Here is a 69875-nt window from a genome sequence, read left to right on the forward strand (position 1 = left end):
AGCGTGTCATTCTCATCTCCAAGGTCCTCTTTATGTTCGGGGTTAATCCCAGGATTAGTGTCCGCAGGTATGGCCGTGCCCGCGCACTCCTTTGGAGCAGCTGAACATAACGCCAAAAACACGCACCAAATTACGCACAGGAAAGCCCTTTCACTCATCATGTAGGCTAAGGCCCAAAAGAAGGAAAAATCTGCATAAAAAAAAAATTTAAACTGCCTTTCACTTTAAATTTGAGATTGTATTTTCATTTGATCCCAGACGAATTGCATCTTTCTATTTCATCAGCAAATCGCCTTTTCCTGCTTGGTAAGTGAAAAGCAAGTGTTTTATGGTCCTCTGTCTGTGTGTGTGTAAGTGCATCGGCTGGGAGTGACTGCGGGGGATGAGAGGGACTGGGCTCAGTGCGCTGGAGTCCTAGGACGGACGAGAGAAAGGAGAGGACCTGAAAGAACCAGGGGCAAGGAGGAGTTTGCTGCAAAGGGGAATTTCCAAGTGGCACACAATGAATACATAAAATGACAGCCATGTTGGAAATATTAGAATGAAGAGTGTCCATTTAAAAATGTTTGAATCATGATAATGTCCGCCACATAGATTTTCTGAGTAGTTTATCTTTAAAATAGTTTATGAAGCAACTTTCCTAGACAGAAGAGAATGAACCAAGCTACAGCCATGCGATATGGTCTTTGGTGCCCCCTGGTGGTAGGTCGCAAGGCAGACCATAAACACTACTTTGCACCAGTCATGTAGCCATTTCTCTATTTCTGGAGAACGAGCCAGCACATGAGATACACACTCATTCTACGAACAACAGAATACACACATTCCCCATATTTTTTTATTTCCATTTAAGGCACATTGTTCTCGCCAAAGTCCTTGACAGGTGAGGCAATCTGGGTAATCCTGACAAAGTAAAGCCCTGGTTACAACATCAAAACACACACACACACACACCTCTTCTATAGACATATATAGGATCATTAAAATATGAGAGTAAACAGACTCATAATAATCACATCCTTCATTATTAACCCAATCTCATACATACAATACACACCCTGCAGTGTCTTCCTGATCACTAATTACTACATTACTGCAATGTCTCTCTGGGTGTGCATTTTCTTTTCTCCTTCTTGGCTCTGCCTTTTGTAGTAGACTTATAAACTTATAAAGTGGCAAGTGGTCAACCATTGCTGTTCTATTCACGTCCCTGTGTGCTGTGACCATTAAAACATCACAACTGATGATGATGATAGAAGTTTCATATAGTTGTTTGATTGGAGTATTAGAAGGTTAGTTTGGGTGCCAGTCTTCCTGCTCAACTCCCTATGGAATTGTGACACAGCCCCTCTGCTCTATCCTCTCCTCTGCTGCCACTGGCAGGACCAGGTGAGAGATGCGGCTCCACAGACCACTGAACTTGTCCAGGTCCATCAAGTCAAAGGCGGCCGGCTGGTCAGAGGAGAGGAACTTGTCCTGCAGGTGGTCATCCACCATCTCCTCCACGGCACTCAGTCCCAGGCTGGCCGGCAGCTCCTCCTCACCCCCCAGCAGCACGGTGAATATGAGCAAGGCCTCTTTGTAGGCTGCATTCTCGTGGTCACAGTAGCGGTAGAATATGATCGTGGAACCCGGGGGCAGCTCCTCAAAGCGGTGGATGACGGCTACGGGCTGGTCCCCCTCGAAGGCTTCCCCCAGCTGGGTGTCGATGTCCAGCTTGACCTGGTCGCTGTCCTGGCCAGCCTTGCTGGCCCCGTCGATGTGGAGGATGGACGAGGTGTTGAGGGCAGAGGAGAAGGCGGAGGCCAGCTGCAGGGCAAGGCAGTGCAGCGTCTTCTCCCCCCTGCGGCCTGCTGTCAGCATCAGGCTGACTGGCTCCGTGGGCCGGGTCGTCTGGAGGTGCCTCTCCAGGTGGATCCTGCTCCTCCTCCACAGCTCAGACCGCTGCCCAGGGAAAGCCACCTCCACCTTCTTCAACGCTCTGTGGAAGGTCTCTGTTCGGTTGAACACTGTGTTCTCAGGGCGAGACTCAGTGATGAAGCTCACAGCCACAGCCACCAGCAACACTAGAAGCATCAAAATGGTCACAGAACCTGTAGAAAAAGCTGAAACAGAAACAAAATAACTTGTTATTTGTGGTTCTGATTTCCATGGTTTAGAATTAGTCATGAGGGAGAATATATATATATATTTTTAAACACTATAGCCTATTTCCCTTGAATTGCAAGTGCCACATCAAATCAGTCAGAGACTACCTAGTGTCTACTAACCAATGAAAACAGAAAGGAAGTGGCAGTCTTACAGGATGGGTATTCACATTCTTTAGTAGCCCTCTGGTCTGTGATGAGGAGTGGAATCTGGGGCTCTACAGCTCCATCCTTATCTTCCTCTTCAGAGCCTCTCTTACTGCTCTCCACTTGGGCAGTGGCGTTGTTCTCCTCTGGATCACGGCCTGGCTGTTCCATCACTGCAGCAGAAGGCCCCGTCTCCTTTTTTACTAGAGCTACAGGAAACATAGAGGATGAACACAACAAGCAGTGCCTGGTGAAATTATTACACACCTCTTGCACCTCTCTGATTCAGAGGGGTTGGGTTAAATGTGGAAGATGCACTTCAGTTGTACTGCTGACTAGGTATCCCCCTTTCCCGCCATCAATTTAAATAACAAAAATAGATAAAATTAGATGTTTTTCCTACCGATCTACACAACCTACTCCACATTTTCAAAGGTAAAAGAAATGTTAGATTTTAGATGGAGATGTCTTGATTGTGTCTGTCTTTATACCCCAGAATTCATACTTGGCGGAGGCATCCTTGGCAGCCATTACAGAAGTAAATCATTTTGAATAAGATTCTACCAACCTCGCACAACTCTTAGGGCAACATACAGTGTACAAAACATTACATCTAAAAAAAGGGATTACATTGGATTGTTTTACCCTACAGATCTACTCCACATTCACAAAGTGAAATAAAATCCACTCCAAATCATCCATTCGGTTTGCAACAAAGCCGTTAAGTAATACTGCAAGACAACACTGAAAAGACATTTACTTGTTGGCCTAAATTACACACTAGATTGGGTCAAATCCAATACAACAGAGTAAAAACCCTCTGCATGTTCAAGTATTGTGATGGCAGCATCATGTTATGGGTATGCTTGTCACCAGCAGGGACTGGGGAGTTTGTCAGGATCAGAAGAAATATGAAAGGAACAAAGCTCAGGTAAAACGTTAAGAAAAAAACCCACCTCAGTCTTCTGAAAACTAAAACTATCCCAGGTTTAGAATTAAACTAAATATATTGCCAAGGACACACCAGAATGGCTTTCCAGTAGGTTGAGTGTTCCAGTCTCAGTCCGGACTTAAAATTGCTTAGAAATCAGAGACAAGTTTCAATATTGCTGTCCATCAATGATTCCTAACCAAATGAACTGAGCTGGAGCAAATTTGACAAAAACTATGGATATACACAGTGTAACAAAACATTAAGAACACCTGCTCTTTTCATGACAGACTGACCAGGTGAAGGCTTTGATCCCTTATTGATGTCACTTGTTAAATCCACTTCAATCAGTGTATGAATACAAGGAAGATGTTCTTAATGTTTTGTGCATCACTGGTTTTGGACATGAGGCCGTAGCCAATATGCATATCACATACACTTTGTCATGTAGGATATTTATAAAATGTAGGCTACATTAAACCTGTATTTATAAATTATTTCAATGTTGGCCTCGCTGATCCAATTCTGATCGTAGAAATTCCTTGAGATTGTGAAGTGTCATTTTCTTTTTTTACATATCCAGTTGGAAAACTGAAATCTATATTTTTTGGGTCCAACATTTTTTTTTTTTACTTGTCCTGGAAAGAGGACAAGTGTTAATGTCAAGACCTGCAAGAAGACAGAATCAGGGAATTAGACGGTACCATTGTTTGGGGGAGAAACATTCCACTTTTCTCACCTTCGGTATCAAGATCCTCCAAGTTCTGGCTCAAGATGCACACACTTGATGTATTTGGGGGTAAAGAGGAATCCTGGTTCTGGTTGCTCTGCTCTGCAGGAGTATCTCTATCTGCAGTTCTCTGCTCTACCTGAGCATCTTTCTCTGTAGAGTGGCTCTCACTGCTCTCCACTTGGGCAGTGGCGTTGTTCTCCTCTGGATCACGGCCTGGCTGTTCCATCACTGCAGCAGAAGGCCCCGTCTCCTTTTTTACTAGAGCTACAGGAAACAGAGGATGAACACAACAAGCAGTGCCTGGTGAAAGTATACACACCTCTTGCACCTCTCTGATTCAGAGGGGTTGGGTTAAATGTGGAAGATGCACTTCAGTTGTACTGCTGACTAGGTATCCCCCTTTCCCATTTTACTGCCATCAATTTAAATAACAATAATAGATTAAATTAGATGTTTTTCCTACCGATCTACACAACCTACTCCACATTTTCAAAGGTAAAAGAAATGTTAGATTTTAGATGGAGATGTCTTGATTGTGTCTGTCTTTATACCCCAGAATTCATACTTGGCGGAGGCATCCTTGGCAGACATTACAGAAGTAAATCCTTTTGAATAGGATTCTACCAACCTCGCACAACTCTTAGGGCAACATACAGTGTACAAAACATTACATCTAAAAAGGGATTACATTGGATTGTTTTACCCTACAGATCTACTCCACATTCACAAAATGAAATAAAAATCCACTCCAAATCATCCATTCGGTTTGCAACAAAGCCGTTAAGTAATACTGCAAGACAACACTGAAAAGACATTTACTTGTTGGCCTAAATTACACACTAGATTGGGTCAAATCCAATACAACACAAGTAAAAACCCTCTGCATGTTCAAGTATTGTGTTGGCAGCATCATGTTATGGGTATGCTTGTCACCAGCAGGGACTGGGGAGTTTGTCAGGATCAGAAGAAATATGAAAGGAACAAAGCTCAGGTAAAACGTTAAGAAAAAAACCCACCTCAGTCTTCTGAAAACTAAAACTATCCCAGGTTTAGAATTAAACTAAATATATTGCCAAGGACACACCAGAATGGCTTTCCAGTAGGTTGAGTGTTCCAGTCTCAGTCCGGACTTAAAATTGCTTAGAAATCAGAGACAAGTTTCAATATTGCTGTCCATCAATGATTCCTAACCAAATGAACTGAGCTGGAGCAAATTTGACAAAAACTATGGATATACACAGTGTAACAAAACATTAAGAACACCTGCTCTTTTCATGACAGACTGACCAGGTGAAGGCTTTGATCCCTTATTGATGTCACTTGTTAAATCCACTTCAATCAGTGTATGAATACAAGGAAGATGTTCTTAATGTTTTGTGCATCACTGGTTTTGGACATGAGGCCGTAGCCAATATGCATATCACATACACTTTGTCATGTAGGATATTTATAAAATGTAGGCTACATTAAACCTGTATTTATAAATTATTTCAATGTTGGCCTCGCTGATCCAATTCTGATCGTAGAAATTCCTTGAGATTGTGAAGTGTCATTTTCTTTTTTTACATATCCAGTTGGAAAACTGAAATCTATATTTTTTGGGTCCAACATTTTTTTTTTTTTACTTGTCCTGGAAAGAGGACAAGTGTTAATGTCAAGACCTGCAAGAAGACAGAATCAGGGAATTAGACGGTACCATTGTTTGGGGGAGAAACATTCCACTTTTCTCACCTTCGGTATCAAGATCCTCCAAGTTCTGGCTCAAGATGCACACACTTGATGTATTTGGGGGTAAAGAGGAATCCTGGTTCTGGTTGCTCTGCTCTGCAGGAGTATCTCTATCTGCGGTTCTCTGCTCTACCTGAGCATCTTTCTCTGTAGAGTGGCTCTCACTGCTCTCCACTTGGGCAGTGGCGTTGTTCTCCTCTGGATCACGGCCTGGCTGTTCCATCACTGCAGCAGAAGGCCCCGTCTCCTTTTTTACTAGAGCTACAGGAAACAGAGGATGAACACAACAAGCAGTGCCTGGTGAAAGTATACACACCTCTTGCACCTCTCTGATTCAGAGGGGTTGGGTTAAATGTGGAAGATGCACTTCAGTTGTACTGCTGACTAGGTATCCCCCTTTCCCATTTTACTGCCATCAATTTAAATAACAATAATAGATTAAATTAGATGTTTTTCCTACCGATCTACACAACCTACTCCACATTTTCAAAGGTAAAAGAAATGTTAGATTTTAGATGGAGATGTCTTGATTGTGTCTGTCTTTATACCCCAGAATTCATACTTGGCGGAGGCATCCTTGGCAGACATTACAGAAGTAAATCCTTTTGAATAGGATTCTACCAACCTCGCACAACTCTTAGGGCAACATACAGTGTACAAAACATTACATCTAAAAAGGGATTACATTGGATTGTTTTACCCTACAGATCTACTCCACATTCACAAAATGAAATAAAAATCCACTCCAAATCATCCATTCGGTTTGCAACAAAGCCGTTAAGTAATACTGCAAGACAACACTGAAAAGACATTTACTTGTTGGCCTAAATTACACACTAGATTGGGTCAAATCCAATACAACACAAGTAAAAACCCTCTGCATGTTCAAGTATTGTGTTGGCAGCATCATGTTATGGGTATGCTTGTCACCAGCAGGGACTGGGGAGTTTGTCAGGATCAGAAGAAATATGAAAGGAACAAAGCTCAGGTAAAACATTAAGAGAAAAACCCACCTCAGTCTTCTGAAAACTAAAACTATCCCAGGTTTAGAATTAAACTAAATATATTGCCAAGGACACACCAGAATGGCTTTCCAGTAGGTTGAGTGTTCCAGTCTCAGTCCGGACTTAAAATTGCTTAGAAATCAGAGACAAGTTTCAATATTGCTGTCCATCAATGATTCCTAACCAAATGAACTGAGCTGAAGCAAATTTGACAAAAACTATGGATATACACAGTGTAACAAAACATTAAGAACACCTGCTCTTTTCATGACAGACTGACCAGGTGAAGGCTTTGATCCCTTATTGATGTCACTTGTTAAATCCACTTCAATCAGTGTATGAATACAAGGAAGATGTTCTTAATGTTTTGTGCATCACTGGTTTTGGACATGAGGCTGTAGCCAATATGCATATCACATACACTTTGTCATGTAGGATATTTATTAAATGTAGGCTACATTAAACCTGTATTTATAAATTATTTCAATGTTGGCCTCGCTGATCCAATTCTGATCGTAGAAATTCCTTGAGATTGTGAAGTGATTTTTTTTACATATCCAGTTGGAAAACTGAAATCTATATTTTTTGTGCCCAACCTTTTTAAAAACTTGTCCTGGAAAGAGGACAAGTGTTAATGTCAAGACCTGCAAGAAGACAGAATCAGGGAATTAGACGGTACCATTGTTTGGGGGAGAAACATTCCACTTTTCTCACCTTCGGTATCAAGATCCTCCAAGTTCTGGCTCCCCTGACCACTTGATGTATTTGGGGGTAAAGAGGAATCCTGGTTCTGGTTGCTCTGCTCTGCAGGAGTATCTCTATCTGCGGTTCTCTGCTCTACCTGAGCATCTTTCTCTGTAGAGTGGCTCTCACTGCTCTCCACTTGGGCAGTGGCGTTGTTCTCCTCTGGATCACGGCCTGGCTGTTCCATCACTGCAGCAGAAGGCCCCGTCTCCTTTTTTACTAGAGCTACAGGAAACAGAGGATGAACACAACAAGCAGTGCCCGGTGAAATTATTATACACCTCTTGCACCTCTCTGATTCAGAGGGGTTGGGTTAAATGTGGAAGACACATTTCAGTTGAATACATTCAGATGACATTTACTTTTTGGCCTAAATTACAAACTAGATTGGGTCAAATCCAATACAACTGAGGAAAACCCTCTGCATGTTCAAGTATTGTGATGGCAGCATCATGTTATGGGTATGCTTGTCACCAGCAGGAACTAGGGTGTTTGTCAGGATCAGAAGAAATATGAAAGGAACAAAGCTCAGGTAAAACGTTAAGAAAAAAACCCACCTCAGTCTTCTGAAAACTAAAACTATCCCAGGTTTAGAATTAAACTAAATATATTGCCAAGGACACACCAGAATGGCTTTCCAGTAGGTTGAGTGTTCCAGTCTCAGTCCGGACTTAAAATTGCTTAGAAATCAGAGACAAGTTTCAATATTGCTGTCCATCAATGATTCCTAACCAAATGAACTGAGCTGGAGCAAATTTGACAAAAACTATGGATATACACAGTGTAACAAAACATTAAGAACACCTGCTCTTTTCATGACAGACTGACCAGGTGAAGGCTTTGATCCCTTATTGATGTCACTTGTTAAATCCACTTCAATCAGTGTATGAATACAAGGAAGATGTTCTTAATGTTTTGTGCATCACTGGTTTTGGACATGAGGCTGTAGCCAATATGCATATCACATACACTTTGTCATGTAGGATATTTATTAAATGTAGGCTACATTAAACCTGTATTTATAAATTATTTCAATGTTGGCCTCGCTGATCCAATTCTGATCGTAGAAATTCCTTGAGATTGTGAAGTGATTTTTTTTACATATCCAGTTGGAAAACTGAAATCTATATTTTTTGTGCCCAACCTTTTTAAAAACTTGTCCTGGAAAGAGGACAAGTGTTAATGTCAAGACCTGCAAGAAGACAGAATCAGGGAATTAGACGGTACCATTGTTTGGGGGAGAAACATTCCACTTTTCTCACCTTCGGTATCAAGATCCTCCAAGTTCTGGCTCCCCTGACCACTTGATGTATTTGGGGGTAAAGAGGAATCCTGGTTCTGGTTGCTCTGCTCTGCAGGAGTATCTCTATCTGCGGTTCTCTGCTCTACCTGAGCATCTTTCTCTGTAGAGTGGCTCTCACTGCTCTCCACTTGGGCAGTGGCGTTGTTCTCCTCTGGATCACGGCCTGGCTGTTCCATCACTGCAGCAGAAGGCCCCGTCTCCTTTTTTACTAGAGCTACAGGAAACAGAGGATGAACACAACAAGCAGTGCCCGGTGAAATTATTACACACCTCTTGCACCTCTCTGATTCAGAGGGGTTGGGTTAAATGTGGAAGACACATTTCAGTTGAATACATTCAGATGACATTTACTTTTTGGCCTAAATTACAAACTAGATTGGGTCAAATCCAATACAACTGAGGAAAACCCTCTGCATGTTCAAGTATTGTGATGGCAGCATCATGTTATGGGTATGCTTGTCACCAGCAGGAACTAGGGTGTTTGTCAGGATCAGAAGAAATATGAAAGGAACAAAGCTCAGGTAAAACGTTAAGAAAAAAACCCACCTCAGTCTTCTGAAAACTAAAACTATCCCAGGTTTAGAATTAAACTAAATATATTGCCAAGGACACACCAGAATGGCTTTCCAGTAGGTTGAGTGTTCCAGTCTCAGTCCGGACTTAAAATTGCTTAGAAATCAGAGACAAGTTTCAATATTGCTGTCCATCAATGATTCCTAACCAAATGAACTGAGCTGGAGCAAATTTGACAAAAACTATGGATATACACAGTGTAACAAAACATTAAGAACACCTGCTCTTTTCATGACAGACTGACCAGGTGAAGGCTTTGATCCCTTATTGATGTCACTTGTTAAATCCACTTCAATCAGTGTATGAATACAAGGAAGATGTTCTTAATGTTTTGTGCATCACTGGTTTTGGACATGAGGCCGTAGCCAATATGCATATCACATACACTTTGTCATGTAGGATATTTATTAAATGTAGGCTACATTAAACCTGTATTTATAAATTATTTCAATGTTGGCCTCGCTGATCCAATTCTGATCGTAGAAATTCCTTGAGATTGTGAAGTGATTTTTTTTACATATCCAGTTGGAAAACTGAAATCTATATTTTTTGTGCCCAACCTTTTTAAAAACTTGTCCTGGAAAGAGGACAAGTGTTAATGTCAAGACCTGCAAGAAGACAGAATCAGGGAATTAGACGGTACCATTGTTTGGGGGAGAAACATTCCACTTTTCTCACCTTCGGTATCAAGATCCTCCAAGTTCTGGCTCCCCTGACCACTTGATGTATTTGGGGGTAAAGAGGAATCCTGGTTCTGGTTGCTCTGCTCTGCAGGAGTATCTATATCTGCGGTTCTCTGCTCTACCTGAGCATCTTTCTCTGTAGAGTGGCTCTCACTGCTCTCCACTTTGGCAGTGGTGTTGTTCTCCTCTGGATCACGGCCTGGCTGTTCCATCACTGCAGCAGAAGGCCCCGTCTCCTTTTTTACTAGAGCTACAGGAAACATAGAGGATGAACACAACAAGCAGTGCCTGGTGAAATTATTACACACCTCTTGCACCTCTCTGATTCAGAGGGGTTGGGTTAAATGTGAAAGATGCACTTCAGTTGTACTGCTGACTAGGTATCCCCCTTTCCCATTTTACTGCCATCAATTTAAATAACAATAATAGATTAAATTAGATGTTTTTCCTACCGATCTACACAACCTACTCCACATTTTCAAAGGTAAAAGAAATGTTAGATTTTAGATGGAGATGTCTTAATTGTGTCTGTCTTTATACCCCAGAATTCATACTTGGCGGAGGCATCATTGGCAGCCATTACAGAAGTAAATCATTTTGAATAAGATTCTACCAACCTCGCACAACTCTTAGGGCAACATTCAGTCTACAAAACATTACATCTAAAAAGGGATTTGGTGTGCCCCTGGTGACTCGTTGGGCAGGTCGCACCACCCTCTGGAGAGCCCTGCGGTTGTGAACGGTGCAGTTGTCGTACCAGGCAGTGATACAGCCCGACACATTGGTGCGGCCTGCCCAACGAGTCACCAGGGGCACACTGCCTGCCCTCCAGAACAACTACAGCGCCCGTTGTCACAGGAAGGCCAAGAAGATCAAGGACCCCTGCTACCCGAGCCACAGCCTGTTCATCCCACCATCATACAGAAGGCAAGGTAAGTACAGGTGCATCAATGCTGGGACAGAGAGACTGAAAAACAGCTTCTATCTCAAGGCCATCAGACTGTTAAATAGTGCGCCCAGTACCTTGCCCTGAACTTTAGTCCCTGTCATTAGCCGGCTATCAACCGGTTACTCAAACCTGCACCTTAAACGCTGCTGTCTTATGTACAGACATGAAACACTGGTCAACTTTAATAATGTTTACATATTGTTTTAGCCACTTCATATGTATATTGCATTCTAGCCCATTCTACTTAACTGTTGCTGTCCATATACTATTCTATGTGTTTTTCCAGATTTACTACATATGCAATCCACATACTGTCTATAAATCCCCCACCCACACACACACACACCCACCCACACCCACACCCACACCCACACACACACACACACACACACACACACACACACACACACCACCCACACACACACACCACACACACACCACACACACACACACACACACACACACACACACACACACATAGCTCGTTCTTAATTACATTCTTTGACTTTTTAGATGCATGTGTTTGTTGTGAATTGTTAGATATTAGTTGACTTTTGGAGCCAGAAACACAAGCATTTTGCTACACCCACAATAACATCTGCTAAATGTGTACGCGACCAATAACATCTGCTAAATGTGTACGCGACCAATAACATCTACTAAATGTGTATGTGACCAATAACATCTGCTAAATGTGTACGTGACCAATAACATCTGCTAAATGTGTACGTGACCAATAACATCTGCTAAATGTGTACGTGACCAATAACATCTGCTAAATGTGTACGCGACCAATAACATCTGCTAAATGTGTACGCGACCAATAACATCTGCTAAATGTGTACGTGACCAATAACATCTGCTAAATGTGTACGTGACCAATAACATCTGCTAAATGTGTACGCGACCAATAACATCTGCTAAATGTGTATGTGACCAATAACATCTGCTAAATGTGTACGCGACCAATAACATCTGCTAAATGTGTATGTGACCAATAACATCTACTAAATGTGTACGCGACCAATAACATCTGCTAAATGTGTACGCGACCAATAACATCTGCTAAATGTGTACGCGACCAATAACATCTGCTAAATGTGTACGCGACCAATAACATCTGCTAAATGTGTACGCGACCAATAACATCTGCTTAATGTTTACGCGACCAATAACATCTGCTAAATGTGTACGCGACCAATAACATCTGCTAAATGTGTATGTGACCAATAACATCTGCTAAATGTGTATGTGACCAATAACATCTGCTAAATGTGTACGCGACCAATAACATCTGCTAAATGTGTATGTGACCAATAACATCTACTAAATGTGTATGTGACCAATAACATCTACTAAATGTGTATGCGACCAATACACTTGATTTTGGAAATCATGATCGATAAGAAACGGGTCCCTTTAGAACTGGACAAAAATATTTTTAAAACGCAACATGCAACAATTTCTAAGATTTGACTGAGTTACAATTCATGTGAAGAAATCAGTCAATTTGAAATAAATTGGTTGTGGAAATCATTAGGGCCTAATCTGTGGATTTCAAATGACTGGGAATACAGATTCGCAACAGATGGTCACAGATACCTTAAAAAACAACGGTAAGGGTACCACTTGCCAGGTGGTAGCAGAGAGAACGGTCTATGACTTGGCTGGCTGGAGTCTGACCATTTGTAAGGCCTTCCTGTGACACCGCCTGGTATAGAGGTCCTGGATGGCAGGAAGTGCCTTGCGGTTGGATGCAGAGCAGTTGCTATACCAAACGGTGATGCAGCCAGTCAAGATGCTCTCAATGGTGCAGCTGTAGAACTTTGAGGATCTGAGGGCCCACGCCAAATCTTTTCAGCCTCCTCAGGCTTGTTGTTAAGTTAGGTAATTGGCACCAGGCGTGTCCATACAGCCTTTCCCTAGTTAAAGTTCACCCCATTCATAGAAACGAACTACCTTTAGTGCCTATGATGAAGGCATCTTCTTCCCGAGTTCTGTTAACAGCCCCAATGCTCGGTGTGAACGTTAACACGCATTGTTTGAGGTACAGTTTTGGAAACATAAGGAAAAGTTATTTATTTATTTATTTATTTATTTATATATATATATATATATATATATATATATATATATATATATACACATACACACACATCTTTCATATCGGCAAGAAATAATTTTTCCTAAAACAAAGGTTAAATTACTACACCATATCACCATGTTACAGCGTGTATACAGAAGACAGGCAGAAGACAGAGGCAACCACATGTGCTAACTAGCTATCTAGAATGCTCCTGTGCTAACTAGCTATCTAGAATGCTCCTGTGCTAACTAGCTATCTAGAATGCTCCTGTGCTAACTAGCTATCTAGAATGCTCCTGTGCTAACTAGCTATCTAGAATGCTCCTGTGCTAACTAGCTATCTAGAATGCTCCTGTGCTAACTAGCTATCTAGAATGCTCCTGTGCTAATTAGCTATCTAGAATGCTCCTGTGTGTAATGAAAAGATGCCAGAAATATGTAATAAACTGTCAGCTGCAACTGTGTTAAAGATTAGACTTGATTTGTTTAATTCGTTTAAGCCTGTTAAAACAGTGTACAGTAAGTGTATATTTAGCATTTGTGAAATTATTTTGATGTTTCTAGAACCATATCACAATTGAGAATCGATTCACGTTTAGATGGAGTCATTATTTTGCCAGAGCTAATCTACCTCTGAAAATAACACAATGTCCTTGGACCAAGGAGTAACGCAGTAGGCACGCCTATACTCTGGTTTAAAGATTTAATGTCACTTTTTGGACGACCCAATAAAATACACATAGAAGTGTGTTATAGATCTGTCAGTCATTGAACGCAAGTTTAGGAAGCGGTATATCTGTTCTATGCTTCCCCGTTCTTAGAGATTCTTCGGGATTTTGACAATAAAGCCCTTTATCTACTTCCTCATAAGATGAACCATGGATTCCGTTTGCTGTTTGAAGGTAGTTGTTAACTAGCTTCCTTCATACTGGATGCAGACACAAAAGTGGTAACCATAAATTCATCTGACATTAGGGAAGTAGATAAGGGCCTTAATGGCCAAAATCCCGAAGTGTCCCTTTAATTTTTGTTTTGCTCTTCTACTTTAGGTTTTGTACACCAGCTTCAAAAAGCTGAAAATACAATATTTTGGGATACATATTTCACAACGGTTTAGATGGTGCGATGATTCTGTACACTTAGTGCTTGTTTTGTCACATAAACTTAAATTAGGCAAACTGTTAGAATTTTAGCAAACAGAAAATGGCGGAACGATTTCTGTTTACCTGAAGTGATATTAAGTTAGTGTTGCTAGCTATTAGTATAAACACTGTTGTGGTTATTTAACGTAATTGTTTGCATTTCTATAGTGTTATGAGTATACTTACCCACTGTATCGCCTTCCTCAGATAAATATCCGCTTTAAATTTGCCTCTTGGTACAGAGGAGAAATAGGAAATGTCGCAGAATGACCGCTTATAGCCGGAACATAGATTCGTTAGCAATTTTTTTCCAACGAAATCTGTGGAACGTGTCACTTATTTCCGGTGTTCTGTCGAAACGGCCCCCCCTAGAAAACGCTTCTGAGAACGATGTAGCTAGCTAGTCTAAATATTTAATTTGCGCTATACGGTATAATTTATAGTGGAACCATGGATCCTAAGATTTTACTAAACAACCCTACTCAACCAGCGAGGAGGTCGACAAAACAATTGACGAATGTTTTGTCAAACAGGCAGCTACCTAATTCCATCTACACTGAGCAAAAATATAAACGCAACATGCAACAATTTCAAAGATTTTATAGAGTTACAGTTCAAATGAGTAAATCAGACACTTTAAATGAATTCATTAGGGCCTATTCTATAGATTTCAAATGACTGGGAATATACAGATATGCATCTGTTGGTCACAGATTGATAGTAAAAAAAAAAATAAGTAGGGATGTATATCAGAAAACCAGTCAGTATCTGGTGTGACCAACATTTGCCTCATGCAGCGCCACATCCGGTTGATGATTGTTGCCTGTGGAATGTTGTCCCACTCCTCTTCAATGGATGTGCAAAGTTGCTGGATATTGGCGGGAACTGTAGCACACTGTTGTACACAATGATCCAGAGCATCCCAAACATGTTTAATGTGTGACTGTCTGGCGAGTATGCAAGGCATGGAAGAACTGGGACATTTTAAGCTTCCAGGAATTGTGTACAGATCCTTGCGACATGGGGCTGTGCATTATCATGCTGAAACATGTGGATGTTGGTGGATGAATTGCACGACAATGGGCCTCAGGATCGTGTCACGGTATCTCTGTGCCATCGATAAAATGCAATTGTGTTTGTTGTCCGTAGGTTATGCTTGCCCATACCATAACCCCACCATTCCCCATGGAGCAGTCTGTTCACAACGTTGACATCAGCAAATCCACTCACCCACACGACACCATTCACACTGTCTGCCATATTCCCAGTACAATTGAAACAGTGAACAGCATCAGTGAAAAGCACACTTGTCCAGCAGGCCAGGAAGGTGAGCATTTGCCCACTGAAGTCGGTTAAGATGCTGATCGGCAATCAGGTCAAGACCCTGGTGAGGACGATGAGCACGCAAATGAGCTTCCCTGAGACAGTTTTGTACAGAAATGAATTGGTTGTGGAAACCCAGAGTTTCATCATCTGTCCGTGTGTCCACCCCCCCCCCACCATAATGTTTTATATATTTATTATTATTATATTTATACAGTACCAGTCAAAAGTTTGGACACACCTACTCATTCAAGGGTTTTTCTTTATTTTTTACTATTTTCTACATTGCAGACTAATAGTGAAGACATCAAAACTATGAAATCACACATATGTAATCATGTAGTAACCAAAAAAGTGTCAAACAAACCAAAATATGTTATTTGAGATTCTTCAAAGGAGCCACCCTTTGCCTTGACAGCTTTGCACACTCTTGGCATTCTCTCAACCAGCTTCATGAGTAATGCTTTTCCAACAGTTTTGAAGGAGTTCCCACATATGCTGAGCATTTGGCTTCTTTTCCTTCACTCTGCGGTCCAACTCATCCCAAACCATCTTAGTTGGGTTGAGGTCGGATGATTGTGGAGGCCAGGTCATCTGACGCAGCACTCCATCACTCTCCTTGGTCAAATAGCCCTTACACAGCCTGGAGGTGTGTTATGAGTCATTGTCCTGTTAAAAAACAAATGATAGTCCCACTAAGCGCAAAGATGGGATGGCATATTGCTGCAGAATTCTGTGGTAGCCATGCTGGTTAAGGGTGCCTTGAATTCTAAATAAATCACAGACAGTGTCAGCAGCAAAGCACCATCACACCTCCTCCATGCTTCACAGTGAGAACCACACATGCAGAGATCATCCGTTCACCTACTCTGTGTCTCACAAAAACACGGTGGTTGGAACCAAAAAATCTCACATTTGGACTCATCAGACCAAAGGACAGATTTCCCCCGTTCTAATGTCCATTGCTCGTATTTCTTGGCCCAAGCAAGTCTCTTCTTTAATTTGTGTCCTTTAATAGTGGTTTCTTTGCAGAAATTCAACCATGAAGGCCTGTTTCCACCTGGCTACTCCTACCCCGGACAACAGCACTGCACCCCCAACAGCAACTCGCCCAAGCCTTCCCCATTTCTCCTTCTCCCAAATCCATTCAGCTGATGTTCTGAAAGAGCTGCAAAATCTGGACCCCTACAAATCAGCCGGGCTAGACAATCTGGACCCTTTCTTTCTAAAATTATCTGCCGAAATTGTTGCCACCCCTATTACTAGCCTGTTCAACCTCTCTTTCGTGTCGTCTGAGATTCCCAAAGATTGGAAAGCAGCTGCGGTCATCCCCCTCTTCAAAGGGGGGGACACTCTTGACCCAAACTGCTACAGAACTATATCTATCCTACCGTGCCTTTCTAAGGTCTTCGAAAGCCAAGTCAACAAACAGATTACCGACCATTTCGAATCTCACCATACCTTCTCTGCTATGCAATCTGGTTTCAGAGCTGGTCATGGGTGCACCTCAGCCACGCTCAAGGTCCTAAACGATATCTTAACCGCCATCGATAAGAAACATTACTGTGCAGCCGTATTCATTGATCTGGCCAAGGCTTTCGACTCTGTCAATCACCATATCCTCATCGGCAGACTCGACAGCCTTGGTTTCTCAAATGATTGCCTCGCCTGGTTCACCAACTACTTCTCTGTTAGAGTTCAGTGTGTCAAATCGGAGGGTCTGCTGTCTGGACCTCTGGCAGTCTCTATGGGGGTGCCACAGGGTTCAATTCTTGGACCGACTCTCTTCTCTGTATACATCAATGAGGTCGCTCTTGCTGCTAGTGAGTCCCTGATCCACCTCTACGCAGACGACACCATTCTGTATACTTCCGGCCCTTCTTTGGACACTGTGTTAACAACCCTCCAGGCAAGCTTCAATGCCATACAACTCTCCTTCCGTGGCCTCCAATTGCTCTTAAATACAAGTAAAACTAAATGCATGCTCTTCAACCGATCGCTACCTGCACCTACCCGCCTGTCCAACATCACTACTCTGGACGGCTCTGACTTAGAATACGTGGACAACTACAAATACTTAGGTGTCTGGTTAGACTGTAAACTCTCCTTCCAGACCCATATCAAACATCTCCAATCCAAAGTTAAATCTAGAATTGGCTTCCTATTTCGCAACAAAGCATCCTTCACTCATGCTGCCAAACATACCCTTGTAAAACTGACCATCCTACCAATCCTCGACTTTGGCGATGTCATTTACAAAATAGCCTCCAATACCCTACTCAACAAATTGGATGCAGTCTATCACAGTGCAATCCGTTTTATCACCAAAGCCCCATATACTACCCACCATTGCGACCTGTACGCTCTCGTTGGCTGGCCCTCGCTTCATACTCGTCGCCAAACCCACTGGCTCCATGTCATCTACAAGACCCTGCTAGGTAAAGTCCCCCCTTATCTCAGCTCGCTGGTCACCATAGCATCTCCCACCTGTAGCACACGCTCCAGCAGGTATATCTCTCTAGTCACCCCCAAAACCAATTCTTTCTTTGGCCGCCTCTCCTTCCAGTTCTCTGCTGCCAATGACTGGAACGAACTACAAAAATCTCTGAAACTGGAAACACTTATCTCCCTCACTAGCTTTAAGCACCAACTGTCAGAGCAGCTCACAGATTACTGCACCTGTACATAGCCCACCTATAATTTAGCCCAAACAACTACCTCTTTCCCAACTGTATTTAATTTTAATTTATTTATTTATTTTGCTCCTTTGCACCCCATTATTTTTATTTCTACTTTGCACATTCTTCCATTGCAAAACTACCATTCCAGTATTTTACTTGCTATATTGTATTTACTTTGCCATCATGGCCTTTTTTGCCTTTACCTCCCTTCTCACCTCATTTGCTCACATTGTATATAGACTTGTTTATACTGCATTATTGACTGTATGTTTGTTTTTACTCCATGTGTAACTCTGTGTCGTTTTATCTGTCGAACTGCTTTGCTTTATCTTGGCCAGGTCGCAATTGTAAATGAGAACTTGTTCTCAACTTGCCTACCTGGTTAAATAAAGGTAAAATAAAAAAATAAAAGTACAAATTCACGCAGTCTCCTCTGAACAGTTGATGTTGAGATGCGTCTCTTACTTGAACTCACATGTTACTTGAACTCACATTTATTTGGGCTGCAATCTGAGGTGCAGTTACCTCTAATTAATTTATCCTCTGCGGCAGAGGTAACTCTGGGTCTTCTTTTCTTTTGGCGGTCCTCATGAGAGCCAGTTTCATCATAGCGCTTGATGGTTTTTGCAACTGCAATTGAAGAAACTTTCAAAGTTCTTGAAATGTTCCGGATTGACTGACCTTCATGTCTTAAAGTAATGATGGACTGTTGTTTCTCTTTGTTTATTTGAGCTGTTCTTGCCATAATATGGACTTTGTCTTTTACTAAATAGGGCTATCTTCTGTATACCACCCCTACCTTGTCACAACACAACTGATTCGCTGAAACGCATTAAGAAGGAAAGAAATTTCACAAATTGACTTTTAAGAAGGCACACCTATTAATTGAAATGCATACCAGGTGACTACCTCATGAAGCTGGTTGAGAGAATGCCAAGAGTGTGCAAAGCTTTCATCAAGGCAAAGGGTGGCTACATGGAAGAATCTCAAATATCAAATATATTTTGATTTGTTTAACACTTTTTTGGTTACTATATGATTCCATATGTGTTATTTCATAGTTTTGTTGTCTTCACTATTATTCTACAATGTAGAAAATAGTAAAAATAAAGAAAAAACCTTGAATGAGTAGGTGGGTCCAAACTTTTGACTTGTACTGTATATATTTTTTGAGCTCAATCCAGCTTTAAACTTACTTATGAAAGTTGTAATAGTAGAATGTATTGGGTATTGCATCATCAGTTCTTCTTTCATGTTAGTCATTGCATACCTTAGAGAGCTATTTATAACTTGCCTGAAATATCCAGATCAACTAGCCCATTTCAGCTTATGTTTAGTTAGGTTTTTTAGCCCATAGATATTGTTGTAATTTTTTTCTCTCACTCAAATAGCACATGAATACATATTACGCATGTATAGCACTGCAAGAAAATGTGCTTTAAAACTGCAACAAAAGTCAAAATTGGATATATCGTAAAGACTCATGAAATCAAAAAATATGCTATCTCTTCATTAGCAGTCATTAAAAGTATTCACATGGTCCTCATTAATTGGCTTAACCCGGCGCTAACGTTACTCATTAATTAGCTTAACCCGGCGCTAACGTTACTCATTAATTAGCTTAATCCGGCGCTAACGTTACTCATTAATTAGCTTAATCCGGCGCTAACGTTACTCATTAATTAGCTTAACCCGGCGCTAACGTTACTCATTAATTAGCGTAACCCGGCGCTAACGTTACTCATTAATTAGCTTATTGAAGCTACATACCTAGCTAAGAATTTAGTGTTTCAATTTAATTTGTTATGAGTTAGCTAGTAGCTAGCTAAGTCAATGGTTAACCAGTCAAAAATGTGGAAGTTGGCGGTCAGATATAGAGATATAAATATATATATAGTTGTGAGAAGGATATATAAATATATATATAGAGAGAGAGAGATATACAGTATATAGAGATATATATGTATCCATCTTGGATGTAATGTTTCGCTTGCGTTATTGTCACTCACTAAACTCCTTTTCTCACCTTCGCCAGAAGATACTGTAAAGTTGACACCCACAGATCCGCTGAAGAGGAGGAGGGAAGAGAACAAGATCCCATCCTCACCTGTCGATTGCCAAAGCAGAGTTGCAAAGAAAAAGCCACATCTCAGACTGGCCTATAAAAATAAAAGATTAAGATGGGCAAAAGAACACAGACACTGGACAGAGGAACTCTGCCTAGAAGGCCAGCATCCCGGAGTCACCTCTTCACTGTTGACGTTGAGACTGGTGTTTTGCGGGTACTACTTAATGAAGCTGCCAGTTGAGGATTTGTGAGGCGTCTGTTTCTCAAACTAGACACTAATGTACTTGTCCTCTTGCTCAGTTGTGTACCGGGGCCTCATTCCTCTTTCTATACTGGTCAGGGCCAGTTTGCACTGTTCTGTGAAAGGATTAGTACACAGGGTTGTTCGAGATCTTCAGTATCTTGGCAATTTCTCACATGGAATAGCCTTAATTTCTCAGAACAATAATAGACTGACAAGTTTCAGAAGAAAGTTATTTGTTTCTGGTCATTTTGAGACTGTAATCGAACTCACAATTGCTGATGCTCTAGATACAATGCAAATTAATTATTTGAAAATCATACAATGTGATTTTCTGGATTTTTGTTTTAGATTCGGTCTCTCACAGTTGAAGTGTACCTATGATAAAAATGACAGACCTCTACATGCTTTGTAAGTAGGAAAACCTGCAAAATAGGCAGTGTATCAAATACTTGTTCTCCCCACTGCACATATTTATTACAAAAAAAAAATATCTGTCCTTCACTGAGAGAAGGGGTCAGAGGTTATATTAGTGTCCGCACCATAGACCGTATTGAAAACGGGAAACAAGCGTTTCCCAGAAATGACTTTAGTCTGGAATGTTCTTTGTTAAGAACTTCCTCCTAACCTCTGTGTAGTGTGTTGATTAACTACCCAGGAGACTTTCTATCTTATAGATATGGAATGACAAACTCCTGTCTCTTCCTTGCAGGACATACGTCAGTCTTGATATGCTTGATAGAGGGGATCTCCAGCTTTCCTTCTCAGTGAGGCTGTTTCCATGTTGATTAGGTTGTTGAATTAATGTCATGATAGACTCATATATTAAATCTACTCATTTACCTCAGATCTCAAAAGAGTGTTTTAGTTGTTTTGTCTGACCATGAAACAAGCCAAACAGATATTTTTGCATTACTCCTTTTCCTGTTAATTAAAATTAGGCCAGACAAAAAAAAAAGTATATTATTTCCATATTTTTATACTTAGAATATGAAAAATGCTAATCTGTGACATCTGAAAGGTTATCATTACTAAGACAAAAGTTTTAACTATTATTTATTTTTTACTAAATTGCCAAAAAGTTGAACAAAATCACAGCAATTGTTATTCTGTTTGTTATATCAGTCAATCCCTGTCAATTGTAATGTTTTGTTTTGTCTTTGGATTAAAGTATCAACAGGAGAATTCTCTCAATGTTCAGCACAAGCAGACAACTGATTGTGTGTATGTTTGGGTCAGTGGAGTCTCCTTAGAGGAGAAAGGGGAGACTGATTGTGTGTATGTTTGGGTCAGTGGAGTCTCCTTAGAGGAGAAAGGGGAGGAACATCCTCCTCACTGAATTGCATACATTTATTGCCACCGGGGCCCACTGGTGTAACTGCTAAACTGCTTTCTGACTGTATACTGTGCTGTGTGATTGGTAGCGGGTTTACTAACGCGTTAGTTCGAGTAGCTATGTTGACTATGATGTGACAACGATGTAGGCTGTGTGTAGCAGTTATAGCAGTCACGTTATGAGGGTTAGGCTTGGAAAGTGTTTTTTTGCCTGGTCACAGACAGCTGATGTGTTGTGCACTGAAGTCCACAAGCCAAGGGGAAAGGTGATAGGTGGAGAGCGCTTAGAAAGTTGTGAGAAGGAATTATAAATACAACGAGCAAAGTGATCGTGCTGTTTTGAAAAGTGAACTGTGTATTCATTCCGCTGATTCTGTTGAAAAACTTTTCTTCAACGGAAGCAAACGGAACGGGATAAAATACATTCTACTTATCACTAAAGTAAATATTAGGCTACTTATTCATATAGCATGCATGACTTTTCAAACTCAATGAAAGACCTACATCTACATGGTTTTGAGTAAAGCCAATTTGACAAGAGGAGCTCTAGAAAGATGCCTGAGTTTCCGAGTTGGAAGACCGTTCACAACGATTTTCCCCAGTCGGTTCAGATCTATATTGAACAAAAATATAAACGCAACATGTAAAGTATTTGTCTCATGAAAATAAAGATCCCCGAAATGTTCCATTATTTTTTTTTAAAGGCACACATAGCCTATATATCAATACATACACACAATACATACATACACAATACATACAAACTATCTATGTGAAATAGGGGAGAGACGTTTTTTGAAACCAGATTTGCTGTTTATTTGATCAATATGAGATGGAACAGAGTTCCATTCAACAATGGCTCCATATAATACTGTACGCTTTCTTGAATTCTTCTGGATTTGGGGACTGTGAAAAGACCCCTGGTGGCATGTCTGGTGGGGTAAGTGTATGTGTCAGAGCTGTGTGTAGTATGTTGACTATGCAAATAATTTTGGATTTTCAACACATTAATGTTTCTTATAAACATCAGAAGTGATGTAGTCAGTCTCTCCTCAACTCTTAGCCAAGAGAGACTGGCAGCATAGTATTTATATCAGCCCTCTGATTACAATGAAGAGCAAGACATTCCGCTCTGTTCTTGGTCAGCTGGAGTACACATCGTTGGATTCCTTAACGGAGAAAATAAATATATATTTTAAGAACGGAGCATTTTCTACATTCAAACTGAACCCCTGCAACTGGACACTGACATTTTGAGAGTCCGGTCTCCCCAAATTGAGGACGAAGACCTCATCGCTAAGGTTGGTCGAAAGTTTGATGTGCTACACCAAGCAGTACATATCCTGTAACTCCCAGTAATATATACCACAAATCTTTGGTTAAATCACATTATCTGATGTACCAACCTGTAGCTAATAGAACTGGTGGTCATGAGGAAATTGCCATTCACAAAGAAACATACAGTAAGACAACACAGTATGATCAGTGTAGTAAAGTTCAGGGAATACTTGTAAAGCTGTGGAAGGAGTGTTATCATGATCTAACTGCCATTCCCGAGTCATCTGCTTCAAATCTAGCATAATGTCTAATCCCGAGAGAAAGAGAGAGAGAGAGATACAGAGAGAGAGAGAGAGAGAAATACAGAGAGATACAGAGAGAGAGATACAGAGAGACAGAGATAGAGAGAGAGATACAGAGAGAGAGAGAGAGAGATACAGTTCACGGGATACAATTCCGCTACAATAACACACGCAGGCAAAGGAATTCTGTTTCTGTATCTAGAATCAACTAGAAATCAAGGATGAAGACAGGCACCACACTGTATTGTCTGTTAGACAAAAAAAAATATAATAAATTATACTCTATTGTACTTTGTGAACAACAGTTGAACTGTGCCAGCATAACATCAACATTATAGTAGACTAGATGAACATGCATACATGTGCACAGGCACAGAGATTACATTTACAACAATATTTAGCCTAATAGAAAGAAATGTGGCATAACCCTCAAGCTTTGCACAGTGACCAGACAGTACAAATGTACCTATGTAGGTAGGCAGACAGTATCTACCTACAGCCATGTCTATTAAGCATGCTTAGGCAAATATTTGTGTCATAAAACCAGCTTCAGTTTCAGAGATTTACAACACTAAATTGTTGTATTATTGTTTCTTATCACTGGTTGCTAGTAAATGTAGCTAGCTAGCTAGTGGGTTAACTGGTCTAGGAACAGTGGGTTAACTGGTCTAGGAACAGTGGGTTAACTGATCTAGAAACAGTGGGTTAACTGGTCTAGGAACAGTGGGTTAACTGGTCTAGGAACAGTGGGTTAACTGATCTAGAAACAGTGGGTTAACTGGTCTAGGAACAGTGGGTTAACTGGTCTAGGAACAGTGGGTTAACTGGTCTAGGAACAGTGGGTTAACTGGTCGAGGAACAGTGGGTTAACTGGTCGAGGAACAGTGAGTTAACTGGTCGAGGAACAGTGGGTTAACTGCCTTTTTCAGGGGAACAGTGGGTTAACTGCCTTGTTCAGGGGAACAGTGGGTTAACTGCCTTGTTCAGGGGAACAGTGGGTTAACTGCCTTGTTCAGGGGAACAGTGGGTTAACTGCCTTGTTCAGGGGAACAGTGGGTTAACTGCCTTGTTCAGGGGAACAGTGGGGTTAACTGCCTTGCTCAGGGGAACAGTGGGTTAACTGCCTTGTTCAGGGGAACAGTGGGTCAACTGCCTTGTTCAGGGGAACAGTGGGTTAACTGCCTTGTTCAGGGGAACAGTGGGGTTAACTGCCTTGTTCAGGGGAACAGTGGGTTAACTGCCTTGTTCAGGGGAACAGTGGGTTAACTGCCTTGTTCAGGGGAACAGTGGGTTAACTGCCTTGTTCAGGGGAACAGTGGGTTAACTGCCTTGTTCAGGGGAACAGTGGGTTAACTGCCTTGTTCAGGGGAACAGTGGGTTAACTGCCTTGTTCAGGGGAACAGTGGGTCAACTGCCTTGTTCAGGGGAACAGTGGGTTAACTGCCTTGTTCAGGGGAACAGTGGGTTAACTGCCTTGTTCAGGGGAACAGTGGGTTAACTGCCTTGTTCAGGGGAACAGTGGGTCAACTGCCTTGTTCAGGGGAACAGTGGGTTAACTGCCTTGTTCAGGGGAACAGTGGGTTAACTGCCTTGTTCAGGGGAACAGTGGGTTAACTGCCTTGTTCAGGGGAACAGTGGGTTAACTGCCTTGTTCAGGGGAACAGTGGGTCAACTGCCTTGTTCAGGGGCAGAACGACAGATTTTTACCTTGTCAGCTCAGGAGATTTTGATCTTGCAACCTTCAGGTTACTAGTCCAACGCTCTAACCACTGGGCTACCTGCAGCCCCAGTTGGAGATGGCCTCCAACTCCTTCTGCTATGGAAATTAGATAAGTCCAGATCTTCAACTGTTTGATTAGACTTTGAAGGGAAGAGCTGTTCAATTTCGTCTTCGTCTTCCTTCACTGCCCCCGACAAACAGTTGCTGACTGACAGGAACATCTCTTTACCTCCATTCTTTCAGTGGATTGACATGGAAGGTCTGTTTTTGTCTTTCTGCGCGCCGGCATTTGAATTTCACAGGTGGAAGGACGGACCCATATTGCAAAGGACTTTAAAGGGCAACTGCCATTGGGCTAACCGATTGATTTCTAAGGTAGGTAAGAGCAGCATAACCTGTTGTCCTGGCTCAAATACCCTTTCTTTATCTTTCTTGTCAAACCAACCTTTTTGTCTCCATGTTTCCATGGCTGTCTTTTCTCTCCTTTTGCAGTACGTAGTTGAATATGCATTCTGGCTCTGGGATCTTTGGCTTGTCCCAGGTGTTTATGAGGACATTCGGGGCTCCTCTGACCTGTCTTTCATACAGGAGTTTGAAAGGTGAGTATCCTGTGGATGCTTGGGGAACCTCTCTGTATGAAAACAACAGGTAAGGCAGTCAATGGTCCCAGTCCTTTCCATTTTCTGTCACAAACTTTCCCAACGTGGATTTCTACGTCTGGTTGTACCTCTCCACAAGACCATCTGTCTGTGAGTGGTAGGGAGTGGTCCTAATACATCTGTTACCTAATAGATACCTTAGATAAGAAAGTTGTACCTAGATCTGTCACCATTTCTTGGGATACACCATATCTCAATTTTTACAGAAGACGGACGGAAGAGAAAGGCAACCACCTGTGCTAATTAGCTATCTAGCATGCTCCGAACACCTGTGTGTAATGGAAGAAGGCCACCTGAAACGTATTTTCACTGAAAAATACTGTCGGCGGCAACTGTGATAAAGATTAGATTTGATTCGTTTAACTAGTTTAAGCCGGTTAAAACTGTGTACAGTAAGTCAATATTTAGCATTTGTGAAATTATTTTGATGTAATATCAAACCAGGGTCTGTAGTGACGCCTCTAGCACTGAGATGCAGTGCCTTAGACTGCTGAGCCACTCAATGTGAGCTATTGCTATGCTTCCTGTTCTTAAAGGGATACTTCCAGGATTTTGTCAATGAAGCCCTTTATCGACTTCCCCCAGAGTCAATTGAACCCGTGGATTCCATTTTAAATGTATTTTTCTTGGAGTTTGAAGGAGATTGCTAACTAGCGTTAGCACAATTGCTGACTAGTTTCCTTCATACTGGATGCAGAGACATAAAAATGGTATCCATGAATTCATCTGACTCTTGAGAAGTCGATAAAGGACTTAATTGCCAAAATCCCAAAGTATCCCATAAAATGTTGGTTTTGTACACAGCTTCAAACAACTGTAAATACCATTTTTGGCTTATAGAAAATATATTTAACACCGGTTTACATAGTACCGTGGCTCCCAAACTGTGGGGCCGAGGAGTCGGTCCCCCCCCAAAAAAAGGAAATCAGTCCGGTTTTAAATGTTTTCTTGAAAGTTGTAATAGTAGAATGCACAAGGTGCAATTCCGAAATCGGGTAGTGCATCATCAGTTCCTCTTGTGATGTTTAGTCATTGTATACCTTAGAGAGTTCTGGAAGTGGGGCCTGAGTGAAAAACTGTGGGAACCCCTGACATAGTACAATGATTCTCTACTACAGTCTGAGTGCTTATTTTGTCACATAAACTTAGACCCCCCCCCCCCCCCCCCCCCCTATTAGAATTTGAAGTGTTATGTAAAAGTACATCCTTGGGCTAGCAAGCTAACGTTATTCATTACCCTGTAGTGGTAATTTACCAGCATTATTTGCATTTCTATAGTGTTATGAACATACGCACTGTATTGTATTCCTCAGATAAATACCAGCTTTGAATTTGCCTTGTTGCAGAGGAGCAATAAGAAATGTGACAGATGTGGAGTGGCAGAATGACCGCTTATATCCGGAACATAGATTCGCCAGCTATGTGTTTCCAACGAAATCTGTTGAACGTACAACTTATTTCCTGTTTTGTAAAAAAAAAAAAAAAAATTAAAACGACCCATCCGAGGAAATGCGTTTGAGAAGTTGCGCTATAGGGTGAATATTTAATTTGCGCTATAAGGTATAATTTAGAGTGGAACCATGGATCCTGAGATTTTACGAAACAACTCTGCTCAACCAGCAAGGAGGTCGACAAGGCAATCGATGAAAGGTTTGTCAGCCAGGCTGCTACCCTAATCCTATCTACATAACCTAGCTAGCTAGCCAGTCTTCCGTTTCCTCTAGCTGTTTCCGCAAACTAGATAACACACCCACAAAGTAAAAATTGGCTATATCGTAAAAATGCATGAAAACAAAACATTTTCTAGTTAACACGATGTTTTAGCTAAGTTAACTAGCTAACTAACATGTTATCTCTTTATTAGCAGTCATTAAAATAATTAACATGGTCCTCATTAAATAGCCTAACCGGAGCTAACGTTACTCATTCATTACAAACTTAGCCTTTCCAATTTAATTAGTTATGAGTTAACTAGCTAAGTTAATGGTTAACCAGTCAATAATTTGGAAGTCAGCAGTCCGATATATCCAGCTTGGATGTAACTTTTAGCTGACGTTATTGTCACTCACTAAACTCCTTTTCTCGCCCTTGCCAGCAGTTACTTTAGAGTTGGCACCCAGAGGTCCGCTGAAGAGGAGGAGGGAAGAGAGCAAGCTCCCATCCACACCTGTCAATGGCTCCATGGAGGACGATGGTAAAAGTCAATAGGCTACTAGTCGTAAAGGCTTGCGGAGGTTAAACAGATGATTGAGATTGTAGTACTTCTTTATCTACTGCATTCCTTTCCCAACTCAGAGTCCCCTGGCAAGAAGAATAAGTCAGAGATTGGAGTGGCAGGGGATGGCAGTTCTGATGAGGATGAGATGGATGTCCAGGAGACCACTGGGGATGAAGATCTGGACTCGGAGCAGAACGAGGAACAGGAGATGAGTGCCGAGGAAGACTCCTCCCATCACAATGTCACACAGCATAAACGTAAGTTTAGGAGGACCACATTACCGTTCACCCCACCCCGACCAAATTCACAAATAGGAAACATAACGGATTCTTGATGCTATTTTTCCTTAGCCCACTTAAAGGTGCAGTATGCAAAAATCGCTCCGCCATTTCCTGGTTGAAAAAACTAGTTTGCCTAATTTCAGTTTGTGACAAAAAAAAAGCAGTTGTAGTGTAGAGAATCATTGTATCATCTAAACTGCTATGAAATATAATTTCAATAACCAGAAATATTGTATATTCAGCTGTTTGAAGCTGGTGTACAAACCCCAAAGTAAAAGACACACACACACACAAAAAAAACGTAATAACGGGAAGCATAGAAATGCTTTCATTGGGGAAGACAGATCTATAACTCACTTTTCTATGTGATTTTGGTTGGTATGCCCAAAAAGTTACATATTGCAACTTTAATGGTGCATTCTAGGCTTGATGGTTGTCCTGTGGCTTACCCATCCTGTAACAGGTCCCTTTGATACAACTTTGATGGGGCACATGAATGTGAACGTACCGAAGACGGTCGGTGTTGGCTCCCAAGAGATTGTAGATCCCAGGTTGTACCTACTGAGTCGCAGTTCCATTCATACAACCGAGGAGCTGAAAACAGATCTGTTTAAAACCAAGAGAAGTAGGACCTCATTTTAACCTGTAATCTTAACGATTTCTAAAGATCAGAGAATATCAAACTGAGATTTTTCTCTAAAGGGCTTTTCATGTGTTTTGTTTTCAGTGGAAATGTCAAGAAGAGCTGCGTCTGGTACCAAGCCTGCAACTCAACTCAGACCCCTGGAAAACCGACCAGAGGTTTTGATTTACAAGACTAGCAGCATGGCAGAGTACAAGGAGAATATGGAGAGGAAAGACAAAAAAACTGGTAAGATGACAGAGCTAATGTAGTTTTCCTAGTCAATCTAAAGTGTTATGTATTTTAACATTGTCCTCTGTGTAGGATTGCCCAGCGCGAACCATTATAGCATGAGAGGTTACCCCACCTCTGAAGAGTCCTACAGATCGAGCTGTCGGGTGAACAATATTCCTACTCGAAAACAAACTACCAAACTCAGAAAACAAGGTACCGTTATGTATACTGGTGCAGTTTTATTGAGGAAGTAGTGTTTGAGATTATTTCAGTATTATTTCAATATGAATATTTTTCTATTTTAAGATATTAAGAAATCAGCTGTTGTCAAGGCAATTCCTGGGAAAGCTTTTGGGGGTAAGTTAAAAAATGTATATATTTAAAAAAATCTCTCCTTGACTTGTCCTAAAGTAGGAGGCATTTAATATGATTTATATTTGCATTTGTTTCTGGAATTAAACATGGTCATCTTCTCATCCCTGCAGGGTACATGTGGAAACTGTTTCAGGCTCTGGTGCTGCTTGTCTCTGGTGTTCTGGGTCTCCTGGCCTACCATCACCTCTCACTGCCCTTCAGGCCTTCAGGGGGTGGAGATCATCCAGCCTGGCCTGTGAGAGAGGGGACGTTTGTTTCTCAGTTATCTGCTCTGGAGGCCCTGTTCCCCGGGCAGCGCTCTGAGCTGTGGAGGAGGAGCAGGATCCACCTGGAGAGGCACCTCCAGGCGGCCCGGCCCACGGAGCCAGTCAGCCTGATGCTGACAGCAGGCCGCAGGGGGGAGAAGACGCTGCACTGCCTTGCCCTGCATCTGGCCTCCGCCTTCTCCTCTGCCCTCAACGCCTCCTCCATCCACATCGACGGGGCCAGCAAGGCTGGCCAGGACAGCGACCAGGTCAAGCTGGACATCGACACCCAGCTGGGGGAAGCCTTCGAGGGGGACCAGCCCGTAGCCGTCATCCACCGCTTTGAGGAGCTGCCCCCGGGTTCCACGATCATATTCTACCGCTACTGTGACCACGAGAATGCAGCCTACAAAGAGGTGTTCTTGCTCTTCACTGTACTGCTGCCTGAGGAGGAGTTGGGGAAGGAGCTCAGTCTGAATGAGGTGGAGGAGAGGGTCCAGGATTATATTACGGACACCTTTGTGGAAAGTAACAGCTCAGACAAGCCTGGCTCCTATAATCGGATGGACCTGGACAAGCTGAGTGGACTTTGGAGCCGTATCTCCCACCTGGTCCTGCCTGTGGCAGTAGAGAAGAGCATAGAGCAGGGAGGATGCATGGACTGAACTGGCAGCTACAGGAGACGTCTGGCTAGGTAGGAGCAGGCTCGCTGGGCTGGGCTCCTCTCCGTCTTTATGGAGCTCTGGAGAAGCTGTGGCTCTGTAGCTGAGGGGTGATGGTATGAAGACACACCCAGGTGCTCTGTGGGGTTTTTAGACTTCACTGGTGAACTCTAGGACCTAGAGGTCTTCCAGAGGTCATATGCTCTTAATAGAGATTTCTATGCTGACCGATCCAAACCAACATTTAATATTCAGCCCAACTGCACTGTTTAGTTTTAACTGAGATGTCCTCTCTTTCTGGTCCTCTTGTCATATTTCTGATCATTTCACAACTGCCAGCTGCTGTAATTACAGAGTGACGGTCTGGGTTGAGGAATCAGGAAGTAATTACAGAGTGACGGTCTGGGTTGAGGACAACAGTTTGTTGTGGGTGGTTTTTATTTCAGACCCAAAGTTTTCTTTATAGGGAAGATGTACAGCATTGATTTTATAATATGATGTCTATTTCATGGTTTTCTTGTTTTGTCTTTTCTACTGAAAATGAAATGAAATCGTTACCTTGAAAAAAAGAAATTCCTTTTGCTATTCAATTTACAGTGTTTGTTGCTGCATGAAATTGAATCTGAGTCTAAATTCCAGGATTTCACCACTGATCCATGCATTGGTAAAATGACAAACTGAGTTCCTTTTCTGCTGTTCAACGCTCATGTATACATATTGTAAAATATCATTTCAATACCTCCATTCCCTGCATACTTGGCTGAAATGTCTTGCACTAATTCTCTGGTTTTACATTTTCAACCAACCAGCTCACCTCGAGGAATGGCAGACATGAAGACGGAAATAATCGTAATTTGGGATGCTGCGTTAGGTTTGTCTCTATCTCTCTCGCTCTCTCTCTCTCTGTGTGTGTGTGTGTGTTATAGTGTAGTATTTGCTTAATGAATAATATTATTAGATGACTATATTGGAAATATTTTGAAATAATTGTTAAGTGGTAGTTCTATTTTTATAGGACAAGTTGGACAGGGGGGGTTACAGAGAAGAGATGTTGAATATGATATTTTTCACACAGAAATTCCAATAATTCTGGGAGGAGAGGGATCGCTGTAATTTATCAGATTCTTACTGTTATGATGCTTTTTTTTGTTTTTGTGTCTTAATGAAGTAAACAATTCTAGATTATTCCAGAATAAGTGTTGTTGTTGCACAATTTAGCAGTATAATCTGAATTGATTGAAACATTCAATCAAAAAATTTATATTACATAACTGGTATTGCCATTCAGACATTGTGCCTTTATAGAATATTTTAATTGGTGAGATTTAGATTATATTTGATACGTTGTACCAAATTACTCGGTGGTGAAGATGAATATTTGAACCAAGTAATTGAACAACCTATCCCAGAACCAACTATTTTCTTTCCACTGAGAAATATTTTCTAGTTTATGCTCTGTTGTTGTAACTAAGATATTTTGTATTGCTTTCACCTGAATAAGTATGTTCTCTTTGATTTGTTTTGGTTTTCCTATAATAATAAAATATTTTTTAATAGTTGCTTATTGACTTTATTAATCAGAGGGGATATTTTTTCTTAGCTTGAGGAACAAAGTTATAGTGTCATGATACGATTATTCACGTTATCCACAGGGAAGCACTTCCAAGAGCGTTACTAATGGTCTTTTTGCAGGAAGTCTCTTGATTTTATATTATCTGTGGCCAGTTCCCCTCACTAATGGGCTGGTAATGATGGCTTATTGTTAGAATCGCTCATTGAGGGTTGAGTGTCAAAAGGAAGAGCTGAATGTCAAATATGTGAACACTTGAACAGTGACATCGGTAGGAAATAAACTGTCTTTCCCTGAATAAAACCTACTGTATCTTGTGGAATAACAGAACAACAGACAATCTTCCAAGGCAGTTACCGAAAGGGATTTTTTCTCAACTGACATCCTATGGCGACGTTATCGTAACCTCATTTAGCTTTGTGACTCTTGTACATGTCGTGATATCACGCACCGTGACAGCCCTATTCTCATCCACCAGTTGACTCTTTCTCTAGCGTTATCCAGTGGGTAGGGTTATGGCAGCCCTACCTCCAGAACCAATCTTTGGGAACAGGAGGCTTTCAATGATAAGAGGTTAAAACTAAACTTGGTGGGGCATTCCGAGTGGCGCAGCAGTCTAAGGCACTGCATCGCAGTGTTGTGCCCTCACTACAGCCTGGGGTTCGATCCCAGGGTATGTCAGAACCGGCTGTGACCGGGAGTCCCATAGGGCGATGCACAATTGGCCCTGCGTCGTCCAGGTGAAGAGAGAGTTTTCCCTTGGTTCAACGCGCTCTAGCGACTCCTTGTGGCGGGCCGGGCTTCAGTTGTCAGTAGAACGGTGTTTCCTCCGACACATTGGTGCGACTGGCATCCGAGAAGCATGGCTTGGCGGGTCATGTTTCGGAGGATGCATGACTTGACACTCCCCTCTCCCGAGCACATTGAAGAGTTGCCTCAATGAGACAATATGAGACAATATCACAAAAAGCGGTAAAAAAAAAAAAACGGACCTTGGTGTTGAGTAGAAAGTAGAAACAATAGCTGTTCTCATGAAGTGGCATAAGATGTTTCCTGTTGTTGAAGCAAAAATTAACAGAAAAATGCTGATGTTGAAGTACATTTGAATAAAACTTTGTATAAAAAGATTCTCTGGTCATTATATTTCTGCTCCACTGGTTTAAAGAGATACATATTTATTACAAAACAAAAATATCTGTCCTTCACCCCAGAGAAGGGTTCAGAGGTCATGTTCAGGTTTCCGCACCATTCCGACTGTTTATGAAACGGGGGGGGGGGGGCTGTAAAATTAGGTAACACTTTATTTATTCAAAAAGCCGATCACAGAAATGACTTTATTGTAGAATGTTCCTTTGTTAAACAGTTCCTCCCGACCTTATAGATTATTAACTATCACGCTCTAGTGGTTAGAGCGTTGGACTAGTAAGCGGAAGGTTGTGAGTTCAAACCCCCGAGCTGACAAGGTACAAATCTGTCGTTCTGCCCCTGAACAGGCAGTTAACCCACTGTTCCCAGGCCGTCATTGAAAATAAGAATGTGTTCTTAACTGACTTGCCTGGTTAAATAAAGGTAAAATAAAAATAAAAGATATGGAAAGCCATATTTCCCCCCGTCTCTTCCTTGCTGGACGTACATCATGAGTCTAAGGCACTGCATCTCAGTCCCTGGTTTGAATCCAAGCTGTATCCCATAGGGCAGAGCACGATTGGCCCAGCGGTGTCTAGGTTTGGCCTGGGTAGGTTGTCATTGTAAATAACAATTTGTTCTTAATTTATTTAACTAGGCAAGTCAGTTAAGAACAAATTCTTATTTTTAATGACATCCTAGGAACAGTGGGCCTGTTCAGGGGCAGAATGACAGATTTGTACCTTGTCAGCTCAGGGATTTGAACTTGCAACCTTCCAGTTACTAGTCCAACACTCTAACCACTAGGCTACCCTGCCACCCCAACTGACTTGCCCAGTTATATAAAGGTTAAATAAACAATTTTTTTAATCATCCGGTTTGATAGAGGGGATCTCCAGCCTCTTGTTTTAACCTGTCCAACACTTTCCTTCTCAGTGAGGCTGTTTCCCTGTTGATTAGGTTGTGGAAGGAATGTCATGATAGACTCATATATTAAATATACTCATTTACCTCAGATCTCAAAAGAGTGTTTTAGTTGTTTTGTCTGAACATGAAACAAGCCAAACAGATAATTTGCGTTACTCCTTTTCCTGTTAATTAAAATTAGGCCAGACAAATTCTAAATATTATTTCAATATTTTTATACTTAGATTATGAAATATGCTCATCTGTGCCATTTGAAAGATTATAATTTCTAGATAAGACCTTTAATTTAACTTAATTTTTTTACAAAATTGCAAAACATTTGAACAAAAACACAGCCATTGTTATTCTGTATGTTATATCAGTGTGTGTATGTTTGTGTGTGTCTACAGATTAAAACATGTCCCAATGTCAATGTTCCTGGGTTTGCGTGTGAGGATGTTGGAAGGCCTGGGAAGACAGGAAGCAGTCTGCTGAAGAGTGCCCTGTAGTGGGGCCAAGAACTGCCTGGCCTGCTGTAGAGTGTATGAACTGACGTGAATTCCCCCTCATCTCAGTCGTCAGTTCCACTGGAGCTCTTGCAGACTACAGTCAGAGGAGACTACTGAAGAGGACAATGGAGTACCTGCAATCCTATCACTGTTTACTCTGCTACCTTCTGCTGGCTCTTAGAGGTACCCATCCTCCATTCTACTTTTCCTTAAATACATCTATTAACAATAATGTCATATTTATTGTTGACAGTTGAAAAAAGTTTGAAGTAACTCATTTAAGATTTTTGTAAAACAAAGATATCTATAAGACTGTAAAAAAAAAAAATCCATATTCAATTCACCATGTCATTTACTGTTGCCGGTTATAACTTTTATTTAGATCCTGCACTCTGTGCTAAAGAGATCACTGTTAGCCCAGCCAAACCTCTTGTCAAGGTGGGAGATGCTGTGACCTTGATCTGTGAGACAACCTGCTCCCAAGGCAAACCACACTGGATGAAACTAGACGAGAGCGATGTCACTCAGAATACCACAAAAAACAGAAGTTATCTCCATATTGCAGCTGTACACCCGAATCACGAGGGAAAGTATACCTGCACAGCAGAAAAATGTAGGGAACAGAAGAAGGAAACGATCCAGCTCAGAGTTTACTGTAAGTTTATTGACCTGGGATCATTTATGTAGGTCAATGGGTTTCAAAGTTAGCTTCTCTACCCCTTAATGATTACATATCGGCTCAGATACTCTCTTCTCTGCCCCTTGATGATTACATATCGGCTCAGATACTCTCTTCTCTACCCCTTAAGGATTACATATCGGCTCAGATACTCTCTTCTCTACCCCTTAATGATTACATATCGGCTCAGATACTCTCTTCTCTACCCCTTAATGATTACATATCGGCTAGTTAAAGTTAATCTCTTCTCTACCACTTAATGATTACATATCGGCTAGTTAAAGTTAATCTCTTCTCTACCCCTTAATGATTACATATCGGCTCAGATACTCTCTTCTCTACCCCTTAATGATTACATATCGGCTAGTTAAAGTTAATCTCTTCTCTACCCCTTAATGATTACATATCGGCTAGTTAAAGTTAATCTCTTCTCTACCCCTTAATGATTACATATCGGCTCAGATACTCTCTTCTCTACCCCTTAATGATTACATATCGGCTAGTTAAAGTTAATCTCTTCTCTACCCCTTAATGATTACATATCGGCTCAGATACTCTCTTCTCTACCCCTTAATGATTACATATCGGCTAGTTAAAGTTAATCTCTTCTCTACCACTTAATGATTACATATCGGCTAGTTAAAGTTAATCTCTTCTCTACCCCTTAATGATTACATATCGGCTCAGATACTCTCTTCTCTACCCCTTAATGATTACATATCGGCTAGTTAAAGTTAATCTCTTCTCTACCCCTTAATGATTACATATCGGCTAGTTAAAGTTAATCTCTTCTCTACCCCTTAATGATTACATATCGGCTCAGATACTCTCTTCTCTACCCCTTAATGATTACATATCGGCTAGTTAAAGTTAATCTCTTCTCTACCCCTTAATGATTACATATCGGCTCAGATACTCTCTTCTCTACCCCTTAATGATTACATATCGGCTCAGATACTATCTTCTCTACCCCTTAATGATTACATATCGGCTAGTTAAAGTTAATCTCTTCTCTACCCCTTAATGATTACACATCGGCTAGTTAAAGTTAATCTCTTCTCTACCCCTTAATGATTACATATCGGCTAGTTAAAGTTAATCTCTTCTCTACCCCTTAATGATTACATATCGGCTAGTTAAAGTTAATCTCTTCTCTACCCCTTAATGATTACATATCGGCTCAGATACTATCTTCTCTACCCCTTAATGATTACATATCGGCTAGTTAAAGTTAATCTCTTCTCTACCCCTTAATGATTACACATCGGCTAGTTAAAGTTAATCTCTTCTCTACCCCTTAATGATTACATATCGGCTAGTTAAAGTTAATCTCTTCTCTACCCCTTAATGACTACATATCGGCTAGTTAAAGTTAATCTCTTCTCTGCCCCTTGATGATTACATATCGGCTCAGATACTCTCTTCTCTACCCCTTAATGATTACATATCGGCTCAGATACTCTCTTCTCTACCCCTTAATGATTACATATCGGCTCAGATACTCTCTTCTCTACCCCTTAATGATTACATATCGGCTCAGATACTCTCTTCTCTACCCCTTAATGATTACATATCGGCTCAGATACTCTCTTCTCTACCCCTTAATGATTACATATCGGCTCAGATACTCTCTTCTCTACCCCTTAATGATTACATATCGGCTAGTTAAAGTTAATCTCTTCTCTACCCCTTAATGATTACATATCGGCTCAGATACTCTCTTCTCTACCTGCTAAAATACTCTATTCTCTATGCTCCTTAACTGATATCTATCATGGTCTCTACTCCTCTAGCTTTCCCGGTGCCTGTCCTGTCCACAGTGCCAGAGAACCCTGTCTCTGGTCAACCTTTTAAGGTGAAATGCACACTGACAAACGTTTACCACGGAGATTATGACACCGTTGAGATGCTTCTCTTGCACCTTGAGAGGCTTGAAACAGAACACTCCAAAAACTGTAATGATGACAGATTTTGTGATCATACGTGGTCTTCTAAGAATCAGATGGGCACTAGCAAAACAGATTATCAGTGTGAAACCAATCTTACCATTGGCCCTAACAGCTTTACTGAAAAGGCTCGTCTTGCCATACATTTCCAGGGTAAGTTGTTTCAATTTGAGGTATTTCATACAGTATATTTAATACAGTAGACTCTATGTTAGTCGGTTCTGTGTTAGTCAGCTCTATGTTAGTAGACTCTATGTTAGTTAACTCTGTTTGTTTGCTCTATGTTAGTAGGCTGAATGTTAGTAAGCTCTATGTTAGTAGGCTCTATGTTAGTAGGCTCTATGTTAGTAGACTCTATGTTAGTAGACTCTATGTTAGCAGGTTCTATGTGAGTTGACTATGTTAGTAGTCTCTATGTTAGTTGACTTTGTTATTAGGCTGAATGTTAGTAAGCTCTATGTTAGTAGACTCTATGTTAGTAGGCTCTATGTTAGTAGACTATGTTAGTAGGTTCTATGTTAGTTGACTCTATGTTAGTAGGCTGAATGTTAGTATGTTCTTTGTTAGTAGGTTTTATGTTAGTAGTTTCTATGTTAGTAGACTCTATGTTAGTAGACTATGTTAGTAGACTCTATGTTAGTAGGCTGAATGTTAGTAGACTCTATGTTAGTAGACTCTATGTTAGTAGACTCTATGTTAGTAGACTCTGTTAGTAGACTCTATGTTAGTTGACTCTGTTAGTAGACTCTATGTTAGTTGACTCTATGTTAGTAGGCTGAATGTTAGTATGTTCTTTGTTTGTAGGTTCTATGTTAGTAGTTTCTATGTTAGTAGCCTCTATGTTAGTAGGCTCTATGTCAGTAGGCTCTATGTTAGTAGAGTTTGAGTTTGAAAAGTCATGCATGCTATATGAATAAGTAGCCTAATATTTATTTTAGTGATAAGTAGAATGTATTACTATCATTTAAAATGGCATTCAGACCTCAATCTCATCCATTAAATACTGCCTGCTCAGTATAAAAAGTAAGAAAATGTATTTCCTAACTACGGTAAGTCGCTCTGGATAAGAGCTTCTGCTAAATGACTAAAATGTAAATGCAGATATTTAAAATAAGGAAGGTGAAAATCAATGTGAGATACGTAGATCAATCTGAGCAGGCAGTTCTATATTTAATGAATGAGATTGAGGTCAGAATGCCATTCAAAATGAGTTTCCACCTCTTCATTAGTGTGATGATGGTTGATTGATTTGTTGTTATCAGGTGAAGCTGGTGATGACTATAATGATACCAGAAGCACTGCCATGTCTCGTGAGTATGTTATATAAAATGTAATAGAATTGAATGTCATCTTTTGGGCGTCTCCACATTTCAGACTGAAGATAAAACTAATAGAATATTTTTTTCTACTTCTTTTTTTACTGAACTGATATTCCTTTGTCAGCTGAACAGATGGAAACACAAACGTCAGAACCTGTCAGTACAGAAGGCAAAGGTCAAGGTGAGATAGATAAATCTGAGCAGGCAGTTCTACAGTATATTTCATGGATGAGATTGAGGTCTGAATGCCATTTTAAATGGTAGTAATACATTCTACTTATCACTAAAGTAAATATTAGGCTACTTATTCATATAGCATGCATGACTTTTCAAACTCAATGAAAGACCAGTGATCTACATGGTGTTGAGGAAAGCCAATTTGACAAGGGGAGCTCTAGAAACATGCCTGAGTTTCTGAGTTGGATGACCGTTCAAAATGATTTTTCCCTGTCGGAGCAAATTTTTTTCCCCAGAGTTCCCAGTTTTGAAGGCACTAAAGTCAGAGAGTTCTGAGTTCCCAGTTCCCAGTTGTTTTGAATGTGGCAACTTTGATGATGGTTCGACTGTTGCTGCATTCAAAGCAACTGGGAACTGGGAACACAGATATCTCCAACTTCTGACTTCAGTGGGTTCAGGACAACTGGTAACTCTGAAAAATACGAGCTCGAAATTCAGAGTCGGAAACTCTGCCATCTTTCTGGAGTTCCAACGTTGCGACCTGAAGATCACTGACGCCATGATTTAACTTCGTTTTTTTGTTGATTTCCCAGTTGTCTTGAAAGCATCTACTGATTTAGAGATGGAAAATCAACCAACCCCTTGTCAAATTGGCACTACTCTACACCATGTAGATCACTGGTTTTTAATTTACTTTTCAAAGTTATGCATGGTATATTAATAAGTAGCCTAATATTTATTTTAGTGATAAGTAGAATGTATTACTATAATTTTAAATGGCATCCAGACCTCAATCTCATCCGTTAAATACTGCCTGCTCAGTATAAAAAAAGTAAGAAAATGTATTTCCTAACTACTGTAAGTCGTAAGAGCTTCTGCTAAATTACTCAAATGTAAATGCAGAAATGTAAAATAATGTTGGCGGAGGTCAATGTGAAATACGAAGATCAATCTGAGCACGACGTTCTATATTTAATGGATGAGATTGAGGTCTGAATGCCATTAAAAATGATAGTAATACATTCTACTCATCACTAAAGTAAATATTAGGCTACTTATTCATATATCATGCATGACTTTTCAAACTCAATGAAAGACCAGTGATCTACATGGTTTTGAGTAAAGACAATTTGACAAAGGGTTGGTTGAGTTTCCACCTCTTCATCAGTGTGATGATGGTTTGACTGTGTTGATTTGTTGTTATCAGGTGAAGCTGGTGATGACTATAATGATACCAGAAGCACTGCCATGTCTCGTGAGTATGTTATATAAAATGTAATAGAATTGAACGTCATCTTTTGGGCGTCTCCACATTTCAGACTGAAGATAAAACTAATAGAATATTTTTTCCTACTTCTTTTTTTACTGAACTGATATTCCTTTGTCAGCTGAACAGATGGAAACACAAACGTCAGAACCTGTCAGTACAGAAGGCAAAGGTCAAGGTGAGATAGATAAATCTGAGCAGGCAGTTCTACAGTATATTTCATGGATGGGATTGAGGTCTGAATGCCATTTAAGATGATAGTAATACATTCTACTTATCACTCAAGTAAATATTAGGCTATTTATTCATGTAGCATGCATAAATTTTCAAACTCATTGGAAGACCAGTGATCTGCATGGTGTTGAGTAAAGCCAATTTGACAAGTGGAGCTCTAGAAAGATGCCTGAGTTTCCGAGTTGGAAGACCGTTCAAAATGATTTTTCCCTGTCGGAGCTGTTTTTTTTTTCTAATTTCCCAGTTGTTTTGAAGGCACTAAAGTCAGAGAGTTCTGAGTTCCCAGTTCCCAGTTGTTTTGAACGTGGCAACTTTGATGATGGTTTGACCTTTGCTGCATTCAAAGCAACTGGGAACTGTGAACACAGATATCTCCAACTTCTGACTTCAGTGGGTTCAAGACAACTGGTAACTCTGAAAAATATGAGCTTGGAATTCCAAGTCGGAAACTTCGGGCATCTTTCTAGTGTTCCTACTTTCCGACCTGAAGATCACTGACGTCATGATTTGACCTGGTTTTTGGGGGGGATTTCCCAGTTGTCTTGAAGGCAGTGAAGTATGAAGTCAGAGATTTTAGAGTTCCGGTGGGGCTTTTGTAACGGATGTGAAACGGCTAGCTTAGTTAGCGGTCCGCGCTAAAATAGCGTTTCAATCGGCGACGTCACTTGCTCTGAGACCTTGAAGTAGTAGTTCCCCTTGCTCTGCAAGGGCTGTGGCTTTTGTGGAGCGATGGGTAACGATGCTTCGTGGGTAACTGTGGTTGATGTGTGCAGAGGGTCCCTGGTTCGCGCCCGGGTATGGGCGAGGGGACGGTTTAAAGTCATACCGTTACACTTTCATGACAACTCAGTCATGTCCAGGTCTGAAAGTCACATCTCTAGAAAGAGGCCTGAATTCCGAGATGGATTATCGTTAAAAGAAAAAAGTTCCCAGTCGGAATCTGGTTTCTTCTGAGATACCAGTTGTCTTAAACTCTCAGAAGTCAGAGATTTCCCATTCCGAGTTCCCAGCTGTTTTGAACCCTATGCGAGTTGAAGTACTCAGTATCAAAAAGTATGACAAAGTACAAATAACTCAGTATGAAAAGCACAAAAATATATGCCCTCACTACTGTAAGTAGCTCTGGATAAGAGCTTCTGCTAAATGACTCAAATGTAAATGCAGAAATGTTAAATAATGTTGTCGGAGGTCAATGTGAGATACAAAGTTCAATCTGAGCACGAAGTTTGATATTTAATAGATGAGATTGAGGTCTGAATGCCATTTAAAATGATAGTAATACATTCTACTCATCACTAAAGTAAATATTAGGCTACTTATTCATATATCATGCATGACTTTTCAAACTCAATGAAAGACCAGTGATCTACATGGTGTTGAGGAAACCCAATTTGACAAGGGGAGCTCTAGAAACATGCCTGAGTTTCCGAGTTGGATGACCGTTCAAAATGATTTTTCCCTGTCGGAGCTAATTTTTTTTCCCAGAGTTCCCAGTTTTGAAGGCACTAAAGTCAGAGAGTTCTGAGTTCCCAGATCCCAGTTGTTTTGAATGTGGCAACTTTGATGATGGTTCGACTGTTGCTGCATTCAAAGCAGCTGGGAACTGGGAACACAGATATCTCCAACTTCTGACTTCAGTGGGTTCAAGACAACTGGTAACTCTGAAAAATACAAGCTCGAAATTCCGAGTCGGAAACGCTGCCATCTTTCTGGAGCTCCAACGTTGCGACCTGAAGATCACTGACGCCATGATTTAACTTCGTTTTTTTTTTTGATTTCCCAGTTGTCTTGAAAGCATCTACTGATTTAGAGATGGAAAATCAACCAACCCCTTGTCAAATTGGCACTACTCTACACCATGTAGATCACTGGTTTTTAGTTGACTTTTCAAAGTTATGCATGGTATATTAATAAGTAGCCTAATATTTATTTTAGTGATAAGTAGAATGTATTACTATAATTTTAAATGGCATTCAGACCTCAATCTCATCCGTTAAATACTGCCTGCTCAGTATAAAAAAAGTAAGAAAATGTATTTCCTAACTACTGTAAGTAGCTCTGGATAAGAGCTTCTGCTAAATGACTAAAATGTAAATGCAGAAATGTTAAATACTGTTGGCGGAGGTCAATGTGAAATACGAAGATCAATCTGAGCATGAAGTTCTATATTTAATGGATGAGATTGAGGTCTGAATGCCATTTAAAATGATAGTAATACATTCTACTCATCACTAAAGTAAATATTAGGCTACTTATTCATATAGCATGCATGACTTTTCAAACTCAATGAAAGACCAGTGATCTACATGGTGTTGAGTAAAGACAATTTGACAAAGGGTTGGTTGAGTTTCCACCTCTTCATCAGTGTGATGATGGTTTGACTGTGTTGATTTGTTGTTGTCAGGTGAGGCTGATGATGACTATAATGATACCAGAAGCACTGCCATGTCTCGTGAGTATGTTATATAAAATGTAATAGAATTGAATGTCATCTTTTGGGCGTCTCCACATTTCAGACTGAAGATAAAACTAATAGAATATTTTTTCCTACTTCTTTTTTTACTGAACTGATATTCCTTTGTCAGCTGAACAGATGGAAACACAAACGTCAGAACCTGTCAGTACAGAAGGCAAAGGTCAAGGTGAGATAGATAAATCTGAGCAGGCAGTTCTACAGTATATTTCATGGATGGGATTGAGGTCTGAATGCCATTTAAGATTATAGTAATACATTCTACTTATCACTCAAGTAAATATTAGGCTATTTATTCATGTAGCATGCATGACTTTTCAAACTCATTGGAAGACCAGTGATCTGCATGGTGTTGAGTAAAGCCAATTTGACAAGTGGAGCTCTAGAAAGATGCCTGAGTTTCCGAGTTGGAAGACCGTTCAAAATGATTTTTCTCTTTCGGAGCAGTTTTTTTTCTTCTAATTTCCCAGTTGTTTTGAAGGCACTAAAGTCAGAGAGTTCTGAGTTCCCAGTTCCCAGTTGTTTTGAACGTGGCAACTTTGATGATGGTTTGACCTTTGCTGCATTCAAAGCAACTGGGAACTGTGAACACAGATATCTCCAACTTCTGACTTCAGTGGGTTCAAGACAACTGGTAACTCTGAAAAATATGAGCTTGGAATTCCAAGTCGGAAACTTCGGGCATCTTTCTAGTGTTCCTACTTTCCGACCTGAAGATCACTGACGTCATGATTTGACCTGGTTTTTGGGGGGGATTTCCCAGTTGTCTTGAAGGCAGTGAAGTATGAAGTCAGAGATTTTAGAGTTCCGGTGGGGCTTTTGTAACGGATGTGAAACGGCTAGCTTAGTTAGCGGTCCGCGCTAAAATAGCGTTTCAATCGGCGACGTCACTTGCTCTGAGACCTTGAAGTAGTAGTTCCCCTTGCTCTGCAAGGGCTGTGGCTTTTGTGGAGCGATGGGTAACGATGCTTCGTGGGTAACTGTGGTTGATGTGTGCAGAGGGTCCCTGGTTCGCGCCCGGGTATGGGCGAGGGGACGGTTTAAAGTCATACCGTTACACTTTCATGACAACTCAGTCATGTCCAGGTCTGAAAGTCACATCTCTAGAAAGAGGCCTGAATTCCGAGATGGATTATCGTTAAAAGAAAAAAGTTCCCAGTCGGAATCTGGTTTCTTCTGAGATACCAGTTGTCTTAAACTCTCAGAAGTCAGAGATTTCCCATTCCGAGTTCCCAGCTGTTTTGAACCCTGCGCGAGATCAAGTACTCAGTATCAAAAAGTATGACAAAGTACAAATAACTCAGTATGAAAAGCACAAAAATATATGCCCTCACTACTGTAAGTAGCTCTGGATAAGAGCTTCTGCTAAATGACTCAAATGTAAATGCAGAAATGTTAAATAATGTTGTCGGAGGTCAATGTGAGATACAAAGTTCAATCTGAGCATGAAGTTCTATATTTAATGGATGAGATTGAGGTCTGAATGCCATTAAAAATGATAGTAATACATTCTACTCATCACTAAAGTAAATATTAGGCTACTTATTCATATAGCATGCATGACTTTTCAAACTCAATGAAAGACCAGTGATCTACATGGTGTTGAGGAAAGCCAATTTGACAAGGGGAGCTCTAGAAACATGCCTGAGTTTCTGAGTTGGATGACCGTTCAAAATGATTTTTCCCTGTCGGAGCAAATTTTTTTTCCCAGAGTTCCCAGTTTTGAAGGCACTAAAGTCAGAGAGTTCTGAGTTCCCAGTTCCCAGTTGTTTTGAACGTGGCAACTTTGATGATGGTTTGACCTTTGCTGCATTCAAAGCAACTGGGAACTGTGAACACAGATATCTCCAACTTCTGACTTCAGTGGGTTCAAGACAACTGGTAACTCTGAAAAATATGAGCTTGGAATTCCAAGTCGGAAACTTCGGGCATCTTTCTAGTGTTCCTACTTTCCGACCTGAAGATCACTGACGTCATGATTTGACCTGGTTTTTGGGGGGGATTTCCCAGTTGTCTTGAAGGCAGTGAAGTATGAAGTCAGAGATTTTAGAGTTCCGGTGGGGCTTTTGTAACGGATGTGAAACGGCTAGCTTAGTTAGCGGTCCGCGCTAAAATAGCGTTTCAATCGGCGACGTCACTTGCTCTGAGACCTTGAAGTAGTAGTTCCCCTTGCTCTGCAAGGGCTGTGGCTTTTGTGGAGCGATGGGTAACGATGCTTCGTGGGTAACTGTGGTTGATGTGTGCAGAGGGTCCCTGGTTCGCGCCCGGGTATGGGCGAGGGGACGGTTTAAAGTCATACCGTTACACTTTCATGACAACTCAGTCATGTCCAGGTCTGAATGTCACATCTCTAGAAAGAGGCCTGAATTCCGAGATGGATTATCGTTAAAAGAAAAAAGTTCCCAGTCGGAATCTGGTTTCTTCTGAGATACCAGTTGTCTTAAACTCTCAGAAGTCAGAGATTTCCCATTCCGAGTTCCCAGCTGTTTTGAACCCTGCGCGAGATCAAGTACTCAGTATCAAAAAGTATGACAAAGTACAAATAACTCAGTATGAAAAGCACAAAAATATATGCCCTCACTACTGTAAGTAGCTCTGGATAAGAGCTTCTGCTAAATGACTCAAATGTAAATGCAGAAATGTTAAATAATGTTGTCGGAGGTCAATGTGAGATACAAAGTTCAATCTGAGCATGAAGTTCTATATTTAATGGATGAGATTGAGGTCTGAATGCCATTAAAAATGATAGTAATACATTCTACTCATCACTAAAGTAAATATTAGGCTACTTATTCATATAGCATGCATGACTTTTCAAACTCAATGAAAGACCAGTGATCTACATGGTGTTGAGGAAAGCCAATTTGACAAGGGGAGCTCTAGAAACATGCCTGAGTTTCTGAGTTGGATGACCGTTCAAAATGATTTTTCCCTGTCGGAGCTAATTTTTTTTCCCAGAGTTCCCAGTTTTGAAGGCACTAAAGTCAGAGAGTTCTGAGTTCCCAGTTCCCAGTTGTTTTGAACGTGGCAACTTTGATGATGGTTTGACCTTTGCTGCATTCAAAGCAACTGGGAACTGTGAACACAGATATCTCCAACTTCTGACTTCAGTGGGTTCAAGACAACTGGTAACTCTGAAAAATATGAGCTTGGAATTCCAAGTCGGAAACTTCGGGCATCTTTCTAGTGTTCCTACTTTCCGACCTGAAGATCACTGACGTCATGATTTGACCTGGTTTTTGGGGGGGATTTCCCAGTTGTCTTGAAGGCAGTGAAGTATGAAGTCAGAGATTTTAGAGTTCCGGTGGGGCTTTTGTAACGGATGTGAAACGGCTAGCTTAGTTAGCGGTCCGCGCTAAAATAGCGTTTCAATCGGCGACGTCACTTGCTCTGAGACCTTGAAGTAGTAGTTCCCCTTGCTCTGCAAGGGCTGTGGCTTTTGTGGAGCGATGGGTAACGATGCTTCGTGGGTAACTGTGGTTGATGTGTGCAGAGGGTCCCTGGTTCGCGCCCGGGTATGGGCGAGGGGACGGTTTAAAGTCATACCGTTACACTTTCATGACAACTCAGTCATGTCCAGGTCTGAAAGTCACATCTCTAGAAAGAGGCCTGAATTCCGAGATGGATTATCGTTAAAAGAAAAAAGTTCCCAGTCGGAATCTGGTTTCTTCTGAGATACCAGTTGTCTTAAACTCTCAGAAGTCAGAGATTTCCCATTCCGAGTTCCCAGCTGTTTTGAACCCTGCGCGAGATCAAGTACTCAGTATCAAAAAGTATGACAAAGTACAAATAACTCAGTATGAAAAGCACAAAAATATATGCCCTCACTACTGTAAGTAGCTCTGGATAAGAGCTTCTGCTAAATGACTCAAATGTAAATGCAGAAATGTTAAATAATGTTGTCGGAGGTCAATGTGAGATACAAAGTTCAATCTGAGCATGAAGTTCTATATTTAATGGATGAGATTGAGGTCTGAATGCCATTAAAAATGATAGTAATACATTCTACTCATCACTAAAGTAAATATTAGGCTACTTATTCATATAGCATGCATGACTTTTCAAACTCAATGAAAGACCAGTGATCTACATGGTGTTGAGGAAAGCCAATTTGACAAGGGGAGCTCTAGAAACATGCCTGAGTTTCTGAGTTGGATGACCGTTCAAAATGATTTTTCCCTGTCGGAGCAAATTTTTTTTCCCAGAGTTCCCAGTTTTGAAGGCACTAAAGTCAGAGAGTTCTGAGTTCCCAGATCCCAGTTGTTTTGAATGTGGCAACTTTGATGATGGTTCGACTGTTGCTGCATTCAAAGCAGCTGGGAACTGGGAACACAGATATCTCCAACTTCTGACTTCAGTGGGTTCAAGACAACTGGTAACTCTGAAAAATACAAGCTCGAAATTCCGAGTCGGAAACGCTGCCATCTTTCTGGAGCTCCAACGTTGCGACCTGAAGATCACTGACGCCATGATTTAACTTCATTTTTTTTTTCTTTTTCCCAGTTGTCTTGAAAGCATCTACTGATTTAGAGATGGAAAATCAACCAACCCCTTGTCAAATTGGCACTACTCTACACCATGTAGATCACTGGTTTTTAATTTACTTTTCAAAGTTATGCATGGTATATTAATAAGTAGCCTAATATTTATTTTAGTGATAAGTAGAATGTATTACTATAATTTTAAATGGCATCCAGACCTCAATCTCATCCATTAAATACTGCCTGCTCAGTATAAAAAAAGTAAGAAAATGTATTTCCTAACTACTGTAAGTCGTAAGAGCTTCTGCTAAATTACTCAAATGTAAATGCAGAAATGTAAAATTATGTTGGCGGAGGTCAATGTGAAATACGAAGATCAATCTGAGCACGACGTTCTATATTTAATGGATGAGATTGAGGTCTGAATGCCATTAAAAATGATAGTAATACATTCTACTCATCACTAAAGTAAATATTAGGCTACTTATTCATATATCATGCATGACTTTTCAAACTCAATGAAAGACCAGTGATCTACACGGTTTTGAGTAAAGACAATTTGACAAAGGGTTGGTTGAGTTTCCACCTCTTCATCAGTGTGATGATGGTTTGACTGTGTTGATTTGTTGTTGTCAGGTGAGGCTGATGATGACTATAATGATACCAGAAGCACTGCCATGTCTCGTGAGTATGTTATATAAAATGTAATAGAATTGAACGTCATCTTTTGGGCGTCTCCACATTTCAGACTGAAGATAAAACTAATAGAATATTTTTTCCTACTTCTTTTTTTACTGTACTGATATTCCTTTGTCAGCTGAACAGATGGAAACACAAACGTCAGAATCTGTCAGTACAGAAGGCAAAGGTCAAGGTGAGATAGATAAATCTGAGCAGGCAGTTCTACAGTATATTTCATGGATGAGATTGTGGTCTGAATGCCATAAAAAAAAATATAGTAAGACATTCTAGATCAACATCCGACGAGCTTCTCCTTCACGTCTCTATGGATTAAAATGACAATTTTTTACTTATCACTCAAGTAAATATTAGGCTACTTATTCATATAGCATGCATGACTTTTCAAACTCAATGAAAGACCAGTGATCTACATGGTTTTGAGTAAAGATAATTTGACAAAAGGTTGGTTGAGTTTCCACCTCTTCATCAGTGTGATGATGGTTTGACTATGTTGTCCAGCAGTGGAGGCCTCCAGCTACACCACCACGACCATGGTTGCACTGGGCTCCATAGTGGGATTCCTATCCATTCTCTGCTTCCTGGTTCGCCTGATCAAACGGAGTAAACGCAAGTCACCCTCCAGTGGTCCCGAGAACCATCCTGATGGCTGCTGACCACCATGACATCAGCTTCATTTTATGTTCTCAAGTTTTTGTTTTGTTCCTATGTGTTAAACGCCAATGTAGGACTCTAGCCTGCCTACATGCAACTTCCTATAACAACTCAAAAGTAATGTATCCTGAATCTGATCTCCTCATGTAATGCCTGCTGAATAAATCTTCTTCTTTTTTAACTAGCTATTAAAATTAAAGCAAACATATATCCAACAAATAATAATGTACTGGGAAAATGCCAAAGAAGAACAGTCAAACAGAAACATTGTAACTAACATAAAGCATACTGTTTGATTAATATCATATGTTCATAATAAACCTCTTGAGAAACAGGATTTTTGTGATTTTTCTGTTTATTTAGGCCAGCCTGTATACTGTGTTTCTCTTGTAAAACAGACCAATGTGTTATATATTACAATGTTGTCAATACATTTTGATTTATAAATTGTAATTGTAAATATATTTGATATAATTTTTCTCAAAATATTCTAGATTTTATTTTAAAGACATAACGTGGTAAATGTGGAACTTTTTTTCTGGGGTTTTGTAATGGTCGTCACTAGTTACCACAGACACAAACTCATAAACCCCGCCTATGTCTACAATTTATCCTCGTAAATCGCCATTAAGAAAATCCACAGAAGAACAATAATTTAAATTATTAAAATATGTTAAACCCAAACCACTCTGTTAACCTTATGTCTAACCGTAAACTTACATTTTTAATTTATTTTTTAACTTTAATGAATGTTTCCGATATAGATGTGGTAACTAGTGGAAACGGTACTACTTCCGGAAAATCTTTGCGACACCTTGTCATATTCAAACATGGCTTCGTCTAGATTAGAAATAAATTTTATCCGATTATTGTCCCGCTGCGAATCTATAGCTTCAGAGAAGCGAGTGGAAACGGAATGGAGGTTGGAAAAGGTAAGACATTTAGACGTTGACCAATGCAACCTTCATCAAACGCAGTCGATGAGAAACGAATGTCCTGTCAAATGATGTTGACAGTGTCTGCTAACGTTGCGTTAGCTTTTCAGTGGGTTAGCATGCTAGATAGCCACGTCGCCAGCAGCTTGGAACGAGCAAGTTGGTTAACTATACTACAACTGACTGTATTTTCTAGCAAATCAGTAGCTCGTCGTAGTAGTTAACAGTATTAGCTAATGCAAGCGCACATTACTTATTTACACCATTTTATATTATAAAATGAGCTATAATCTAAATACGACAGGTCAATGAATCTTGCGAAAGGTGTGTGTAGCTAGCAATGATCATCTCACACCTAGGTTTAGTTGGCAAGCTAACGTTAGATAATTTGACAAGGTTGTGTAACTAACTACAGTAGTTATAAGCTACATTTATTTTCCCAGGTTAAATTGTATCTGTTTGTGTTCGCTAGAAGATTACATTCAGGCCTTTCCAATCAGTCATATTTTGATGGCAACAGGCTAACGTTACAGCTGCCCCCCCCCCCTTCAGAAAAGCCTATCTAGTTAACGTTACACCCCCACCCCCCCCCTCCCCCCAATAGTCTGCCCTTGTCATCGTTTGCAAAAGATATATATATATATTTTTTCGTTTGCTTACTAGTTGTTTTCTGCATAGCTGCTCAAACTGTGTTCCCATGCTTTTAAGAAGCTTGGAAATTGTCGTGTCTCTAAATGCCATCCCTATTATGACTCTACCAAACTGTAGGTCTTGACTTTTGCTCTTTCTCTTCTAGTATGTTGGTGCTCTTGAAGAGATGTTGGTGGCTTTGAGGAAAAGTCCAAGGTATATCTAAGCTGAGGCCTTTTACCTATGAGTAACATTCTTAAAACAGGGCAATGCCAGACTTTGCACTTACTTAATACTTACCTAACAAACCTCCTCTCTCTCAACTAAATCTTAAATGGATTTATTGTTTCAGATTTTATATAAAGGTGATACTTTCACCTCAATCAAGCGGTCAGATAAACTGCTATAATGATAATGCAGATTTATGATTTTTTTTTAAATATATTATTGATATATTATTGATCGCTTGTACTTGAAGGGAGCTGCATTTAACTTATAGTGCATTCTGAAAGTATTCAGGCCCCTTTTTCACATTTTGTTACGTTACTGCCTTATTCTAAAATGGATTAAATTGATTTTTTCCCCACACTCAATCTACACACAGTATTCAACTAATGACAAAGCAAAAACAGGTTAAGAATTTTCTGCTAATTACACAAATAAAAAATGGGACACCAGAATTAGGGGAGTTTCTCCCATTCTTCTCTGCAGATCCTCTCAAGCTCTGTCAGGGGAGCTTCGCTGCACAGCTATTTTCAGGCCTTTGCCAGATATGTTCGATTGGGTTCAAGTCTGGGCTCTGGCTCGGCAACTCAAGGACATTCGGAGACTTGTCCCAAAGGTTTTCATAAAGGGTCTCTCTGTCTTGACTGTATGCTTAGGGTCGTTGTCCTGTTGGAAGATGAAACTTCACCCCAGTCTCAGGTCCTGAGCCCTCTGAAGCAGGTTTTCATAAAGGATCTCTCTGTACTTTTCTCCATTCATCTTTCCCTCGATCCTGATTTGTCTGCAGCTGAAAACATCCCCACAGCATGACTCCGCCAGCACCATGCTTCACCGTAGGGATGATGCCATGTTCCCTCCAGATGTGACACTTGGCATTCATGCCAAAGAGTTCCCTCTTGCTTTCATCAGACCAGAGAATAGAATCTTGTTTCTCATTGTCTGAGAGTCCTTTAGGCCAGCCTTTCTTAAAGTATTGGTCGCAAAGTGTCAGAGTAAATGTATAATTATTTAATGAATTACTGGAATTGATTTGGCCAAGTGCAACTGTGGTCTCTGTTCAGTGCGCTCTCTGCTTAGCAGAGGTCTCTGTTCAGTGCGCTCTCTGCTTAGCAGAGGTCTCTGTTCAGTGCGCTCTCTGCTTAGCAGCGGTCTCTGCTCAGTTTGGCAGCTGCGCGAGTGGGAGAAGGAGATGCCCGTGTACTTCGCGGTTTACCGGATCTTTTTTCAGGATATTTTTTTTTTTTTTTAGATCCCTCGGTGACACGCGCTGCAGCGCTGTGGTTCAGCAGCAGATGATGCGCTGTCAGCCACGGACTTGTCATTCCCACTCACCGACGTCACCAAATAGACTCATGCTAGCAACAAGTTCTGACTGAGCTCAATCGTCACGAAACACCAATACATCGATGAGTTTCTCTCTTTCATACAAACTTTGAGAAATAACGAGGAGCTCCCTCAATGTGTTTTTTGTTGTTGCGGGGAAGTGCTTTGTAATGAGTTAATCAATACGAACAAATTCATATAACGACACATCCTGACCAAACATCCACAGCATGATGGTAAACCCAGGGAATTATTTCAGAAAAGGGCAGAGTGCAACAGGAAACAGTGCTTCAACAGTGGAAAAGTAAGTCAGCTAGAAAGGAATTGTTGTCATTTTAGAACAGGTGATGATAAGCAGAAATAGGTGAGTACTATCTCATAGTAGTATATGTGAGTTTCTCTTTCAAACAATCCCCTGGCCTTGTACACAGCTAATAGCTAACATTCGCCAAAGCAAGCTAACTATTTACATTTGACTGTAGAAATGATTGTTGAAAGCAAGTCTAGGTTGGAACTGTTGCTGTTAAAATGCAAGTCATCATTTTTATTGAAGCAAGATGCTTTTTGAGGCAAACACACACACACACAGTTCTGGGTTGCTCATCTACAGCATGAAGCTGTCACCTGCCTAACTGAGAAAGCAGTAGATGTCCTGGTCCAGTACAGCCCCACATACCTATGTCAGTCAGTTGGTTCTCAACTCTGCATTACTTAATAAAAAAACAAGTACAGAAACCGTCTCAATGCTGAGCAGTGTTGTACTGTCAAAAACAGATCCCAGAAGAAACATGCATGTTGACAACTTCAACCAGCCACACACCTGATCTCATTAGGAGAGTGTGTGTTTTTGTTTTCTGATCTACATCCATGTGATTGTTTTTTTTTTAATATTTGTATTTATTTCAATTGAACCTTTATTTAACTAGGCAAGTCGGTTAAGAACAAATTCTTATTTACAGTGACGGCCTACCTCGGCCAAACCCGGACGACGCTGGGATAATTGACTCATGTCTGGATGTGATTCAGCCTGGATCAATCAGTTTATTCGAGTTCAGAATAAAAACTATGATTTCTATTTTAACAGCAACAGTTCCAACCTAGACTTTCTTTTGACAATCATTTCTACAGTAAGAGGTACAGTAGGCCTGATCATTTTTCATCTGTACTGTTACTTAGTGTTGCATCAAAGAGCCTGCATCTGTGTGATGTGATCAATCAGTTTGTTCCAGTTCAGAATGAAAATGATTTATTGTATTTTAACAGCGAAGGTTCCAACTTAGACAGATATGTAAGAGTTTTTAATGGGGGAAAATAAACATGAATAGCTATTTATATGACCATTTTAATTTCGTTCTTTGTTTTTGTCTATATTGCATTTGTTTTAGGCATAAGGGCAATGATATGTACCAATATTTACGTATAGTTGCATATGTTCCTAAACACAGCATTTTTAATTTGGGTCCCAGGCTGAAAATGTTTAAGAACCCCTGCTTTAGGTGCCTTTTTACTGAGGAGTGGCTTCTGTCTGGTCACGCTACCATAAAGGCCTGATGGGTGGAGTGCTGCAGAGATGGTTGTCCTTCTGGAAGATTCCCCTATCTCCACAGAGGAACTCTGGAACTCTGTCAGAGTGACTGTTGGGTTCTTCGTCACCTCCCTGACCAAGGCTCTTCTCTCCCGATTGCTCAGTTTGGCCGGGCTGCCAGCTCTAGGAAGAGTCCTGGTGGTTCCTAACTTCTTCCATTTAAGAATGATGGAGGCCACTGTGTTCTTGGGGACCTTCAATGCTGCAGACATTTTTTTGGTACCCTTCCCCATATCTGTGCCTCAACACTATCCTGTCTCAGAGCTCTACGGACAATTCCTTCAACAGATCAAAAACAAAGACATGCACTGTCAACTGTGGGACCTTATATAGACGGGTGTTTGCCTTTCCAAATCATGTCCAATCAATTGAATTTACCACAGGTTGACTCCAATCAAGTTGTAGAAACATCTCAAGGATGATCAATGGAAACATGATGAACCTGAGCTCAATTTCAAGTCTCATAGCAAAGGGTCTGAATACTTATGTAAATAAGGTAATTCTGTTTATTTTTAATACATTTGTCAACCTGTTTTCACTTTTGCCATTATGGGGTATTGTGTGTCGATTGGGTGGATTTTTTAAATCCATTTTTAGAATAAGGCTGTTAAGTAACAAAATGTGGAAAGAATCAGGGACTCGATACTTTCCGAATGATCTGTATTAGCCTAATTCATGTCCTCCTGAGGCAATCGTTGTTTTTAAATATTCATTCATTATTTTCCATCTCTCCCTTCAGCAAACCCACAGTAGAGGTGATGACAGACTACACACGGAAGGTGGACTTCCTGAAAGGACTTCTAGAAGCAGAGAAACTGGTGAGTATAATACCCTCAAGGATTTCATTCTGATGCGTAGCTAAAACAACTGATTTAAATTCTGTTTGAAGCCATTAGCATTACATTATAGAAATGTTTTCTTCTCACCAGTTTGTTTAATGTTTTCTTCACTTGAGCCAATGATACGCTGCCTGTCCTATGTTCTTCTTTTATAGTCGGGGACAGAGAAAGCCCTGGCCAATCAGTTCCTAGCTCCTGGACGCACCCCCACCATAGCCAATGAGAGGATGCCGGCCAGTAAGACAGTTCACATGCAGACCAAAGCCCGGTGCACAGGGGAGATGAGGAACGAGCTGTTAGGCACTGTAAGATAACCTCATACTGTTGGATGGGTCTCAATAGTGTGTATTTTACTTAGAAAATGTTATAGTTTGTTTTAATGGACATGATCTTTCTTCTTTATAAAGGGCTATTTCTGCTAACTGTTTTGTGTTTCTTTATAGGGTCTGTCGAACAAAGGTAAACACTATTTTTATTTTATTTTAATATATTCAAATGTACAATAGCGTCATTTTAAAGTGTAATTCTTTTCTCTGTAATTAAACAGGAAACTTGGAAACAGACTTGAGAAACAGAAGGTAACATTAAAACCTAATTTCCTCTCGCTCTGCTCTAAAATGTGAAACCGGACTTACCAAATGTACGATTTCACATTTGTCTGTTTTTTTTATACCCGCAATCAAATCAATCAATAAAACCAATCCCTCCCTTCGTTTCGAAAGGGGTTTGGTTCTGGATGAACGGCAGTCAGCAGCCGAGCTGGATGCAGTGTTGCAGCACCATCACAACCTACAGGAAAAGTTGGCTGAAGACATGCTGAACCTGGCGCGCAACCTGAAGAACAACACGCTTGTGGCCCAGAACATTATCAAACAGGACAACCAGGTGTGGAAGAAGACAAGCTCTGCTGAACAGTTTCTATGCTGAATTACAAATCCACCTTTTAGCCTCATTCTCAGGTCAGACAACAGGAAGACTCTCTCTGCCCTTGTAAAAAAAAACCTGGGGTTTTAGCGCCTAACACTTGGTATTTTTTTTTTTTTTTTAAACCTTTAAGTAGGCAAGTCAGTTAAGAACCAATTCTTATTTTCAATGACTGCCTTCCAAGCAACAGTAGGTTAAATGCCTTGTTCAGGGGTAGAACAACAGATTTTTAACTTGTCAGCTCGAGGGATTCGATCTTGCAACCTTTCGGTAACTAGGCTACCTTTCGGTAACTAGGCTAACCACTAGGCTACGCTGCTGCCTAACACTCCTGTAGATCTCAAAGGATTGGACAGGTGTATCCAATATGGTGAGAATTTCACCACACTTATCAGGAAAAACAAGTTGAAGCTATTCCCATATGACTTACTTAATAATTGATATGAGCCTTGGAATTCAGCAAGAGCTTCTATTCTGGTTGACAGAAAAGTGTTTTGGTGTCTGTCCAGAAGGTGGCGGTATTACATAAGAAACATTCCAGAACTAAAGCGTTTGAATTTTTTTGGGGATATATGATTTATCAGCTGCTGCTATGAGGCCTGGAATTCCACTAGTCTAAATGGAAGGATGGATTATTTCCAGGGTCAATCCATTTTTGGATAAAAAATAAGCATCACTATGCATTTCAAAGGCCAATGAAGTCTCTTATGAAAAGTGCAAGTAAGTGTTTGACGACAGCCCCTTAAAAGAAGAAATGTTGTCTATGTTGACCCTGACCCAGTCAATCCTTCAGCCACAGCAGAAATATTCATAGGATCCTGTCTCTCTGACCCAGTCTATCCTTCAGCCACAGCAGAAATATTCATAGGATCCTGTCTCTCTGACCCTGACCCAGTCTATCCTTCAGCCACAGCAGAAATATTCATAGGATCCTGTCTCTCTGACCCTGACCCAGTCTATCCTTCAGCCACAGCAGAAATATTCATAGGATCCTGTCTCCCTGACCCAGTCTATTCTTCAGCCACAGCAGAAATATTCATAGGATCCTGTCTCCCTGACCCAGTCTATTCTTCAGCCACAGCAGAAATATTCATAGGATCCTGTCTCTCTGACCCTGACCCAGTCTATCCTTCAGCCACAGCAGAAATATTCATAGGATCCTGTCTCTCTGACTCTGACCCAGTCTATTCTTCAGCCACAGCAGAAATATTCATAGGATCCTGTCTCTCTCACCCTGATCCAGTCTATCCTTCAGCCACAGCATAAATATTCATAGGATCCTGTCTCTCTGACCCTGACCCAGTCAATCCTTCAGCCACAGCAGAAATATTCATAGGATCCGGTCTCCCTGACCCAGTCTATTCTTCAGCCACAGCAGAAATATTCATAGGATCCTGTCTCTCTGACCCTGATCCAGTCTATCCTTCAGCCACAGCAGAAATATTCATAGGATCCTGTCTCTCTGACCCTGACCCAGTCAATCCTTCAGCCACAGCAGAAATATTCATAGGATCCTGTCTCCCTGACCCAGTCTATTCTTCAGCCACAGCAGAAATATTAATAGGATCCTGTCTCTCTGACCCTGACCCAGTCTATCCTTCAGCCACAGCAGAAATATTCATAGGATCCTGTCTCTCTGACCCTGATCCAGTCTATCCTTCAGCCACAGCAGAAATATTCATAGGATCCTGTCTCTCTGACCCAGTCTATCCTTCAGCCACAGCAGAAATATTCATAGGATCCTGTCTCTCTGACCCTGATCCAGTCTATCCTTCAGCCACAGCAGAAATATTCATAGGATCCTGTCTCTCTGACCCTGACCCAGTCTATCCTTCAGCCACAGCAGAAATATTCATAGGATCCTGTCTCTCTGACCCTGATCCAGTCTATCCTTCAGCCACAGCAGAAATATTCATAGGATCCTGTCTCTCTGACCCAGTCTATCCTTCAGCCACAGCAGAAATATTCATAGGATCCTGTCTCTCTGACCCTGACCCAGTCTATCCTTCAGCCACAGCAGAAATATTCATAGGATCCTGTCTCCCTGACCCGGACCCAGTCTATCCTTCAGCCACAGCATAAATATTCATAGGATCCTGTCTCTCTGACCCTGATCCAGTCTATCCTTCAGCCACAGCAGAAATATTCATAGGATCCTGTCTCTCTGACCCTGATCCAGTCTATCCTTCAGCCACAGCAGAAATATTCATAGGATCCTGTCTCTCTGACCCTGACCCAGTCTATCCTTCAGCCACAGCAGAAATATTCATAGGATCCTGTCTCCCTGACCCGGACCCAGTCTATCCTTCAGCCACAGCAGAAATATTCATAGGATCCTGTCTCTCTGACCCTGACCCAGTTTATCCTTCAGCCACAGCAGAAATATTCATAGGACCCTGTCTCCCTGACCCAGTCTATTCTTCAGCCACAGCAGAAATATTCATAGGATCCTGTCTCCCTGACCCTGATCCAATCTATCCTTCAGCCACAGCTGAGGATCTGATCTAATAGTTATCTGCTTCTTTCACTCAGACCCTGACCAAGTCTATCCTTCAGCCACAGCTGAGGATCTGATCTAATAGTTATCTGCTTCTCTCCTCTCTCACTCAGACCCTGACCAAGTCTATCCTTCAGCCACAGCTGAGGATCTGATCTAATAGTTATCTGCTTCTTTCACTCAGACCCTGACCAAGTCTATCCTTCAGCCACAGCTGAGGATCTGATCTAATAGTTATCTGCTTCTTTCACTCAGACCCTGACCAAGTCTATCCTTCAGCCACAGCTGAGGATCTGATCTAATAGTTATCTGCTTCTCTCCTCTCTCACTCAGACCCTGACCCAGTCTATGCGTCAGGCAGACACCAACTTCGAGAAACTGAAGGTTGAGTCGGAGCGTTTGGAACAGCACACCAAGAAGTCTGTCAACTGGACCCTGTGGCTGATGCTCATCCTGGTCTCCTTCACATTCATCAGTATGATCCTCTTCATCAGGATCTTCCCCAAGCTCAGATGATGATGATGATGATGATGATGCACACCTACTGGACATACCTAGAACATAGAAGAATAACTGCTGCGCTGCTTGTACATATTCACATGTAGGCCTAGGTGTATGCGTACCTCCAACCGGGTTAGAAGTTGCCCAGTAAGCACAGATCTGCGATCAGCTCATCCTTGCAACCAGCTTCTCCAATCCTATTTGATGGAATGAAATGTACAATTGACCTTAGATCACTGTCTAGGGGGTCACTTCCTCCTGCTCCTTTATGGGTAACCAATATGCTCACAAATATAGCTAGCGATTGATAGATATATATAGATATTTATTTATTTAGAGTGAGGGACAGTGAGATGGGCCTAGTCTTATCAGATGGCGATTGGATTTGACTAAGAGCCTTCATCTCAATCTAGGGAGGTCTGTATGGCAGCAGTACACAGTAGCATGGCCCAGGCTGTACCGCGTAGATTAAGTTACCATTGGTTGACAGCAAACAATATCAGTAATCTCATTGGTCATCTGTATGTTTGGAACAAGTGGAGATTTAAGGCATTCTGTCCTATATAAGGAAGTAAGATGTTCTAATTTTGTCTGATTTGATTAATTAACCACTTGACAAAGGTCTTTGGTCCTAAAAAAAAATCCCTTGTATCAATGCTTTTTTTCATTGTTAATTTTCAGTGTAATAGTGTGAATCTGGCCATTGTTGATGTGCATGAATAGGTGACAGTGATTGATTCATTATGGTGACCTGATTGAGAATATGATTGGCCCTCTCTTAGGAAGGACGAGTGTTTACTTCCCAACTCATTTCTCCCTCCTTTATCGCTGTGGTCTGTGTTGAACTGTGTGATTAAATGTTTTTAACTGGACAGATTTGAGATTTTATGTTACTTATCATTTTTTTTCTGTTCAGGAAGTCAGATCACTTTGCCTCATTGTAAGAAGCTGTATGTTCAGTAGTTTGACAAGTGCCCTGTAATGCTAGCAAAGGGGAAATTACACCTGTGAACAGTCCAGTAGGTGGCAGGCTCTATCTCTGCATAGCAGCTACTAACAACCTCTTTGACCTGGGAAGAGCGAGAGTAGGGCTGCGATTCCAATTCATTACCCTTCTCTTTGAAGACGGTGTGTACTCTTCAGTCTGCCGTCTGGATTAAAAGATAAGGGGTGAGAGAAAGGAAATATGTTGGGAACTGGGAACCATTTTTAGCCCATGCCTACACCAATCCCATGCTTTTGAATCCTTACATAAGATGGTGTTGACCAAGTGCCCTCTTCAGAGAACAAGGTAGAGGATTCAGATCGCGCTCAATTCCAGGTAGAAGAATGGACTGTTAGGAACACAGGCCTCCTTGAATCTCAATGGTTAATCACAAAAGAAACACTGATGTTTTGTGGGTAGTGTTTTCCCCTTGGTTTTATATACAGTAGACTGATCACAAAGAAGCTACACCCACATATCCAATTGAAACCAATCATATTCATACTTTAAAGTGGGGGAGAGATGACCTTGCCTGGTTGGGCTGCTGCCCAAATAAAGGTGTAGTAGGGAAAACACTGATTAGGTCATTCACAGGCTCTGACACGGTGTCGGTGTTTAATGCTCCGGTGTTGTCACTGGGACAGGAGACTATTCTGGGGGGCTGGCTGACTTGTCCAGGCTTGCTGCCCTACCCTGCCCTAGCTGCAGCAGATGGCTGTGGGGCTGTAGTATTCTGGGATCTCCTGGTGGTTATTTTTAATTCTCAGAAGAGTAGGAATGTAATGCTACCATGAGACCAAAAGAGGTATTTTCAAAATGAAGGCACTTGACGTCATCACGGTGGCATCCAACTGAGGTCTTATGACACTAGTCCTTAAAAGTTCAGATGTTTTATTGTGTAAAGTGTCCTAGTCCCTTATTATTTATAGTGTAATAATACTAGGTCCCTCCCTCCACCACTAGGTCCCTCCCTCCACCACTAGGTCCCTCCCTCCACCACTAGGTCCCTCCCTCCCCTACTAGGTCCCTCCCTCCACCACTAGGTCCCTCCCTCCACCACTAGGTCCCTCCCTCCACCACTAGGTCCCTCCCTCCACCACTAGGTCCCTCCCTCCACCACTAGGTCCCTCCCTCCACCACTAGGTCCCTCCCTCCCCTACTAGGTCCCTCCCTCCACCACTAGGTCCCTCCCTCCACCACTAGGTCCCTCCCTCCCCTACTAGGTCCCTCCCTCCACCACTAGGTCCCTCCCTCCACCACTAGGTCCCTCCCTCCCCTACTAGGTCCCTCCCTCCACAACTAGGTCCCTCCCTCCCCTACTAGGTCCCTCCCTCCACCACTAGGTCCCTCCCTCCCCTACTAGGTCCCTCCCTCCACCACTAGGTCCCTCCCTCCCCTACTAGGTCCCTCCCTCCACCACTAGGTCCCTCCCTCCACCACTAGGTCCCTCCCTCCCCTACTAGGTCCCTCCCTCCACCACTAGGTCCCTCCCTCCACCACTAGGTCCCTCCCTCCCCTACTAGGTCCCTCCCTCCACAACTAGGTCCCTCCCTCCCCTACTAGGTCCCTCCCTCCACCACTAGGTCCCTCCCTCCCCTACTAGGTCCCTCCCTCCACCACTAGGTCCCTCCCTCCCCTACTAGGTCCCTCCCTCCCCTACTAGGTCCCTCCCTCCACCACTAGGTCCCTCCCTCCCCTACTAGGTCCCTCCCTCCACCACTAGGTCCCTCCCTCCCCTACTAGGTCCCTCCCTCCACCACTAGGTCCCTCCCTCCCCTACTAGGTCCCTCCCTCCACCACTAGGTCCCTCCCTCCCCTACTAGGTCCCTCCCTCCACCACTAGGTCCCTCCCTCCACCACTAGGTCCCTCCCTCCACCACTAAGTCCCTCCCTCCCCTACTAGGTCCCTCCCTCCACCACTAGGTCCCTCCCTCCACCACTAGGTCCCTCCCTCCCCTACTAGGTCCCTCCCTCCACCACTAGGTCCCTCCCTCCACCACTAGGTCCCTCCCCCTACTAGGTCCCTCCCTCCACCACTAGGTCCCTCCCTCCCCTACTAGGTCCCTCCCTCCACCACTAGGTCCCTCCCTCCACCACTAGGTCCCTCCCTCCACCACTAGGTCCCTCCCTCCCCTACTAGGTCCCTCCCTCCACCACTAGGTCCCTCCCTCCACCACTAGGTCCCTCCCTCCCCTACTAGGTCCCTCCCTCCACCACTAGATCCCTCCCTCCCCTACTAGGTCCCTCCCCCTACTAGGTCCCTCCCTCCACCACTAGGTCCCTCCCTCCCTCCCCTACTAGGTCCCTCCCTCCACCACTAGGTCCCTCCCTCCACCACTAGGTCCCTCCCTCCACCACTAGGTCCCTCCCTCCCCTACTAGGTCCCTCCCTCCACCACTAGGTCCCTCCCTCCACCACTAGGTCCCTCCCTCCCCTACTAGGTCCCTCCCTCCACCACTAGGTCCCTCCCTCCCCTACTAGGTCCCTCCCCCTACTAGGTCCCTCCCCCTACTAGGTCCCTCCCTCCACCACTAGGTCCCTCCCTCCCTCCCCTACTAGGTCCCTCCCTCCACCACTAGGTCCCTCCCTCCACCACTAGGTCCCTCCCTCCACCACTAGGTCCCTCCCTCCCCTACTAGGTCCCTCCCTCCACAACTAGGTCCCTCCCTCCACCACTGGGTCCCTTCCTCCCTCCCTCCCCCACCAGGCCCCTCCCTCCCCCACCAGGCCCCTCCCTCCCCTACCAGGTCCCTTCCTCCCTCCCCCACCAGGCCCCTCCTTCCCCTACCAGGTCCCTTCCTCCCTCCCCCACCAGGCCCCTCCCTCCCCTACTAGGTCCCTTCCTCCCTCCCCCACCAGGCCCCTCCCTCCCCTACCAGGTCCCTTCCTGCAGACAGATTCTACAGTTGCCATAGGGATGGGCTCAAAATAAAGTGGTGAAAACTTAGTGTTCTGACAGAAACATTGTTATATAAAAGTGTCCTATTTTAATTAATAACTTGTTGAAATCGTCCTGCCTGGCCTCAGTCTGCAGTGTGTGTTTGACCTCTGTTTCCTGTCTGTTCGTTCAGTACCACGTCTGTCCATCTCCCGTGACTCCAGATGTTTGTGGTGGAGACTCTGTTAATTGGGTTGATCCTTTAACAGTTGGACTACAATAACAAGTTGTTAAGCATCTCCCTTCCTCCTCAATGCTGTTGCTTTTGAACACCCAATCTTTTCAATGTATTTCTTGGCTGGAGCTGCAGCACAGCGAGTGAAGTGAGGATTTAGGATGGCCTACGGAGTTAAAAGGCTGTGCTTTCTCCCCTCGCCTGCCACCCTGAGTGGAAGAGGAATGAGTTCTAGCTGAGCTTTAGAGTGTTGTTATTGGGTCAGTGTAGTTATTGGGTCAGTGTAGTTATTGGGTTAAGTGTTGTTATTGGGTCAGTGTAGTTATTGGGTCAGTGTTGTTATTGGGTCAGTGTTGTTATTGGGTCAGTGTAGTTATTGGGTTAAGTGTTGTTATTGGGTCAGTGTAGTTATTGGGTCAGTGTTGTTATTGGGTCAGTGTTGTTACTGGGTCAGTGTAGTTATTGGGTCAGTGTTGTTATTGGGTCAGTGTTGTTATTGGGTAAGTGTTGTTACTGGGTCAGTGTTGTTATTGGGTCAGTGTTGTTATTGGGTCAGTGTAGTTATTGGGTCAGTGTAGTTATTGGGTCAGTGTTGTTATTGGGTCAGTGACGTTATTGGGTCAGTGTTGTTATTGGGTCAGTGTAGTTATTGGGTCAGTGTTGTTATTGGGTCAGTGTTGTTATTGGGTCAGTGTAGTTATTGGGTTAAGTGTTGTTATTGGGTCAGTGTTGTTATTGGGTCAGTGTTGTTACTGGGTCAGTGTTGTTATTGGGTCAGTGTTGTCATTGGGTCAGTGTTGTTATTGGGTCAGTGTAGTTATTGGGTCAGTGTTGTTACTGGGTCAGTGTTGTTACTGGGTCAGTGTAGTTATTGGGTCAGTGTTGTTACTGGGTCAGTGTTGTTACTGGGTCAGTGTTGTTACTGGGTCAGTGTTGTTACTGGGTCAGTGTAGTTATTGGGTCAGTGTTGCTATTGGGTCAGTGTTGTTATTGGGTCAGTGTTGTTATTGGGTCAGTGTTGTTATTGGGTCAGTGTTGTTATTGGGTCAGTGTTGTTACTGGGTCAGTGTAGTTATTGGGTCAGTGTTGTTACTGGGTCAGTGTAGTTATTGGGTCAGTGTTGTTACTGGGTCAGTGTTGTTATTGGGTCAGTGTAGTTATTGGGTCAGTGTTGTTATTGGGTCAGTGTTGTTACTGGGTCAGTGTTGTTACTGGGTCATTGGGTCAGTGTTGTTACTGGGTCAGTGTTGTTACTGGGTCAGTGTAAGCCTGCTGCAGTCAGGCTGGATGCCTCCTATCTACAGCTCACATAATAGAGTAGAGCAGGCCTGTCTCACACACACTCCCTGTCACACACACTTTCTCTCACACTCCCTGTCACACTCACACTCCCTATCACACACACTCCCTGTCACACTCACACTCCCTATCACACACACTCCCTATCACACACACTCCCTGTCACACTCACACTCCCTATCACACTCCCTGTCACACACACACTGCCTGTCACACACACACTCCCTGTCACACTCACACTCCCTGTCACACTCACACTCCCTGTCACACTCACACTCCCTATCACAAACACTCCCTGTCACACACACACCCTATCACGCACACTCCCTGTCACACACACACCCTATCACACACACTCCCTGTCACACTCACACTCCCTATCACACACACACTCCCTTTCACACTCCCTGTCAAAAAAACACACACTCTCTGTCACACTCACACTCCCTATCACACACACTCCCTATCACAAACACTCCCTGTCACACTCACACTCCCTATCACACACACTCCCTGTCACACTCACACTCCCTGTCTTACACACATCATCTCAAAACCACTCTCTTTTCTCTGTTCCAATGTCGTCAGTGTAACTTCAGCTCCAGCAGACCTGCGGCTCATCTTCTCAGTGTTCTATAAAACTCTGATTGATTGATTGACATGTTTTCACAATGGGTTTTACTCGTGTACCTATGATTGGGTACCTATGATTGGGTACCTATGATTGGGTACCTATGATTGGGTACCTATGATTGGGTACCTATGATTGGGTACCTATGATTGGGTACCTATGATTGTCTTAATGAGGTAGTAACTGTAAGTCGAATATTGTCATGTCAGAGAATCAGCCATAAATCCCACATTAATGTTTCTAACCCCTCCCCCTCTTAGTTTTCAATCAATATTTTTTTTAACTGGAAGAAACATTTCCTTGTTTTGAAGTTCATCCTATGACATCACTTACCGTTACTGATCATATTAAAAGTACTTATTACTCCAAGCCTGGCCCCAACCCCACCCCCCTGTAAGCTAGTAGACCTGCTCTGGCCTGAACCACACAAGTCTCTCTTGAAGATTCACAGGTAATGTTAGTTTACCTGCAAACCATCGGACCATTGGCAGTCCTACCTATGAAATGCTGCCAGTAGGCAATAGGCTCTGGTAAACACAGCCTGGCACTGGTACCAATCCCAATCTGTGCCCTGCCTACGGGTGTTGCTGAGGCTGGCAGGAGGAGTCATCTTTGTTTAGTTTTTTTGTTTCATAGTGGTTTCTCAGCAGTTACGGTAAGTCCATCGAGGACATATGAACCCAAAATAAAATGTCCCACGTTATGTCTATCGCAACTTATTTTTATCATGATAACGACATAACAAATGTTGTTTTGACAAGATCACAATATCATTTTCTTTGTGATAACGACATAACAAAAGTTGTTTTGTCAAGATCAGAAGATCATCAAAAGTACCAGATGCACGATAACCACCTCATTCATCAAGGAGCCCTGTGGCTGCGTTGGTCGCAATGCTCTCGTGGGGCATTTAAGCCCTGAACGATGCCTGACAGTCAGCCCTGTCTGCCTCGCTGCCCCAAAACCACAGCCAATCACATACAAAGAAGAACCCAGCTGACTTGGCTAGTTAGCTGGGTAGTCTTTTTTTAAATATTTTTTATTTTTTTATTTATTTCACCAGGTAAGCTAGTTGAGATCAAGTTCTCATTTACAACTGTGGGCTGGCAAAGATAAAGTAAAGCAGTTCGACACACAACAACACAGAGTTACACATGGAATAAACAAACATACAGTCAATAATACAGTAGAGAAAGTCTATATACAGTGTGTGCAAATGAGGTGAGATAAGGGAGGTAAAGCAATAAATAGGCCATGGTGGCGAAGTAATTACAATATAGCAATTAAACACTGGAATGGTAGATGTGCAGAAGATGAATGTGCAAGTAGAGATACTGCGATAGACACACACACCAGAGTGTCAACATGTGGGTTAAGGTCTCAAGCATCCACCCTATTCCTCAGCCTGTGCGACATTGACACGGGTCCCCTGCAATCTGGCCAGCTGATTCAGATCTGTCTTTGATAAAGCAATGTGGCTGAGAGTTTAATTTCTCGGTCCCCTGCTTTTTCGCCTTTCGAGGTTAAAGCCTGCATGGTGGGTCCCTGGAGGGGCCCGGAGGCTGAGGTGTAGCGATGGCTGACGCAGGAGGCTGTGTAATGGGATTGGGAGAGCAGGAACACATCCAGGAGCCAATCAGGAAGCAGCTCGCCCGGGCCAATCAGGAAGCAGCTCGCTGATTAGGAACTACGGAGGGGGCGTGTGGGTGTTGACCTCTCTCTCCCTGAACATGGAAATTTTACAGAAATCGAAAGTTAAAGTTTTTTTTTTTACAATTGTGATTTAAAAAAATTATATATATCATCTAAGTGTAAATGAAAAACAGAATGATGTTTGAGAAGCATTTGGTATCTAAAAAAATATACGGTGACATAGTTAGTTAGTACAGTCAGGAAGATTACACTAGATTGAAAAAAAAAAAGACTGAATCTTTGAAAGAACAGTTTGTTGTACAGAGTGTAGGACTCAAGGCTTTTTTTTCAAAGGTCAGAGTCAGTGTCATTCATCAGATGTTTTGTCCGTCCTTGAGAAGGCTGGACTTGGTATGTCAAGGGCAAAAACAGCAGTGGAGAACAAAACTACAATAGGTTACATTTTGTCCTTGGCTTGGACTGTCAATATAGTACTACATTGTACTGCATGGACTGTAAAACTGTGCTGATAACCTGATGTTCTGACTGAGCTGATCATATCAAGTGTTTTATGATGGGAGATGACGAGCTGTTCCGCTCATACACAGGATAAACAGGATTATAAAAAAGACTATTTGGTCAGGTAGCAATCAATGATCTTTTATAATGTCATTCTACATTTTTTTGTTTTTTAAATTTTTTATGACTTGATACTTAGCTACCTGCACTGAACTGTCCATTCATAGGCCTACGTTGTGGCATCTTTATAATAAGACAAATTAATAGCTGCATTGTCAGTAGGCTCATTATCAAACCTGTCTGCCTTTTTACAAAAGCATTTATTCTGCTGGTGTGTCTCTCTCTCTCTGCCTCCTCTGGTCTGTGAGGGTGGATGTATCCAGCTCTGGGCCCTCTGCTGTGGCTGGGATACTGAGAGCACTGATGGCCCTTACAGTGTACCGTAGCTTGTTTTTTTAAACAGTCCTCCCTCCACCGTTCACTCTCAGCAGGGTTTCAGTCCATGAGGACAGTTGAGTGTATGGTAATTGTGCTCCCAATTCTACTGATTTCTTCAAGGACCTGGCTAGTGTATTTGTGTGTAATACCAGGTTTAATTTGAATTTTTTATTTTTATTATAAACATTGCGTTTTACTACAGCCTTTGTTTTGCATTGCATTACAAACTTGTGTTACTTAAATGTTTAAACAACATGTCAATCATTTAAGAATCACTGTTGGTTGAATTCGTTCAGGTATGGTCCACTTAAAGCTATGAGATCTTTTGGCATCTCTCACGCTCTTCTGTGTTAAAGCATAACAGAACATAGTGATCAAAGAGACAGTATATCCTCCATTTTAGCAGGGGTGAAGGTGGCAGGCAACCATTGTCGTATATACAGTGTTAAATGGAGATAAAAACAGCCGTTGCTGCTCGTCTGAGGAAAAGAGCTCGAGCATGGCCTTTCCTTGTGTACGGTATATCCCTCCAGGTTGCCGTAGCTACCACTGCAACACTGCCACGCTGCCAGGCAGGATGGGTTCAGCTCAGGGCACAGTGCTCTGGCTCTCTGGTACAGTTTCCCAAACAGCTTGGTGTGAAAATGTCAGTGTTCTGTAAAAATGACCCTTCTCAGTAAATGTCACGCTGCCCTCTAGTACTGTCGTTTAGAGAGGTAGATGATGAGGTTCAGCACTTATCTCTCTGTCTCTCTCTCTTTCTCTCACTCTCTCTTTCTCCCTCCCCCCTCTCTCTCCCTCTCTCTTTCTCTCTCTCTCTTGCTCTCTTTCTGTCTCTTGCTCTCTTTCTCTCTCTCTCTCTCTCTCTCTCTCTCGCTCTTTCTCTCTCTCCTTCTCTTTCTCTTTCTCGCTCTTTCTCTCGCTCTTTCTCTCTCTCGCTCTTTCTCTCTCTCTTGCTCTCTCTCTCTCTCTCTCTCTCTCTCTCTCCTCTCGCTCTTTCTCTCTCTCTCTCCCGCTCTTTCTCTTTCTCTCTCTTTCTCTCGCTCTTTCTCTCTCTCGCTCTTTCTCTCTCTTTCTCTCACTCTTTCTCTCTCTCGCTCTTTCTCTCTCTCTTGCTCTTTCTCTCTCTCTCTCTCTCTCTCTCTCTCTCTCTCTCTCTCTCACTCTTTCTCTCTCTCTCTCTTGCTCTTTCTGTCTCTCTCTCTCTCTCTCTCTCTCTCTATACTGCTCTCTCTATCGTGTTCTCTCATTCTATCTCTCCCTTTATTCTGATCTCTCATAGTGAAATATAATAACACGTCAGATATGGGAGATGGCTGAGAGAGAGTGAATATCTCTCTCTCTCCAGCTGCCTGGGAGGAAGGAAGGTTAGCTGTACAGTCCCACTGACCAGGGCTGGGTGAGCTATTGCACATGATGGTAACGAGGCGGCAGGTGGCCTAGAGATTGGGAGTGTTGGGCAAGTAACCGAAAACCTCTGGTTTGAGCCGACAAGATAAAAAAAATATGTTGATGTGCTCTTGAGCAAGGCACTTAACCCTAATTTGCTTCACACCATGACTGACCGTGTTAAAACACCACATTTCACTGTAGCTATTTGTGACAATATTTGTACTTATATTTTTTTATGTATTTATTTTTACCCCTTTTTTCTCCCCAATTTCGTGGTATCCAATTGTTTTAGTAGCTACTATCTTGTCTCATCGCTACAACTCCCGTACGGGCTCGGGAGAGACGAAGGTTGAAAGTCATGCGTCCTCCGATACACAACCCAACCAAGACGCTTCTTAACACAGCGCACAACCGCACCAATGTGTCGGAGGAAACACCGTGTACCTGGCAACCTTGGTTAGCGTGCACTGCGCCCGGCCCACCACAGGAGTCGCTGGTGTGCGTTGAGACAAGGATATCCCTACCGGCCAAACCCTCCCTAACCCGGGCGACTCTGGGCCAATTGTGCGTCGCCCCACGGACCTCCCGGTCGCGACAGAGCTAGCGATGCAGCATAGCTAGCGATGCAGTACAGCGCCCTTAACCACTGCACCACCCGGGAGGACCCGTATTTGTACTTATTTAATTATTTATCATTATTTAAAGATATTCTCTCTCTCTCTCTCTCTCTCTCTCTCTCTCTCTCTCTCTCTCTCTCTCTCTCTCTCTCTCTCTCTCTCTCTCTCTCTCTCTCTCTCTCTCTCTCTCTCTCTCTCTCTCTCTCTCTCTCTCTCTCTCTCTCTCTCTCTCTCTCTCTCTCTCTCTCTCTCTCTCTCTCTCTCTCTCTCTCTCTCTCTCTCCCCCGTTATTCATTCTCTCCCGTCATTGTCTGTATTTGAATTGCGTGGGAGGAAAACTAGCGGCAAGGATTGTAGATTCACTAACTCCCCTTATCAGATAATCAACCACAGATCTGAGCTGCAGGCAGAGCCGGCGGGAAAAAAATCCATCTGAGTGAACAGGAAGAAAGAGACGGGAACGACCGGGTACGACCGGGTACAACCGGGAACGACAAATGGTTAGGAATGTGTCACTTAGGCTGTCAGAGAGAGGACGTCACCTAGGCTGTCAGAGAGAGGACGTCACCTAGGCTGAGGGAGAGAGGACGTCACCTAGGCTGAGGGAGAGAGGACGTCACCTAGGCTGAGGGAGAGAGGACGTCACCTAGGCTGTCAGAGAGAGGACGTCACCTAGGCTGTCAGAGAGAGGACGTCACCTAGGCTGTCAGAGAGAGGACAACACCTAGGCTGTCAGAGAGAGGAAGTCACCTAGGCTGAGGGAGAGAGGACGTGTGAGAAATGCCTGTCCCCCATTAGTCAACGAGGGGAACAACACTTCCCTTCCCTGATGCAGATATCACATGTCTTGTCCCAGCACTTCCCTTCCCTGATGCAGATATCACATGTCCTGTCCCAGCACTTCCCTTCCATGATGCAGATATCACATGTCCCGGTCACTAAGTTTAGTCTTTCACTAGGATCTGATTGTGTTTTTTTTACTATTTATACAGACGCTCGTAAACCACGTGTCCCAATTTGGGCTATTTTCTCCCATGTTTTCTAAAAGGTCTGTTCATAGCAGCTGCTGGCTTTTGCAGTGCTGAGTCTCACGGCTGCTTTTAGGGCAGCCCTCATCGTGTCAGTAGACATATAGACTACTACTGGTTTCTGTTTGTTGACAGTCAGAGACCCTTTACTGAACACACTGTTGAGACCCTCTCTCTCTCCAACTTCATTGTTCTCTCTATGTGAGATTATAAACATACTCATTTATTTATTGTCCTTCTGGGATGTGGAGACACAATATGGGCCCAGTTAGTTCCTCTCCTATTCTTGGTAAGCGAGCGGAGCAGAGCG

The 69875-nt window shown here is 42.1% G+C and overlaps 5 protein-coding genes across 19 annotated transcripts in view; 3 read left to right on the top strand and 2 right to left on the bottom strand.

The window, feature by feature from the left end:
• Nucleotides 1-695, bottom strand: part of olfml2ba (olfactomedin-like 2Ba) — a 16850-nt gene extending 16155 nt beyond the window's left edge. The window contains exon 1 of one of the 2 annotated variants that reach the window (XM_031785468.1): nt 1-695. This exon is cut by the window's left edge and continues 40 nt beyond it. In XM_031785468.1, coding sequence (XP_031641328.1) covers nt 1-161 — 161 coding nt within the window. In that variant the 5' untranslated portion in view covers nt 162-695. The other variant, XM_031785469.1, reaches the window with a different exon arrangement.
• Nucleotides 696-820: 125 nt separating this feature from the next.
• LOC109902899 (torsin-1A-interacting protein 2-like) lies at nt 821-20499 on the bottom strand. 4 transcript variants are annotated; one of them, XM_031785471.1, is made up of 8 exons: nt 20200-20499; nt 9989-10243; nt 8697-8951; nt 7405-7659; nt 5690-5947; nt 3965-4222; nt 2303-2503; nt 821-2105 (listed from the first exon to the last, which is right to left on the bottom strand). In XM_031785471.1, exons 2-8 carry the CDS (start codon nt 10203-10205, stop codon nt 1327-1329), a joined length of 2223 nt encoding a protein of 740 aa, XP_031641331.1. In that variant the 5' UTR covers nt 10206-10243; nt 20200-20499; the 3' UTR covers nt 821-1326. The 4 variants fall into 4 exon arrangements, with proteins under 4 accessions (XP_031641331.1, XP_031641330.1, XP_031641332.1 ...); XM_031785470.1 differs by lacking the exon at nt 20200-20499 and adding an exon at nt 14356-14550; XM_031785472.1 differs by lacking the exon at nt 20200-20499 and adding an exon at nt 14356-14482 and having other exon boundaries at nt 825-2105; nt 5690-5739; nt 7452-7659.
• Nucleotides 20500-27203: 6704 nt separating this feature from the next.
• LOC109902897 (torsin-1A-interacting protein 2) lies at nt 27204-31972 on the top strand. Of its 2 annotated transcripts, none has more exons than XM_020499588.2 (8): nt 27204-27426; nt 27872-27970; nt 28072-28251; nt 28739-28900; nt 29003-29146; nt 29222-29344; nt 29438-29488; nt 29617-31972. In XM_020499588.2, exons 1-8 carry the CDS (start codon nt 27357-27359, stop codon nt 30414-30416), a joined length of 1629 nt encoding a protein of 542 aa, XP_020355177.1. In that variant the 5' UTR covers nt 27204-27356; the 3' UTR covers nt 30417-31972. The 2 variants fall into 2 exon arrangements, with proteins under 2 accessions (XP_020355177.1, XP_020355178.1); XM_020499589.2 differs by having other exon boundaries at nt 27229-27426; nt 27875-27970.
• Nucleotides 31973-34504: 2532 nt separating this feature from the next.
• Nucleotides 34505-48789, top strand: LOC109902894 (uncharacterized). Of its 9 annotated transcripts, none has more exons than XR_004202314.1 (12): nt 34555-34706; nt 34906-35178; nt 36996-37301; nt 38411-38458; nt 38592-38648; nt 39852-39899; nt 40033-40089; nt 42550-42597; nt 42731-42787; nt 47736-47787; nt 47917-47973; nt 48300-48344. XR_004202314.1 is itself a non-coding variant. In XM_031785474.1 (12 exons), the coding sequence occupies exons 1-12, from the start codon at nt 34649-34651 to the stop codon at nt 48452-48454; spliced, it is 1212 nt and encodes a 403-aa protein (XP_031641334.1). In that variant the 5' UTR covers nt 34556-34648; the 3' UTR covers nt 48455-48789. The 9 variants fall into 9 exon arrangements, 8 of the variants coding, with proteins under 8 accessions (XP_031641341.1, XP_031641340.1, XP_031641336.1 ...); XM_031785474.1 differs by having other exon boundaries at nt 34556-34706; nt 47736-47783; nt 48300-48789; XM_031785475.1 differs by having other exon boundaries at nt 34558-34706; nt 47736-47783; nt 48303-48789.
• A 431-nt stretch (nt 48790-49220) lies between these two features.
• On the top strand, nt 49221-58787 carry use1 (unconventional SNARE in the ER 1 homolog (S. cerevisiae)). 2 transcript variants are annotated; one of them, XM_031785482.1, is made up of 8 exons: nt 49221-49384; nt 50184-50233; nt 53890-53968; nt 54145-54294; nt 54433-54448; nt 54537-54567; nt 54712-54948; nt 57744-57852. In XM_031785482.1, exons 1-7 carry the CDS (start codon nt 49283-49285, stop codon nt 54914-54916), a joined length of 633 nt encoding a protein of 210 aa, XP_031641342.1. In that variant the 5' UTR covers nt 49221-49282; the 3' UTR covers nt 54917-54948; nt 57744-57852. The 2 variants fall into 2 exon arrangements, with proteins under 2 accessions (XP_031641342.1, XP_020355174.1); XM_020499585.2 differs by having other exon boundaries at nt 49223-49384; nt 54712-54874; nt 57744-58787.
• The last annotated feature ends 11088 nt before the right edge of the window (nt 58788-69875 follow it).

This window comes from Oncorhynchus kisutch, linkage group LG13 (genome assembly GCF_002021735.2).
Source record: "Oncorhynchus kisutch isolate 150728-3 linkage group LG13, Okis_V2, whole genome shotgun sequence".
Lineage (NCBI taxonomy): Eukaryota > Metazoa > Chordata > Actinopteri > Salmoniformes > Salmonidae > Oncorhynchus > Oncorhynchus kisutch.

What these genes read in the sequence shown, in the direction of transcription:
- LOC109902899 (XM_031785471.1), bottom strand. Translation starts at nt 10,205, where the DNA reads ATGGAACAGCCAGGCCGTGATCCAGAGGAGAACAACACCACTGCCAAA. An exon ending in GGAGGATCTTGATACCGAAG is followed by an intron (nt 7,660 to 8,696) that starts GTGAGAAAAGTG and finishes TGTTTCCTGTAG; the next exon opens with CTCTAGTAAAAAAGGAGACG. An exon ending in GGAGGATCTTGATACCGAAG is followed by an intron (nt 2,504 to 3,964) that starts GTGAGAAAAGTG and finishes TGTTTCCTGTAG; the next exon opens with CTCTAGTAAAAAAGGAGACG.
- LOC109902897 (XM_020499588.2), top strand. Translation starts at nt 27,357, where the DNA reads ATGGATCCTGAGATTTTACGAAACAACTCTGCTCAACCAGCAAGGAGG. An exon ending in GAGGAAAGACAAAAAAACTG is followed by an intron (nt 29,147 to 29,221) that starts GTAAGATGACAG and finishes TCCTCTGTGTAG; the next exon opens with GATTGCCCAGCGCGAACCAT. An exon ending in TACCAAACTCAGAAAACAAG is followed by an intron (nt 29,345 to 29,437) that starts GTACCGTTATGT and finishes TTCTATTTTAAG; the next exon opens with ATATTAAGAAATCAGCTGTT.
- LOC109902894 (XM_031785474.1), top strand. Translation starts at nt 34,649, where the DNA reads ATGGAGTACCTGCAATCCTATCACTGTTTACTCTGCTACCTTCTGCTG. An exon ending in CCTTCTGCTGGCTCTTAGAG is followed by an intron (nt 34,707 to 34,905) that starts GTACCCATCCTC and finishes ACTTTTATTTAG; the next exon opens with ATCCTGCACTCTGTGCTAAA. An exon ending in TCTTGCCATACATTTCCAGG is followed by an intron (nt 37,302 to 38,410) that starts GTAAGTTGTTTC and finishes TGTTGTTATCAG; the next exon opens with GTGAAGCTGGTGATGACTAT.
- use1 (XM_020499585.2), top strand. Translation starts at nt 49,283, where the DNA reads ATGGCTTCGTCTAGATTAGAAATAAATTTTATCCGATTATTGTCCCGC. An exon ending in ACAGACTTGAGAAACAGAAG is followed by an intron (nt 54,568 to 54,711) that starts GTAACATTAAAA and finishes TCGTTTCGAAAG; the next exon opens with GGGTTTGGTTCTGGATGAAC. An exon ending in TTATCAAACAGGACAACCAG is followed by an intron (nt 54,875 to 57,743) that starts GTGTGGAAGAAG and finishes TCTCTCACTCAG; the next exon opens with ACCCTGACCCAGTCTATGCG.